Source organism: Salvelinus sp. IW2-2015, linkage group LG7 (genome assembly GCF_002910315.2).
Source record: "Salvelinus sp. IW2-2015 linkage group LG7, ASM291031v2, whole genome shotgun sequence".
Classification (NCBI taxonomy): domain Eukaryota; kingdom Metazoa; phylum Chordata; class Actinopteri; order Salmoniformes; family Salmonidae; genus Salvelinus; species Salvelinus sp. IW2-2015.
Window position 1 is genome coordinate 27,732,457 of NC_036847.1, and position 72,089 is coordinate 27,804,545.

Here is a 72,089-nt window from a genome sequence, read left to right on the forward strand (position 1 = left end):
AGAGTGAAGGAAAAGCAGCTGAAAAATGCTCAGCATATGTGGGAACTCCTTCAAGACTGTTGGTAAAGCTGGTTGAGAGAATGCCAAGAGTGTACAAAGCTGTCATCAAGTCAAAGGGTAGCTACTAGGAAGAATCTAAAATCTAAAATATATTTTGATTCGTTTAACACTTTTTTGGTCACAAAATGATTATGTATGTGTTATTTCATAGTTTTAATGTCTTCACTATTATTCTACAATGTAGAAAATAGTAAAAATTAAGAAAAACCCTTAATGAGTAGGTGTGTCCAAACTTTTGACTGGTACTGTATATAACCAAGCTATCATTGCTCATTGTCTATTTATTCCTCCTGTTACTATTTTTTTCTATTATTATATATTTTTTTATTGTATTCATTTTATTGTAAGTAAGGGTTTCACTGTTAGTCTACACCTGTTGTTTACGACACGTGACAATGAATATTTGATTTGATTTGAGAGGGTTTACTATGCTGCTTTTCTGATGGACTATCGTCACCATCAGGCCTTTGTTTTCGCTCAAATTCATTGTTTGATTGTTTGATTGAGTTACTTATTAGTGGTGGGGGGGTGTTGCACATTTGGGCCTATTCCATTGGTTCCATTGTGCCAGGCAGGCTCAATCGAGCATAGAAAAAAATTCATTAAATACTCTTTGAACCCCAGTCATGATCACCATAGGCTAATTAAAGAAGGGACCGGGCTGATCTCCTGTGGCCCCTCTCCCTACCCAGCACCAGCACCACCCACCCACCCAGTAAACGTTTATAACTCTCTGGCCCCAGATTGCATCTCAGATTTGAAGGATTGGCCCCCTGTTGACTCACAGCTTGATGGTGACTGCCTGGCTCTGTGTGTTTGCTGTGTCTCAATTTCTCTAGCACTTTTTTTCTCTCAGGATCCGACACCACATCAACCAATGCCAAGGTAGCTAGCGACACACCAAAGKAAAATGGCTTTATTTCAGTGATCACTATATTGGTGATACATTGTGAATGCATTTACAAGAGCCCTTAATATGTACTCTTTACTGTTTTTAAGTCTAATGAATGAGTATGCTTTTTCATTTTCCGAATGGAAAGACAGAAAATGGATCTCACATCCCATGCAGCCAGTCCATTCATGTTTTACTATTGGCTTGTAAATATAGACTCATAAATAATCTGTGGTCAATCATCCACTGGAGGTGAGAAGTAGGCACAGCAGGGAACCCTCCATACATTCAGTAAGTCCTTGTTCCCTCAACACTTTATTGTTTGTTGATGGAAGCAGTTGTCATAGTCGTGCAATAACAAAAGCCTGACTATTAGTGTGTTTTTCTCTGGACAGGAACCTGGTGGGCAATTCTCCATTAAATTACAGCCATGTGTGGGATCCTGCGCTGATCACTCTCCCCCACCTAGCCCCCTCCTCCTGTTCCCTCCATCRCACAGTCACACTACCGACACACATTCACACACTCATGGGTGAGCTAGGTGGATACATGACTACTACCAACACTGTAAATAAAAAGATAACAAATCACAAAGCTCTTTTCCTTCTTTCACACGTGATATGACCTCAACCACTGAGAGAAAAGTGTGTCATAAAGTTTGTAGTTTCTCACTGTCCACACCCACTTACAATACTCAGACAGACAACTCAAAAGACAAAAGCCCAAGAGGTTACTGCTGAGTTGTTTGTGGAATGCTGTGGCACATACTTTCCTCTTGGAGCCCAACCCCCACATCCACCTCCCATTCAGTGGTGTGAGACAAATAAGCAGTCATCTTGTTATCTTTGAAGACTCACATCTCTATCTGAAGGCCTGTGTAAATTGCACTTCCTGTGTGGGACTCAGTTCACATCATGTTTCACCCAGGTGTTGGAACCATGTCTGCATTTATTAAGTAGTTAACTATGCTATTGATCTAAAATGTTCCTTGTATTATGAATGTGTTGTATAACTCTTTGAAACTAGTCTTCCTTAGACCAGTGTTTCCCAAACACGGTCTTCAATGACGTGAAGAACAATACTATTCCACTGAGAAATACAGTGGTTCTATTCAACAAATTCATACTTGAAACTATTTGGAAATCATTTAGAGTTCCCTCCATGACTCACAACAATGACATAGCACTGTTTTTTCAAACAATAGACAACATCCGAGCTTCAACTTGTGAAACCTTCCAAAACCCCATGCCTTTACACCTCAATGCCCTCAATCTCGATTCTGAAGTTGGACAACAAAATAACAAAATAGGCCTACATGTGTTAAGGGAAAGGGAAAAGTTACAAAGGGTGTTTTCTGATCGATTGAAAATAACCTAACACTATGGATCGGTTGATGACAGCCTTTGAATTTGCTGGATGGCACTTTTTTAAATATTTGTATTTATTTCACCTTTATTTAACCAGGTAGGCCAGTTGAGAACAAGTTCTCATTTACAACTGCGACCTGGCCAAGATAAAGCAAAGCAGTGCGACAAAAACAACAACACAGAGTTACACATGGGATAAACAAACGTACAGTCAATAACATAATAGAAAATCTGTATGCAGTGGGTGCAAATTAAGTAAGGAGTCAAGGCAATAAATAGGCCATAGTGGCGAAGTAATTATGATTTAGCAATTAACACTGGAGGGATAGATGTGCAGATGTGCAAGTAGAAATACTGGTGTGCAAAAGAGCAAAAAAWATATATATATATATGGGGATGAGGTAGGTAGTTGATTTGATGGACTATTTAGAGACGGGCTGTGTACAGCTGCAGCGATCGGTAAGCTGCTCTGACAGCTGATGCTTGAAGTTATAATAAGGGAGATATAAGTCTCCAACTTCAGCGATTTTTGCAATTCGTTCCAGTCATTGGCAGCAGAGAACTGGAAGGAAAGGCGGCCAAAGTAGGTGTTGGCTTTGGGGATGACCAGTGAAATATACCTACTGGAGCGCGTGCTACGGGTGGGTGTTGCTTTGGTGACCAGTGAGCTGAGATAATGAGGTGTTGCACTATGTGTATAGATGGTTACTCAATCATGGAGAACAGTCTTTCTTCAACATTGCCCGTCCGTTTCATGGAAATCAATTTTTGCATGTAAACTGTTGTTCTCTCCTTTGTGTGTTCTTAAAGGAAAACTCCACCTAAAAACAATAATTTGGTATTTGTTTCATTAGTCCTTTGGGACTATGTCAACAATGGACTAATGAAACAAATATCAAAAGATAGTTTTTGGGCAGAGTTTTCCTTTAATGATGTTATTTATGTTTCTTGTGGGGAGGAAGGATTTCAGATGCAACCAAAGAAGGTACACCAAGAAAGGAGAAAATAATCAAAATAAGATCTGGGAAAACACTCAAAACGGCAATAAGAAAATCTGAAGATCGCCTGTGTAGTTTCCGGGCACAGCTCCAGGAATCTACGCATAACTGGTGAAATGGTCAGAGGATCCTGGTAACTATGGATATCTCAGTATTTCACACAAGGTCACTCCTCAGGAGAATGCTACTTTTCTTCATTTTTCTACACAATAATAAACTGCCATTTGACAGGCAACTTTCTGCATTCAATCACTCATCAAAGTATGTGATTAGAGTGCAGGAACTATGGACACAAAGAGACAATTTATTTAAAGCAATTTATAAAGCAGGCTCCTAGATTAACATTTTGATTATAAAGTTGGATTTTTTAAATACCACAGATACATCAACAAATGTATGGGCATACGTCAATAACACCCTATTGTACCTCAAGTAAACACGCTTTATTACAATACAAAATGAAGATGAATTACAAGTAATGCATTGTTTCCTAACATAAGGAAACATAAGAGGAGACATTCTTTACTTGGTTCACCTCTTGATGAAACCGTTTACAGTAACAAAACTGTCATGTGGTCAAAGAATAATCATTAAAGTCATTTCAGTAGATGTATTTATTTTCGCTCTCATTATTTTGTATATCCTAGTCAAATAAGTACATCAAATATTGAGCTAAAGAAAGTTTTACTTTTCTTATGGTGTTGATGCTTCCAGTGCTTACAGTTGAGAGCAATGCAATGCCTTAGTGATGCATGTTTATTGTTAAATTCATAATGAAATGTGGTATTTTTTGTTAGCGTCCCTTTGGTTCCCACCATTTCAGATTTATGGCACAAAAGCCAACAGTTTGAATTGTTTCATTTGAACGCAACAGAAACAGAGTGTATTCAAGCATAGTTTTCTTATTGGGGCTATAAAGCGTCTAGACAACACTCCCTTCTTTTTCACCTTCAGTCAGTCCCTAAGTAAAATACTTTTGTTTTTCTGGATATACCTGTATGGACTTATCTTTGTCTCTCAGTCATCGACAAAGACTTTTTTTTTTATCCCGTTCATCAGACAGTTGTTACAGAAAAAGCAAATAACCATAGACTTAGTGAATTTCTATGGTCTCCCTCAAATTCAAATTTCACTCAAATTAACATGTTATTTACTGTAAATCAACTTTACTATCCTTTAAGGAAAAATGCATTGCTTTGGATGTAAAATGAACCTATTTCTCTCTGCCGTGGCTAAAGTTTGTATGTGCCTTTTAGCTGTTTGATTTGTTGTCATCTTTCTACTGAATGGAATCAATTCCATGTCCATAGTGCATGGAAACCTTGAACACCTCCCACCATACACAACGATATGGAGGGTAATGGGGTGGTCTGGAATCTGGGACAGAGTTACTTACTCATGTTCTTACTTATTTAAGCATTTTTGCTTTGAATACCCCCATTTTATTTTAGAGCAGTCCCCTTTTTGTGATGATGGCTGACAGTGGAAAGGGGGTTTGAGTAGGTAAAATAGGTTGGCCTATCCTTTTATGAGTTCAGTGGGCAATACATTCTTTACCACCTTGACAATTTACCAGAACTCACATGGTCTAATGACAAACAGAAATATGTTAATTTTACATCCAAAGCTATGCATTTTTCCTTGAAGGATAATAAAGTTGAATTACAGTAAATAACGTGTAAATCAGAGTGAATCTTGAATTTGAGGGAGACCATAGACATTTCCAGTCAATGGTTATTTGTTGTTGGAAGGAGCTTCAAGGATTGCAGCTCTGACAATGTGTTTGAGTTTTTGAAAAAGGATTGTAGATCACATGTATTTTTTTACCATCTGGATCACAGGAGGTTGGTGGCACCTTAATTAAGGAGGACGGGCTCGTGGTTTATGGCTGGAGCGGAATTAGTGGAATGGTATCAAACATGGTTTCTATGTTCTATGTTAGCGCTGTTCCAGACATTATTATGAGCCGTCCTCCCCTCAGCTGCCTGATCTGGATATCCTCTCATTGGATTGTACATCTATCTATATGCTATCTGAATTGTGGCACTGAACTGACATATGGCACACAAACAAAGTATATGCTGCTCAAAGACTTCTCCCAAAAATTCTGTACATTATAGCATTTTAGTCATCATAGCAGTATGGTTCACCACACCTACAATGATATTACAGTCTCTGGATAGTAGGGGTCTTGACCCTGACTATTATGATGGAAAGTCAGAGTGATTGGACTATGGGCCAAAGGTGTCTCTCTTGAGGAAGAGTCTGTTGTCTGTCTGTACTTCTCTTGCATGTGATTTAAACCAATTTTAATGATTTGAATAATGATAAGAACTATATTTTCAGTAACCAGAAATACTTTCCCTAAAGTTATTGGTATTTTTTATTTTATTTAACCTTTATTTAACTAGGCAAGTCAGTTAAGAACAAATTCTTATTTACATTGACAGCCTACCTCAGCCAAACCCTAACCCGGACGACGCTGTGCCAATTCTGCGCCGCCCTATGGGACTCCCAATCACGGGCGTTTGTGATACAGCCTGGAATCGAACCAGGGTCTGTAGTGACGCCTCTAGCACTGAGATGCAGTGCCTTCTTGAACTGCACTGTTGATTAAGGGCTTGTAAGTAAGCATTTCACGGTAAGGTCTACACTTGTTGTATTCGGCGCATGTGACAAATAAAGATTGATTTGATTTTCATTTAGACCGCTGCGCCACTCGGGAGCCCATTGGAGTAATTGGTAAATCAATGAAAATAAATGATAATGTTAATACTTTAACGAATGATCTTAATACATTTTTTGGGGGACATTTTCACAATAATTTTATATTTAGCTCAACTAGATCACATCGCAAAGGATAGCTTGCAGGGTTAATGGATCCGAAATAATATATTTGACTGCATGTTGGAAGAAAAGGACAGATTAATATGAACCAACATGTCTGCATGGGAATAATAAAAAAAAAATGTTCTACATKATGAAATATACTCTTCTAATGAGTACTCTAAACAAACTTTTGGAGTTGAATGATATTATTATGATTACCCAAGTGACAATAGTTCCATAGATAAAGTATGGCAGATAAGGTAGGTTTAGATCTGTTTAGATCTGTATCTCCTGTACCTCCCTCCCTCCCTCCCTCCATCACCTTCTATCTACTAGTATCGCATCTCACGCCCCCTTATGGCACTGCTTTTCTCATCAATGGGCCCTATTTGAATAATGTGTAAGCACTTGGACTGGAGCCAATCAGCTGTCAGAGGACCATGATACATCGCAATGCATTATTGATACTAATAATTACGTTGACATGCGCATTTCTACTTGAGGAGCTAATTTTACAACACGAAGAATTTGTAAAGAAGGAAAGAAAATTGTGTTACTGTTTGTTCCCGATGTTTGCACCATGTCGAGGCGCAAGCAAGCTAAACCACAGCAAATTAATTCCGGTGAGCCCGGTTCGTCAGAAAAGGGTGAGTTTTTGTACTGATAAAGTACTTTTAGAAAGAGTCGCGCGGGGTTATATTTATACAATGTTGCAAGATATCAACATTCTAATTGGAAAGTGATACATTGTTTCTCTTCGCACGTTGACCTGGCTGGATCATGACCCTTGGAACCGACCACGCTTTTTCATGAATAAACCTATGAGTTTGTTTAAGTTCTCAACTCTTTTTGTTTTGTTTGTTTATTGCAAAAATAGACTACATATGAGTTTCTTAATTGCAAACGTTTGACCAATTTGATGAATCGATTTCGTTTTTGTCAGTGAACCAGAAGTCACTCTAAACGACATTGCCTTTTAACTTTTCTTTAACTTCAGTTGATTTTCCTAAATGTTACCTATGGAATACGAAACAGGAATATCTGGCTGAATATCACTAACGTGATTATTGTAGTAGGATATGCGTATCTGGTTGTTTGGTTATCTTTAAAAAAAAAATGTTTTATGTAGGCCTAATTTAACTATCTATTTAGGGCATTCGTTTTAGATATTATTGCATGTGGTGTCTGAATAGCCTACTAATATACTTGCTCTGTAGGTAGCTTTACATCATTAGGTAGGTGTATATGGAATATTTTATGTAGTGTGTTATGTGGCTTTTTTTTATAAAGGTGTCGGACAGTATGAAATGTGACTCGGGAGTAAGTTGACCTGAAAGCAATAAATCCCCCAGTTTAAGGCATAACTGTTTTCTTTCCTACATATGTGGGGGATGGACGGACCCGTASTGGTCGATTTGTAGGCAAGGGCTGGGGGTGCGGTTTGTGTTGCTATAGTAATGAACATCACCTTTTATGAATGATTATCGCCTACTAATGCAACTTACACGTAGACCGCTTTGAGTGGGAGAGTGCATGTGTTCTTTGATCAGAGAATAGCTATATGTTCTGTTTGATACAATGTATCAACGTACTCTCATTTTAACTGGCAACCCCTGTGTGGTTTCACCTCGTGCCATATTGAACTATAAGACCAGGTGATCTGATAGAATTTATGCGCCACCAAGTGGTCATATGATTAGAGGGACACGTTGTGAAGTCAATATTTTCTGATCTTTGTTTTGTTTGAAATAATTTCATATCCCGATTTAAATCGAAATAGTTTTTTTCTTCAAACTTGTTTTTCCCCCATTTTGCGGGTTGTTGAGGGTTCATTGCTGCTTGTAATAATCGACCCATTTTGCATAGTGATTGATAAGGTAACGTTCTCCTCCCGCTGCATACTGCGTTATTATGCACTGCAACATTGGCAACTTCTTTGACAATGAACGGATTCTGAATAGTCTACCTACAATGCCATTTGCAACTTTCACCCTCCCCACTGAGCGATTAGCAAATCCAGCAACAATTGCGTTGGAAGAATGCAGACAGGCGGTCTACACCCCCTCGCCCTTCCCCTCCCTCTCAGTCGAGTACATTAGCATTTGAGTATGCGACTGGTTGTTAAATTGCCTCGGGTGGGCAGACACACTTAAAGTTATCACTTTAGGATTGATACCGGTTCACGTGTTCCATTTTCCTAGAAGTTGCTCGAATTTACACTGCATGTAAATGAGATGTTGAAATGCGGGCGATATCCCCTGATCTTTTCTGGGTGTGAAAGTTCAAGACAATTCAACTGGTGTGAAGACATTGTCCTGACTGGGCATAAGCATATGTCATTTATATAGAATTAGTTGTGAATTACATTTAAGTGTCGGTTATGTAGACTATATTGTTTAATAGTTCACACCTCACCTGCCCCTGTATCAGTGCGTTAGCGATGTCGACAATGAGTGAAACTATGACGTGTCTCTTCTCTAACGCTGAAAACAGATTCTGGGGCAGTTCATACCTTACTTCCGATACTTTCATTATTGTGGCAAATTCGGGCTGGTTATTACAGGCCCCCACAATATGATATGGGTTCACATGTTGGCCAATCCTTATAATGAAGTATAATTGCTATAGGAATGCATTTCAGTTTCTACATCCAAATTAGGTTGCCCCTGTTTTTGTCTCAAGCCAGATGTTGCCCTCTGCTGGGCCAGTTGTGCACTGAGCCCAAATTGCACTAAACCCTCATGTTCGCAATGCATTGACTGGAAATCTGATGAAATGCTTTTCATAAATGTAAAACTTTGATTCAAGCTTTGCCCACCAAAAGCACAGCATTTCTATTGTAGATGAGGCCCATTAGTTATTGCAGTATTTGAATGCAACCTTTAGTATATTTAAAATGCATTTGTGTGTGACTGAAATTAAAGTATATAAATAATTGATTGAATTTAAATTATATGCAGATATACAGACTTTAAATTATATACAGACTGTAAGACTTAAATTATATTCAGACTAATGAATTTATACCTTGACTTTAGTTGGTTGTTATTTAATGGTTTTAACCTGAGATTTCCCTACTTATTTTCATTACAGGGGTTCTACAAGATGGTCAAACTGAAGAGGTTGGAAATGAGGCGAAGAGGTTTCGAATGGACACAGCAAAGGTCTGCACCAAATGCTGTGCTGAATTCTTCAATGAGGCTGAATTTCTCGAACATCAGAATAATTGCACTAAAAGTCACAAGGCAGTCATCATGAAAGATGGCGAGGGGAGAGAAGTACCAGAAGAGGTGTCACAAGGAGACTCCCCTGGTGACTTCCAGAATGACCACAGGGACTGCCAGCCCAGAAGTAATTCTCTATCAAAGTCCAATGCAGAGTCTATGGAAAGGATGGATGACGAGGAAGAACCTAAAATAAACGGTGCGGAACAACCACCCAAACAAGACCAGGTAGAGATGTCTGACAATCCCAGGCCTGAAATGAGTAACCATCAGAGCCAGACCTCATCCAAACTCCAAGATTCAAATGTCATCTTGGAGTCCATGCCTGGCACCAAAGTGGCCGTCACTCAGCATTCATCGAACGTTGGTTTGAACAACCGAAGGTCTGCACAGACCTCCCAGGAGGCCTTGCAAGCTATCCCCATGATCCTGGAACAGCTGGTGGCTCTCCAGCAGCAGCAGATCCAACAGATCCATCTGACTGAGCAGATCCGTATCCAGGTGGCCATGATGGCTCCACAGAGCCTCCACTCGGCCAAAGGGGCATCAGTTGACCCTCTTAAAGCCCTAGGAGCTCACCTCTCCCAGCAGCTCTCTGCTGCAGCAGCCCTGATCAGTAAGAGGACTAGCCGCCAGAGTCTCTCGATAGAGTCCCTCAAACAGGGCAAACTACCCCAGTCCAACAGCAACCCCGCCTCACTGGCTGGAGGACTGGGGCCAATGCCCTCCAAAGCCGATATGTTGAAGGGGCTCCCAGACCTGGCCAACCACCTACCAGTGTTACTGCCTCAATCACCAGGCTACAAGGCCTTTCAAAGTCCCTTCACTGGCCTCTCGTCAGAGATGGATCCCTCTAAGAAAGTAAAGAGCAAGATCCCAAACATGCCTGAGTCTAAAAACGGGTCTGGTGGCGACAGCATGTACAAGCATAAGTGCAAGTACTGTGGAAAAACCTTTGGTAACGACAGCGGGCTCCAGATCCATTTGCGCTCGCACACTGGAGAAAGACCATTTAAATGTAACATCTGCGGAAACCGCTTCACAACCAAAGGAAACCTTAAAGTGCATTTCCAGAGACACAAGGAGAAGTACCCTCACATCAGGATGAACCCACACCCTGTGCCAGAACACCTTGACAACATTCCCACCAGCAGCGGCATCCCGTATGGCATGTCAATGCCGATTGAAGAATCCAACATGGTGGACATGAAGCCAATGCTTGGCATCCCATCTCCAGGTTTCCACCCATCAGCACCTCAGGGATTCAAGCCTTCGTTTGAAGGTTTCAGGAGCGACCGGTTCTCCCAAAGACCGGCTTCATCTGGAAGTGACGGAGCATCAATTTCCTCAAACGTGTTCAATCACGAAATGGGCTCTGATCAGCACCACCAGGTATCTAATGAGCTAATGGGAGCGCTGCATCACATGAACAGCAAAGACCCTCCCAGCGACCACGAAGGCTCTGAAACAGCCAAATTACAGCAGATGGTGGATGGGCTGGAGAAGAGGACCAATGACCCAAACGAGTGCTACATCTGCCACCGAGTGCTCAGCTGCCAAAGCTCCCTGAAGATGCATTACCGTACACACACGGGTGAGCGGCCCTACAAGTGTAAGATCTGCGGCCGTGCCTTCTCCACCAAGGGCAACCTCAAAGCTCATTACAGTGTCCATCGGGCCAACACGCCCCTCAAGATGCAACACTCCTGCCCCATCTGCCAGAAGAAGTTCACCAATGCTGTGGTTCTCCAGCAGCACATCCGCATGCACATGGGAGGCCAGATTCCCAACACCCCCATGCCAGAGACTCAGTTAGAGGCCTCTGAAGAAATGAACTCCCCTCTGCCTGACGAGAAGTCCATGGACTTCAACGGCTTTGAGAGCATGGAAGACCAATACACAGAGCTTGACTCTCAGGAGAAGCCAAGCAAAACTTCAGATTCTCTCCCACCATCTGTGTCTGAGGAACCGCACCAACCCCATCAGGCCCCTCCATCCTCTGTGTTCTCCAGCATAGCGGCACTGGAGAACCACATGAAGAACCTCACCTCATCTCTCAACCTGCAGCGCCAAAGCAGCACCGCTTCAGAGAGCGATGGAGTGCCGCCCAAAGAGTCCACCTCAGCCTCCGAGGGCCTCCGGGAGCAAGAGTACCAGAGCGGCCGCAGCCCCACCGTCTCAGACTCTGTCTCCTTCCACTCCTCATCCCCAGTCAACAGCCATGTGGGCAGCAGCAAGTCAAAGTCCCCCGAGTTAGCCTTCCCTGAGGATTACACCCGGAACAGGCCTAGACCAGACTCTGACGGCGGCTCTCAGGATGCCAGTGAGTCCAATGGCGCTCTGGACCTGACGGCACCCAGCTTCACTCCAAAAACCATAAAAGAAGAGCCTGGCCTGTACTTCACTAATGGAGAGTATGGTAAGTGTTTAAACAACTTTGTTTCGAATGTGCTGTTATAAATCAATGGCATTCTCTTTAGGGTTTTAAGTGTAGGTTGACTGGGAGTAATCTGGGAGTATTGTTTATTAACTGGAATCTTCTCCTTCTCAACAGCTCCCAGCCATTTGCCTCCTTTCATGAGGGTACCCTCCAGTCTGGTCCAACTGGAGATGCAGATTCCCCCAGAGAGCTCCATGGGCATGAGCTCTCTATTTGGCTCCCAGATGCCCCAGGGAGCAGGAGGGCAGCCACGGGACAGCTCAAGTGCTCCCCGTAGATCCAGCAAGCAGCACCTGTGTAACTCCTGTGGCAAAAACTTCTCCTCTGCCAGTGCCCTGCAGATCCATGAGAGGACCCACACTGGAGAGAAGCCCTTCGGCTGCACCGTCTGTGGCAGGGCCTTCACCACTAGAGGCAACCTAAAGGTAAGGTTCTTTCATAGAAGAGAAATGCTATAAAAGCCTTCATCTTTCATAGACTCTGTGGTCTGGTATGATACTTTTGTAATGTATATGTAACAAAAAGGAGGTATTTTTAAGTAGTTTTCTGTAGTAATCCATTCTGGATCACGCTTTTATGAACATTTGCACTTTTTCTTGATTTGTATTATAATATGTATATTTGTTTTAGGTGCATGTTACAACTCACATGTGGAACAGCTCTGTGAGGCGTGGCCAGCGCCTCTCTCTGGACAACCCCATGGCCCTGATGGCCATGAGCTCAGAGTCTGGCAACGTTATGCCACCTCCCAAGGAACTGGATCCTCAGCCAATGAACTTCGACCAGTCTCTGTGGAACCAGTATGCTGCTGCTTTCACCAACGGCTTGTCCATGAAGACTAACGAGATCTCTGTGATCCAAAATGGTGGTATGCCTGGTAGCCTGGCCGGTGGTCCTCTGTTCCGCTCGACTGGAGGCCTGATGGAAATGGATGGGTCCCACTCTGGCCTGCCTGCCACCATGGCAGAGATTGAGAAGAATGGCTCAGAGAGCGTGGCCAAATCTCAGTTCCCACATTTCATGGAGGAAGGGAAAATTGCAGTGAACTAGTTTTGAAATGGAAGAAGGCAGTTTTATCTGTTCATTTTTCCCCCATTGATTGTGTGCAGATTTGAATGTTCATAGTAGCAATGTTGGCTAAAATTTGCCACTATGTCCAGGTACAATATACATGTGCTATTCCAACACTTTTAGGAGATAGTCCTTAACCCTTGCTGAACATTTCTGTTTTTTGCAAAGCCTATTTGGAACTCTCAGTAAATTAAATGATGCAGCTCTTCCATAACCTTTCATTTGAACAATTCATCCCTTAAAAGTGTTATATTTAGTTGAACTAGATATAACTACTGTAGTTGTATTTACTGTTTTTGTTTTATTTTTTTCTCTCAATATATGCGGGTATTTCTGTGAGGCACCTTTTTAGTCTTGTTTCCAGAAGTTGAATGTCTGGCTTACCTGAAACTGCTTTGATTCAGAATGTCTCCCTCCCTGATGGAAGATCCTGTACTTTGAATGATTTTGTCTAGTGTTAGAAAATCTTCAGTTTATGACTGTGTACACCATTGTTTTCGTGCAGATACACAAGTAGTTATTCTGATTCCTCTGCACAGTACATAACTATTTGGCACTCCTCCTATTGTGTGCAATACATTTTTAGGAAGTTTATGTAATGGCCAACAATTTCTCCCGATGTTTGAGGGAATTGTTTGGAGATGCTCTGAGGTGGTCTACTGAGAGCGTTCTGGCAGGTGTCATGTACTTTTGTTTGATCCAGATAGGCCTACTGATTTGCTCAGTTGTCCATTTTGGAGGTTAATCATTTTTCCAGATACGTTACACATGTTGAGACAGTCATTTCTTTGCCTTTCTCTCTAAAACTGAACCTCATACCAAGTGCCTAGCTAGAATTGGAATTGTTGCTCTATTGTCTTTTTTTTTTAAGCACCACAAGATTGTAATGGTTCTTTTTGTCTGTTTTGACTGATACTGTTTGTCCATGTAGCATACTGTGCTGTTTCTGGAAGTGCTTTTTTCCCCCACTCACATTTGACAAAGATCTGTTCATTATTGTTTTGTTATTTTTGCTTCCATTAACCTTTGTCGACCAGCAGAGCTTCTGTGTCTTTCGGTGGGTTGTTTTCTGAAGGATATGGGTGTGTTTTAAATGACACGGTATTCCCATGTGCACTACTTTTGCACTGGCTGAAGGTAGTGCACCATATATGTGTAATATGATGCAATTTGGGGGACAACCATATAAAGCAGAATTCTCTCAATCATACCTGCACTTTAAATTTCTTCACATTTTGGTAAGCTTATAATTTTGATGGCTACATTTCAAAACTTTGTTTACCTTGGTGGTCATATTAGGGAAGGCACATCACTGATTTGTCATCTTTTCTTACTTTGTTTGAGGACTTGGAAATGTTGACTTCAGAATTTGACTCAATATTTCACTCAATTGCTACCCTTGTTAAGTGACATATTTCAATACTTCTCTCCATTGATTGAACGTGCAAATCTACTAAACATTCTTTTATCAACTGTTGAATCTTAAACTTTGTTAATTTATATCGCGTGTCATGCCAGAGCTACCTCATTTACATATTTGTTTTTCCTCCACCTACCTTCAAAGGTATATTCACTCTGATACATTCTGAGTAAGCAATGATATGCTTTCATTCCTCTCTACAGAGTTGTAAGTAATGAATGTATCACTGGACTCTTTGCACAACTCAATGCGCAGATGAACTCTAGAATACTGTTGTACATTCCCCATTTAAAATGCATTTACCAAGTTGTGCCTTGTTTATAAAATCTAATCATGTCAGAACTGCTTTGATGTTGTCTCTACAATTTAAGAAATGTTGAGCCTGTTTAGGCTTGTTTACAATGTAAATGTCTTATTTCCTTTTGTTTCCTTGTCACCTAAATGTTACTTTCTGGTCTTGTGAAAATAAAAATCAGGGTGACTTTTCCAACTTTGGTTTGCGTTCTGTTTTCTGTCCCCATGCCATGAATTATTCTGAACCATGTGATGTTGCAGTTTTGATTTCATTGTATGAAGTTAATCTCTTTAGTTCTGTCTATGAAGAGTTCGTTACAGTCCTGACAAAATTGTATCTGTTCTGTCAGGGCATGCACTTTGTGGATTACGTGGGTCTGTTCTTGCTACTTTTCTTTGATTTGCATCGTGCACACCCCTGATTTCCATCTCGTCTCCTTCTGATCACACACTTGGAGTTGTTGGTTTGGTTGCTGATCTCACTTGTACCAGTAATGAATGTTTGCGCCCAAGTCAATTTGCATCCAACTAAATTAATTTGCATCTCCATCCAACTAGCAGTCTATTCAAAAATACCCCCCCCCCCCCAGTATCCTAATCGAATTTGTGTCTCTTGAAATGGAGAGCAAGATGGAGCATACATAGGCTACTGGGTTAAAGTTATCTGATCAGTGCATTATTCTGGACAAGCCCCTAGGCCTGTTGGAATGGGAAAAAAACGAAAAATGTTAAACCATTGAAGATTTGTATGTTATAGGCCATAACCTATAGGTTCATATTTTTAAATACTATTTCATCACACCAATTCTAACATATTTGATAAAGCGAAATGGAATCAGCTATGATGAAGAGCCAAGCCACTAGCTGAAGCAAGCCCAAAACAGCCACTGACACACAAAAAAGCCTCCGCCCAGAACGCAGAGACAGCGAGGTGGACTTCGTCTGGCGTCACCGTCAACTGGGGCTGCAGGAATGACGGACAATATTGCTTTGCAACCAGTGAGAGACAAAAAAAGACACGACAATAAAAACAGGAATGGGTAAGAACAAAAAATAAGTTGTATACACTGTAAATGTTAAGAACGACGACGTTAGACTGTAATTTAGCTCGATGGCTGATAACACGAGTTGTTTTCAAAACCCGCAGACGAATATCTCAATTGTAACCGTATATTCTAAACGTTCAAGATGAAACGAACCTATTTTCTAACTGAACAATTGACGGGCTTGTTTAGGGAAATATGTATTAGCCATCCTTGTTCCGGGTGCTGTCCGTCCTGTCGATGCTAGTACAATATTAATCGCCTATTGTTTAAGTATCCATGGGACTAGATTGCCATATAGACCGACAAAAAAAACAACACCCTACGCATTATGCTTCAAGATAAGGTGGGGTAGCATGGTTGACTGACATTATTTGTGTCATTGCGTTGAACCAGCCCAAACAGGGCAGGCCTTACTATAAGAATCAGCACTTGTTTAGGGAAGGGTTTCCCAAACTCGGCCCTGGGGCAAGCCCCTTGCACGTTTCGTTTTTTTGCCCAAGCACTACACAGCTGATTCAAATAATCTAAACTTGATGATGAGTTGGTTATTTGAACCAGCTGTGTAATGCTAAGGCAAAAAACAAAACATGCACCCATGGGGGGCCCCAGGACCAAGTTTGGGAAACCCTGGTTTAGGGGACAGCAAACAACCATGACTATCTATCGATAGACACATAATATGGATGATGTGACTTATTATTACACAGTGCATTTTATATATAATAATTATTATTTCCTGATATGATATGCAATGATAATATTGCCCTCATAAATTTGCACAAATGTTAAAGTAAAACATAATGCAGGCCACCCAAGTCTAGGCTACACACCTGTCTGGGCATCCCCTATTCACCTCTCATGTACCCAATCATCCCCTCAGGCAGGAAGCATTTTGCTACATCCACAATAACATCTGCTAAATGTGTGTGTGACCAAAACAATATGATTTGAAGAGTCAATCTCAGAGATGGTGCTTGTCAGAGCATTTCAATGTTAAGATTTAAATTAATTGCAAATGAGTTGGCTCTGTTAAGATAAGCAACAATATACACTAAGTATACCAAACATTAGGAACACCTCCTAATACTGAGTAACTCCCCACCCCCCTTAATGCATTTATTTCAATTGACTGATTTCCTTATGAACTATAACTCAGTAAAATCGTTGAAATTGTTGGGTTAAATTTTTGTTCAGTGTACACAGAGTATACAAAACATTAAGAACACCTTGCTAATATTGAGTGCACCCACCCCCTTTTGCCCTCAGAACAGCCTAAATTTGTTGGGGCATGGACTCTTCCAGGTGTCAAAAGTGTTCCACAGGAATGCTGGCCCATGTTGCCTCCAATGCTTCCCACAGTTGTGTCAAGTTGGCTGGATGTCCTTTGGGTGGTGTACCATTCTTGATACATATGGGAAACTGTTGAGTGTAGAAAACCCAGCAACGTTGCAGTTCTTGACACAAACCGGTGAGCCTGGCACCTATACCCCATTGAAAGGCACTTAAATATTTTGTCTTGCCCATTCACTCTCTGAACAATCCATGTCTCAATTGTCTCAAGGCTTAAAAATCATTCTTTACCCTGTTTCCCCTTCATCGACACTGATTGAAGTGGATTTAACAAGTGACATCACTAAGGGATCAAAGCTTTCACCTGGATTCACCTGGTCAGTCTGTCATGGAAAGAGCAGGTGGTGTGTGTGTGTGTGTGTGTGTGTGTGTGTGTGTGGTGTGTGTGTGTGTGTGTGTGGTGTGTGTGTGTGTGTGTGTGTGTGTGTGTGTGTGTGTGTGTGTGTGTGTGTGTGTGTGTGTGTGTGTGTGTGTGTGTGTGTGTGTGTGTGTGTGTGTGTGTGTGTGTGTGTGTGTGTGTGTGTGTGTGTGTGTGTGTGTGTGTGTGTGTGTGTGTGTGTGTGATATGTGGTCCCGTGTGGCTCAGTTGGTAGAGCATGGCGCTTGCAACGCCAGGGTTGTGGGTTCATTCCCCACGGGGGACCAGGATGAATATGTATGAACTTTCCAATTTGTAAGTCGCTCTGGATAAGAGCGTCTGCTAAATGACGTAAATGTAATGTAAATGATATATACTACTGTTCAAAGGTTTGGGGTCACTTAGAAATGTCCTTGTTTTTGAAAGAAAATTAACTTTTTTTGTCCATTTAAAATAACATCAAACTGATCAGAAATACAGTGTAGACATTGTTAATGTTGTAAATTACTATTGTAGCTGGAAACGGCTGATTTTTTATCGTATATCTACATAGGCATACAGAGGCCCATTTGTGGGTTCAATTACAGGCTCAAAATGGCCAGAAACAAAGATCTTTCTTCTGAAACTCGTCAGTCTATTCTTGTTCTGAGAAATGAAGGCTATTCCATGCGAGAAATTGCTAAGAAACTGAAGATCTCATACAACGCTGTGTACTACTCCTGTGAAGGGAGTAGAAAGGAGTAGCGATCTTCAGTTTCTTGGCAATTTCTCGCATAGAATAGCCTTCATTTCCCCTTGCGTTTTCAGGTTTTGTTACATTACAGCCTTATTAGAACAAACACATTAGTAAACCCACTACAATCATGCAGTACAGTCAGCATCAAGCAGTTGGTAAGGGTAGGTAACAACACATCCGCCACGCTGATCCTCAGCACGGGGGTCCCTCAGGGGTGCGTGCTCAGTCCCCTCCTGTATTCCCTATTCACTTATGACTGCACGGCCAGGCACGACTCCAACACCATCATTAAGTTTGCCGATGACACAACAGAAGTAGGCCTGATCACCGACAACGACGAGACAGCCTATAGGGAGGAGGTCAATGACCTGACCGTGTGGTGCAAGGACAACAACCTCTCCCTCAATGTGATCAAGACAAAGAGATGATTGTGGACTACAGGAAAATGAGGACCGAGAATGCCCCCATTCTCGTCGACAGGGCTGTAGTGGAGCAGGTTGAGAGCTTCAAGTTCCTTGGCGACCAACAAACTAACATGGTCCAAGCACACCAAGACAGTCGTGAAGAGGACACGACAAAATCTATTCCCCCTCAGGAGACTGAAAATATTTGGCATGGGTCCTCAGATCCTCAAAAGGTTCTACAGCTGCACCATCGAGAGCATCCTGACGGGTTGCATCACTGCCTGGTATGGCAACTGCTCGGCCTCCGACCGCAAGGCACTACAGAGAGTAGTGCGTACAGCCCAGTACATCACCGGGGCCAAGCTTCCTGACATCCAGGACCTCTATACCAGGCGGTGTCAAAGGAAGGCCCTAAAAATGGTCAAATATATTTAGTATAGTTTTATCTAAAAAGGAAAACTTTTTAATGTTTCACTATTTTTATTTTATGAAATTCACTAAGGGGGATGGTCCTCCCTTTCATTGGAGGAGCCTCCATATGTGTTCTTGAAATGTAATATTTCCTTTGTGAAATAAAGTAGCTTGACTTCTTCTGTAGCTTGACTTCTTAATGTAAACCTCATTGGTTCACATATTCCATCTTTTGTGAAAGTGAGCAGTATGTCTTATTTTATTTCAATATGAATCAATTTGGCATGCATGCTTTCACCTAACTCCAATACAGAGGGGACTTTTCTGAAGTTGTTGTCTCGCACATCTGAATGGGTAACTTCATTATACTGGATATCTTTAAAAATTAGGTGCTGCATTCATCCAATTTGTAGCAAGCAGTCAGCCCTAGTTTGAACACAGCTTCCTATTTTGGGAATTAGAAGGGGTTCAATTTCTCACTTCATCCACAGTTAGTGATTCATTATCCAAGTAATTAGTATTTAGAATATATATACAATATTTGATCTGACCATTATGACACATGGTAAGCCATAAGGTTAGGTTACCTGCTGGCTGCTTGCTTAGATGAAGTGGAATATTTTGTTTGAGAAGGGTGTATGAAACTAGGGCCTTGCTGCCTAACACATGATGCCAATATTTACTGACTCAGGACCCACCTCTATGGCCCTATTGCTTGACTGAAGCCATCCACACCACCGTAGGAAACATACAGTTGAAGTTGGAAGTTTACATACAGTTAGGTTGGAGTCATTAAAACCCATTTTTCAACCACTCCACAGATTTCTTGTTAACAAACTATAGTTTTAGCAAATCAGTTAGGACATCTACTTTGTGCATGACACAAGTCATTTTTCTAACAATTGTTTACAGACAGATTATTTCACTTATCATTCACTGAATCACAATTCCAGTGGGTCAGAAGTTTACGTACACTAAGTTGACTGTGCCTTTAAACAGCTTGGAAAATTCCAGAAAATGATGTGATGGCTTTAGAAGCCTCTGATAGGCTAATTGACATAATTTGAGTCAATTGGAGGTGTAGCTGTGGATGTATTTCAAGGCCTACCTTCAAACTCAGTGCTTCTTTGCTTGACATCATGGGAAAAGCAAAAGAAATCAGCCAAGACCTCAGAAAAATATTGTAGACCTCCAAGTATGGTTCATCTTTGGGAGCAATTTCCAAATGCCTGAAGGTACCACGTTCATCTGTACAAACAATAGTACGCAAGTATAAACACTATGKGACCACGCAGCTGTCATACCGCTCAGGAAGGAGACGAGTTCTGTCTCCTAGAGATGAACGTACTTTGGTGCGAGAAGTGCAAATCAATCCCAGAATAACAGCAAAGGACCTTGTGAAGATGCTGGAGGAAACGGGTACAAAATTATCTGTATCCCCATCCCCAGTAAAATGAGTCCTATATCGACATAACCTGAAAGGCCGCTCAGCAAGGAAGAAGCCACTGCTCCAAAACCGCCAATAAAAAGCCAGACTACGGTTTGCAACTGCACATGGGGACAACGATTGTACATTTTGGAGAAATGTCCTCTGGTCTGGTGAAACAAAAATAGAAGTTAAAGCTTGGTTGCAAATGGGTCTTCCAAATGGACAATGACCCCAAGCATACTTCCAAAGTTGTGGCAAATGGCTTAAGACAGAGTCAAGGTATTGGAGTGGCCATCACAACGCCCTGACCTCATCTATCGAAAATTTGTCGGCAGAACTGAAAAAGCGTGTGCAAGCAAGGAGGCATACAAACCTGACTCAATTACACCAGCTCTGTTAGGAGGAATGGGCCAAAATTCACCCAACTTATTGTGGGAAGCTTATGGAAGGTTACCCGAAACGTTTGACCCAAGTTAAACAATTTAAAGACAATGCTACCAAATACTAATTGAATGTATGTAAACTGCTGACTAACTGGGAATGTGATGAAAGAAATTAAAGCTGAAATAAATCGTTCTCTCTTATTCTGACATTTCACATTCTTAAAATAAAGTGGTGATCCTGACTGACCTTAGACAGGGACTTTTTGCAAGGATTAGATGTCAGGAGTTGTGAAAAACTGAGTTTAAATGTATTTGGCTAAGGTGTATGTAMACTTCTGACTTCAACTGTAGTATTTACATATTATTGTGGTGGCATTTCAGTGAGAGAAACTCTAAAAGGGACAGTTTCCCGGACACAGATTATTCCTAGTCATGGACTAAAAAGCATTGTATTGGAATTTCTTCATTGAGCATTCTTTTTTAGTCTAGGGCCAGTGTTCAAAAGCATCTCAGAGTAGGAGTGTTGATCTGTCCATATACTCATTATGATTAAAAAGGCAAGACTGATCCTACATCTGCACTACCCTGAGACTCTTTGTGATGTACAGGTCTAGGAGTAAGCTTAACCTGCATCCAGGAAACCAGCCCTAATGATGAACTACACTGGTGTTCCTCAGGTGCTGCCCGTGGTCGAGGTGCTGCGGCATGGGGGACTTCCGGCCGCGGACGGTGTGGCTGGGCCACCCAGAGAAGAGGGAGCAGAGGTACCCCCGGAACGTCATTAACAACCAGAAGTACAACTTCTTCACCTTCCTCCCAGGGGTGAGTGTCGGGTACTCCGGGTCAACCAAGCAACCGTCATCTGCTCCTCATTCACAACACAACAAGCCGGAATTAGTTTAGTGGCAAAGTGGAGTTATTGGTTTAATGGCAAATTGGAGTTATTGGTTTAGTGGCAAATTGGAGTTATTGGTTTAGTGGCAAAGTGGAGTTAGCGGTTTAGTGGCAAAGTGGAGAGTGAGCAGTAGAGCTGACCCCATAGATTCGAATAGTTGGTTGGTGGACACTGATTCTAATCAAATGAGCACTCATGTTAGCCTGTGCCGTATAGACTAGTGTGCCTCTACTGTAGTTGTTGAGTCTCTAATTAAAACTAAACCACGGAAAGAATAGTAAGGAACTTTTTTTTTTAACTTTCTGATTTTCTGAGCCCAATTTTCATATGAATTTGGTTTTCAGACATTATCTAGTCTTAAACATTGTGCCTTTTTTGGATATTAAGTCATGCATTAAAAGTAGCAAAAACAAGAAGACCAGTCCTTTTTTGCATTGCAAATTCACACATTCTCAAATCAACACATTATTCTTGTTGTGTGAGTGTTCACTGTCACCTGTCAGTAGTTGAGGAAATGACTCACAGTAGCAATGAGAGAACACAAACTTTCCCTTTGTAGTAATCTTGGACATTGGTGGTAATGAAATTCAGCTATGTGTGACTGTTAAATCTATACTTGACTGTGGGTGGCACTGGAAAAGTTAATGTCCGTCTGTGTTGAGATATATCATGTATGCAGTACCAGTCAAAAGTTTGGACACACTTACTCATTCCCGTTTTTTCTTTATTTTTACTATTTTCTACATTTTAGAATAAAAGTGAAGACATCAAAACTATGAAATAACATATGGAATCATGAAGTAACCCAAAAAATGTTAAACAAATTCTTCAAAGTAGCCACCCTTTGTCTTGATGACAATTTTGCACACTCTTGGCATTCTCTCAACCAGCTTCATGAGATAGTCACCTGGAATGCATTTAAATTAACATGTGTGCCTTGTTAAAAGTTGTGGGATTTCTTTCCTTCTTAATGCGTTTGAGCCAATCAGTTGTGTTGTGACAAGGTAGGGGTGGTATACAGAAGATAGCCCTATTTGGTAAAAGACCAAGTCCATATTATGGCAAGAACATCTGAAATAAACAAAGAGAAACGACAGTCCATCATTACTTTAAGACATGATGGTCAGTCAATGCAGAAAATGTCAAGAACATTTCTTCAAGTGCAGTTGCAAAAACCACCTTGCACTATGATGAAACTGGCTCTCTTGAGGACAGCCACAGGAAAGGAAGACCCAGAGTTACCCCTGCTGCAGAGGATACGTTCAATAGAGTTAACTGCAACTCAGATTGCAGCGCACATTAATGCTTCACAGAGTTCAAGTAACAGAGCTGGCATCAGATGACCTGGCCTCCACCATCACCCGACCTCAACCCAATTGAGATGGTTTTGGATGAGTTGGACCGCAGAGTGCAGCCAACAAGTGCTCAGCATATGTGGGAACTCCTTCAAGACTGTTGGAAAAGCATTCCTCATGAAGCTGTTTGAGAGAATGCCAAGAGTGTGCAAAGCTGTCATCAAGGCAAAGGTTGGCTACTTTGAAGAATCTCAAATATAGAATATATTTTGATTTGTTTAACACTTTTTGGGTTACTACATGATTCCATATGTGTTATTTCATAGTTTTGATGTCTTCACTTTTATTCTACAATGTAGAAAATAGTTTTAAAAAACTTTAAAAAAAACTTGAATGAGTAGGTGTGTCCAAACTTTTGACTGGTTTTGACTGTATATTAGAGTTTGTGTGTGGATATGTCTGAAACTATAAGCTTATTTTTGTCTCAACTGAACCCTTAGTGATCAATATCTTGTCACGTGCATATATTATAATGCCCCTAATGTACGTACATATTTGTGGTTGGCTGATTTATGTGAAATCATATTGTTCTGTTTTGTTTTCTCAGGTGCTGTTTAATCAGTTCAAGTACTTCTTCAACTTGTACTTTCTGCTCCTGGCCTGTTCTCAGTTTGTCAATGAGCTCAGGCTAGGTGCTCTGTACACCTACTGGGTTCCTTTGGTAAGCAGTGTAGCATTTTGTCAAAGTAATGTAGCATCAAGTATTCACATGATCCACCAATCACTTGCTAAAAACAAGATACTTGTTCTAATTTGTAATTTTACACATGTAGAAGGTTTGTCTTATATTTTTGTATTTCAGGGAATTGTTTTGATTATTACCATTATGAGAGAAGCAGTTGAAGAGATCAGATGTTATTGTCGAGACAAAGAAGTGAATTCACAGATATATAGCAAGCTCTCAATAAGAGGTAAGGGTTTGTTTGCAATTGGTACCCAATAAGAAGAATAAACAACAACATAAATATGTTTATAAACAGATCCAAAGTAACCACTCCAACCAATTAATGACCTACAGTAGTTTTCTGATGCGTCTATTCAGTATAATACAAGTACCTGATTAGTTGGTGTCTCTAATAGAGTTGGGGTCTATTCAAATTGAATTTGAAATTCCAGTTAAATTCTTGAATTCGAATTTCAACAATCTTCATGTTATGGAATTGAAATTGTATTGGTTTTAGACTGTTTGGACTGTTTGAATTGGAATTGAATTGTAAACACATTTAATCTTTGGAATTGACTTGAATTGGATTTCCCAGTGAATGGAATTAATGCATTTAGAATCAAAAGTTGATTGAAAGATTTATTTTAACTTGTATTTCTATATTTCCCATATAGTGAGGCAGTCTGAACAGTGACATGATCAGCCTGAAAGCCGGAGGGAATTTAATTGGAATTTGTGGAATTGTTGGCGATAATATTGAATTGGGAATTTAATTATTGGAATTTACCTAAGATTGAAATTGAGAGGATTTGAATTATCTCTGAATGCAAAGAGTGACCTGGAATTTGTATGAAATGGAATTTCCTGGGAGAGGGAATTTAATTGAATTTGTGGAATTAACCCCAACCCTGGTCTCCAGTCCAGTTAACTGTATGAGCTTGGTCCGGTCCTGTCTAAGCTGACAGGGGAGTGGGTCCTGGGTGGGAGGGGAGTGGGTCCTGGGTGGGAGGGGAGTGGGTCCTGGGTGGGAGGGGAGTGATGGCTAATTCAAAGCAGGGATGTAAAAGTGTACACATAAGAGGGCTTGGAATAAAGTGCTACTAGCAATAAAAACCTGGAGACCTCTTGCGGTTTCCATCACTTTTCCCCTTTGATCTGACAGCTTGTTTTATCAATAAACACAATAAATGGTTGCTTCCATGATAGTGGTCCCAGTGGCCTGTCTTGTTGCACAGGGTGAGAGAGATAATGGCATTAAATGCCTGTAGATTGTTTTGCTTTGAGAAAGTAGCTACTTTATCAAGAGCAAAACATGCTGTTAATTTATGTTTTGATGTCAGTCGTCCACCAAGGATTTTTGCGTCATCCTGTAGGAATGTATGATTCATAATTTTAAAGTAGTTTCTTTCTCCTCAGTATTTTGACTTCTGACCAATTATATCTGAAGCTTATTGGGAAAGTTTAGTTTGTGTTAGCAGATTTGTGTATAAAGTAGACTAAACTCAGATAATACAAATAAGTGAAACAGAATGGGTTTTCAAGCCCAATAAACCTAAATGCATAACAATATTAATGTATTACATATGCAAAAGCCTGAGGTCACAGCAAAGGTCAAGGGTTAGTGACCCGCTCCAAACAATTTTGCCTGTTCATTCCAAATGGAATGAGAGAAAAGGCTCAACCCCCCCCCACCCTCCCAACATTCTTTCAGATCTGAAGGCCTACATGGAAAATGACTTTCCCCCCACATTTAGTGGAAGGAAATCTATAACAACAGTTGTCTACATTTGCAAGGTAACCTGGAGGAGACAGTTTGGCGTAAACAGTGAGCTGAATAGTGTTTCTGTATGTATGGGCCATGAGAAGAGAAGTAGGGAGAATGAAGACTAGGGTTTTAAGTGTCTTTGAATGACGTTAATGGTACCAGGATGTCGCACTTCAATAAAAAACCTGTGTGAGCCATGTGAATGTTTACATGGATGTTTTAGATTTTTACTTGTTTGGGTTGTTTTACTCTATTCTTCCCCTCCTAAGAGGAATGGAATGTCCATAAAACAACATTCATCCTTAATTTCTGATCTAACCACAATACCATTATGATTTTCACACTGAATTTAGTCAACTCAACATTCTGCAATCTGAAAACGCTTATTGAATATTAATTTTACGTTTGTTTTTATTTCAGGCACTGTGAAGGTGAAAAGTAGTGGCATTCAAGTTGGAGACCTTATAATCGTGGAAAAGGTTTGAATCACTTCGTAGATTTCGCCTCGACTGCATCAATGAATTAGKCCTACTACATACCAGGATAGCAAAGTTGCCAAATATGACAAATAATGATTGGTCTGTTAATCTGCTAGACTGGTGACTTGAGGTGAAAGGAGTTAAAGATTTTGTAATCTTGTGATCAATGTTTCTGAGCTTGAGTCTGTCAAGCTCAATGCAGATGTAACTGACACAAACTTTAAATGAACTTAATTGGATCAGAAAACCAAACATTTGACATTTGGATTATTGATGATATTGACAAAAAATTGAAGCAACACTTGTAGGATATTAATCTCTCGTGGACAGGCTACATAAATGGTACTGTAGATCTGTCATGATAAAACGGGATGTGTGAGATCGGCAGCATTAGTTCCAGTGCTTGGGTTTTTCGTCACTGGTTATTTGGACAAATCACGATTTTGCAAGTGTTAGCATCTTTCGAATTTTGGAAGGAAAGGGGACATTTGGCCCAAAGACTTGCCCGTAACTTGCAAAGAGAGAGGGTGGAGCTCTTCATTCCGGTTCTGCTCGTTGTTTTCTATCTCTTCTCTTAACACGTATGGACCCAGAACTTAAACGAGCATCTGACCAATTACGCAAGATTAAAGTTCTGGGTTAGCCGAGATTAGTAGGATATAGACCACCCAGAAAATACCAATGCATTCTTACCAGATAGTTCACTTAAAATGCCATTAAGTAGGCATATCCATGTGGGAAAGTTAAAACAATGCAATCAATTGTGCCATTCAAATTAGCATCACAAATGGCATCATCACTGGTAACATTATAATAAAATATAATTTGTTAGGTTATATTTGTCCTATTTCAGACATGTACAAGTATGTTTTATACGCATGTGTGAAATTGAAATATTTTTTTGCATATTCCAACTCCCCCTGAGAGTGGGGTCATGGCCAGGGTCAGCCATTATCAACAGGGACCTTGGAGCAATTAGGGTTAAGTGCCTTGCTCAAGGGCACTTCAAAAGATTTTTCACCTTGTAGCTTGGGGATTCGAGTTAGCAACCTTTCAGTTATTGGCCCAATGCTCTAACCGCTAGGCTACCTGCCGCCACTATGTTGTTAAAAGTATCTCAAGTAATTCTAATAGACATTCCAACTCCTAACAGTATTTTTTACTGGCTACTGTAGAAAGAGTGGATTCTGGGAGTCTTTGAAGGATAGGTCACACATGTTGTTCTCTTTATAAATTTGATATTTTTTATCCATGACTGAGGAGACATTGAAAGTAAATCGAAATCTGAATTGTTATGATCTTCTGATTTGAAATTTGTTAAAACATTTTTTTTTTTAAATAACATTCAAAATGTGTACCACCGCATGGATCTGAAGTGCCACAGTGAATCTTTATTAAACCCATCGACCACTTAAAATAATCAATGTCCAACTCAATGTTTTGAAATCTGTCAACTTAAATAGTGTTGAGAATTCATCTTCCAATTACTCTGACCAGGACTCAGTCACAGTGGAGTCTGGGTCAAACAGAGTGTAAAGCCTGGTCAGGCTCCTATTCAGGGTAAGGCTGGATGATTTGCTGCAGGGATTATTATTGTGACTAGCTGAATGCAGGTAATGTAGCACATTAAAGCAAATTCTGAACGTCTACAGTTATAGAGGGGGGGTTAGAAGAACAGGATGCAAGTTGAAGTTGTGTTTTTCTTTATTTCTGTCTTTTCTTTGTAGAACCAGCGAGTTCCTGCTGACATGATCTTCTTAAGGACCTCTGAAAGAAATGGTAAACATCTGCTGGTCATTCATTCAAATCTCCAAAACAGGATAGTTAGGGTAATGGCATGTTTAAAAAGGGTGGTGAGGTGAAGGGATTAGCCTAGAGCCAGGACAGGAAGTGCAACAATGTCTAAATTGTAATTGGGTCCAGTAGGCTATCGTTCAAAGTGGTGGTTGGGGGGGACGGGTTGTGGTAGAAGACAGAAGAAGCATGGTCCATTCATTTCCCCTGACCATTTTTGTCTTTTAAATTGCAAGTTAGTTCCTAAGGAAAATCACCAATACAGGCAAAGTGTAGAATAGAAAGAACATATAAAATGCAAAGAGAAAACTGGGGAACCAAGGTACAAAGACTGAGCCTAATCTGAATAAACAAATGTGGAATTGGATGAGATTTGAAAGAGTGGTGACAGAAACAGAATGAATTGCTCCCATGCAAAACAATGCCATCTCCAACAGGCTTGTTGTTTTCTAAACAAGTACACCACCATCGATAACTAGCAGCTGTTAGGATCCATCGGAAATGTGAGATAAAACATTTGGAGTACGACAACCTTACACTTTTATAATCTTGATTTGGAGTAACACAAACTAGATGAAGCATGCTTGGTTGTGGTTGTGCTTTCCTGTGGGGGGAGGAAAAACAACATGTTTATTTTACTGGAAAGAGTGGTTAGTTGGTTATCTCTCTGACACATGGAGGCCATTAGGTCAATTATGAAGAGGCTAGCTAGGCCCAGTGTTCTCATCTATAGACAGGCAGGCAGGATGACGCAGACCAGGAGGAACTGGGGTTACTGGAGGCTGTGGGGGATGAGGGTTGGGTTGGCATGGATACCTCTTCACTTTCTTGTTGATCCCCAGAGTAATGTGCAGTTGGGCACCATTCATATATTTGAGTACTATTTTGCAGTAAGTCATTTGGTAAGATATGTTTATGTTGAAAGATAGAGGGGATGAAGGATGCACCAAATAAAAGAATGCTAGAAGTTGACGCATGTGACAAAATTGACACGTTTTTATATTATCATTATTTACATAGGGTAACACATTTCATTTTTTAGATGGACAGAATGTAGTTATTTGTACCATGGATGCCCTATAACTGAATGCTTCTGCAATCTCTAAAGCCTACACAACGGTGCCCCCTAGAGGTTTCTGTGACTCCATTCTGGATCAGTTATTTTCCTCACTTCTGCCTTGTTCTAGGCTCCTGCTTCCTGCGTACTGACCAACTGGACGGAGAGACGGACTGGAAACTACGCCACCCAGTGGCCTGTACTCAGAGACTGCCCACTGCTGCTGTGAGTCACCAGACCAGATGGCTGATCTATCTTTTAGTAGAACACGATGTTGGCACTGCACTGCACTGACTGCAGAAAGATTTAGTAAAGTAATGCCACATCTCATGTTTTTGGGTGATGTTCTTGGAATTGTTATCGCTTATTGATAAGTGACCATGTTGTGATTGCTCCTCCAGGATCTTCTCCAGATCAGATCCTATGTGTATGCAGAGGAACCAAACATTGACATCCACAACTTTATTGGCACTTTCACCAGGGTGAGTGTTAGGGCCTGGGCAATTATATTTTACTTTTCTTGTTTAAGACTTGCATAAAGATAATTCCCACCATATATAGTGAACTTTGATGAAAGACTTTCTGTTTTCATGGAGTAATGTTCCATCTGTGTTTTGTGTCCACTGTGCTTTAGGAGGATGGAGACCCTCCAGTCAATGAGAGTCTCAGTATTGAGAATACCCTTTGGGCCAGCACTGTCATCGCCTCTGGTAAATACCAACTCCCCCAGTGGTGTGCTCTTTCTCTCTCTCTCCACTGAAGCAGCTAAAACATGGAAGGAACCAGTACCAGCCCTTCCTCCATCCCTCTCCCTCCATCCATCCCTAGAGCCGTGATGACGGCATGACTTCCTCCACGCTTGATGTGCTGATGATTTGTCCTCCTACACACACACACACACACACACACACACACACACACACACCGGCGCAATCAGACATTTGGTCACTTAGAAACAGTTCAGGGGTAGTTAACTATGAGACAACATTTTCCTAAAAGGGAGAAAACCCTACATAAAGATTCCAGAGTCTAACCTATATAACATATGGTAGTCATTTGGCAAATTGGCAAACTATCATGTACTACTGTCGTTATATATTTCAAAACATGCATTCACATCAAGGGAAGTCTTCTACATGCTTTATTATATTGTATGGTTTATGATTCGAGACTTGTCATTTTCAAAGTTTCAGTCCATTACTTGAATGTTCTGTCTCTGTAGGCACTGTGGTAGGAGTAGTTACTTACACAGGCAAGGAACTCCGGAGTGTGATGAACACCTCAGACCCAAGGCACAAGGTATATTAATGTTAAACACCTTGCACATGACGCTTTCCTTTAGTACATAAAGTCATGCAAATATTCTGGTAGAACTTTATTTTACGGTACTGTTTCCATGGTAATTCATAGTTTATTACTGTGTTGTTACCTTTTTTCAAGGTCTTAAAAAAAGAAAATACCCTGGTCAATTTATGTACTGTAAAATAAACCGCTACCAATACTCAAATAATCATAACATTTCAACAGTTGTTCCATAATATTGTGTTTAGAGTGTTTTGACGTGTACTGCCTGATGTCATTCTCATTTATCATCTCTTGTAGGTTGGCCTATTTGACCTGGAAGTGAACTGTTTAACCAAGATCCTGTTTGGGGCTTTGGTGGTGGTGTCTCTGGTCATGGTGGCCCTCCAACACTTTGCCGGCCGTTGGTATCTGCAGATCTTCCGCTTCCTGCTGCTTTTCTCCAACATCGTCCCCATCAGGTAGGAGATTAACACACTTTCTATTTCATTTAAATGAGCAATTAATAAATCCATATTTAACAACATTTAACAGCAGGTTTAAGAACAAAAGTTGGTATTTTCAGTTGAGGCTTACATTTACATAAAATCTATCCTTACTTAATTGTTTCTACATATCCTTATATGCATGTTTGATGGACAACATAAACCCATTAATATCCACATTTTATTAAATAAATAAAATGTGAACTTTGTGTCCAGCTTGCGTGTGAACCTGGACATGGGTAAGATGGTGTTCAGCTGGATGATCAGAAGAGACTCTAAGATCCCTGGTACGGTGGTCAGGGCCAGCACTATACCTGAACAACTGGGACGCATCTCCTACCTGCTCACTGACAAAACAGGTCTGCTACTTTTGTGGTTTATAGACATAAATATCTAATTATTGACTGCCGGACTATCACGGCTGTGTGGCTGTGGACTCTGTATTGAGCTTAAGAGGTGAGAGTGCCTCCATAAACTGTCAGCTTAGTCAATTCACATAAGATGTAACTATGGTAATAAAACATGACAGTAAAGTATAAGGTTTGCATAAAACTACTAAATGTTGTAGTGCACAGGACGAGTAGTGGCTAGTGCTACAATATAAGACAATGCCAAATGCCTGTATCTTGCTTTAGTAGTCAGAAGAGGACATTGCCCCAACATGTCAGTCTGTTGTATGAGAGTTGACAGTGTTGAAGATTTGCTAAGGTTATGTTCATTGTGATAGTGCTAGGGCAAGCCTGTCCATGATCAGGGCGATGGGGCCTAGGCGTCAAAGGTCAGTCTAATGTAGGTGCTGTAGGGGCTTCTCAGGTCATCCTGAAATACTAGCTACAGAGAGAGGGGTTTTTAAAGTGTGAGGACAGTCAGGACACTGACAGCATGGAAAGATACTTGACTTGTAGTGTGACTGTACTATAGAATGAAAATCACTATGTTTAAATTATGATAATCATTTTAACACCAACACTACCATCTCGCTTCCAACACTTCTGACACCAGTGCATATAACCCCACGATCAGTAGAAATGTTACAAATAGTATAAATTGTGGTTGTGTGTTTGATGCAGGGACTCTTACCCAGAATGAGATGGTGTTCCGTCGCCTCCATCTTGGAACGGTGGCCTATGGAATGGACTCCATGGACGAGGTGCAGAGCCACGTGTTCAGTGCCTACACACAGGTAAACAATAACCATCACCACCGAGCCATATTGAGTTAGTTGTGGCGCACATAGAGACGCATTGACAGAAACGACAATGGCCAAACTCTCTATGTAGACCTGTGGCTCTGCATCAGTCCATATGGGCTGTGGGAAATGAATTACTAATTGGTGAGACAGTCAATGCTTGAAAACTCAAAAGAATTCTGTGTGAAAACCAATAACAACCCTTGTCTTTAGGGCATATCTTTTGGACAGCATATCAGCTATGTGATTATTATTTGGCTGAATGCTTCCTGACCCCTAATGACATTCTTTGTCCCTTTGACACCAGAGGTTAGTGGAGAAGGAAACCGGATTAGCCACTAGCCCCAGAGCCCACTAGCACTGACCTGCCCTAGTTTAATGACTCCACCATTAACCCCTGTGGAAACACAACCCCCAGCCTAAAAATAGCAGCAGCAAGATGCTAAAGCTAATTGTTCATATTTCTTATTTTGTTACACACCTGGTTGTGTTTACTTTCTGTGGATGGTATGAATGAATAGGGTAGGATTAGTTAAATGACTTGGTTAGTAGTCGTTTTAGAACTGAGTAAGTTCAGAGAAGTGTTATGTTTTAGCACTACAAAACTCATATATTCCATATACTTTGTTGCCATAGTTACKGAATAAGGCAGCTCACAGGTACATGTACTGTATATATACATTACAGTATATATTCCCCACAAATCATTTATTTATGTGATGACTGTTTGTCAATCAATGGCTGAGAAAAAAAAAAAGTTTATTATTCAAAAACGCTCTACTAATTATTGAAAACCTTGCAGGTAGACAGATGCTCCAACTCAGTCGGCTAACTTTTATTTTCTGCACCTTCCTCCCCACAGCCCTCTCATGACCTCCCAGCATCCAGAGTTCCGGCAGCCACTAAGGTTCGTAAGACCATCAGCAGCCGTGTGCATGAGGCGGTGAAGGCCATCGCCCTGGTGCACTGTGTGACGCCCGCGTACGAGGCCAACGGCGTGACGGACCAGGCCGAGGCAGAGCAGCATTATGAGGACACCTGTAGGGTTTACCAAGCTGCCAGCCCAGACGAGGTACACAACGGCTCACCCTAACTACTAGACATAGCTGTCCCAAAATATAGCAACCAGGGGTTGTTAGTGTTTTATACAAATAATTAATTAACAGTTGACATTTGCTCTGCAAGGTTATAATATTGTTTTTTGTTAAAGATACAGTAGACCAACATCTACAGAAATTGCCTGGGAGAAATGTGAGTTGTCTACTCAACACCCTCAGGAAGGTTAAAGGGAATTGTCACTAGGCCCATTACAGTAGGTTTGTGACAGTAGAATAATAGAGTCCAAGTTAAATGATGGAGAGGGTCACTTCAAGTGATTTTGAAGTTTGAACCCTTAGCGGTTGTTGCAGTGGACTACCTGCTGCCTGCTGCCTTTGAAGGAAGCCTTGAGGAGACAAATGACACGTGTACCTAGCTATGTCATTGATCGCTATGAATCATTTGAAGTCCAGGAAGAAGATTGAGGAGGAATTCAGCTGGATCCATTTCCCGTAGTGTAAATACACATTTCCTTAATGTGCTCCCCAGTCTATTGGATTTCAGCTAACCTATTCCCTCTTTGAATATCCTACCTTAATATTAGATACTTTGATATGGCCCACAGCTTTTGTTTTATGGTGAGCTGTGGCTTATTGTATGCTCAACTTCATGCAATACAAGCATTTGTTTTTTTTCTCTCACAAATATGTATATGAGTCTTGAAACTCCTGTCCTGTTCCAAGATTTCTCACAAGTTACAATAGAAGTCAATGTGTTGCTATTTCCTTTCTTGATTGAATGTTTTTGCAGTTGTTAAAATAGGTGTATTGTATCAGCTTGAAATGATCTTGGCTCAAATTCAGTTTGCTTTCCTATGGCTTCTCAGGAAGTCTATATATAGATATGGTGTTGACTGTTGGCTGCCGGTGATAGTGGTCACAATGTCAGTGGCAGTTGCATGCATGGTTTATAGCAGTCCAATCTTAAGCCATTTATCTAACTTGCATTGTTGGATGTGATACAGGTAATTGCCAAAAAAAGGAAATACCAACTGAGTGTCTTGATAGGGCGTTAGGGCCGCCAGAACAGCTTCAGTGCACTTTGGCATAGATTCTACAAGTGTCTGGAACACTATTGGAGGTATGAAACACCATTCTTCAACAAGAAATTCCATAATTTGGTGTTTTGTTAATAGTGGTGGAAAACACTGTCTCAGGCGCCACTCCAGAATCACCCATAAGTGTTCAATTGGGTTGAGATCTGGAGACTGAGACGGCTATGGCATATCGTGAAACATCAGCAAGTTGAGCTGTCTTCGTCACTGAAGCTCCTGCCAAACGTGTCCCAACAATCACCCCTCTTTCAAAGTCACTGAGATTTCTTCTTCTAGCCATGATAGACAAAATAATGGGCAACTGGGCCTGCCCAGTATTTTTATACATGACTCTAAGCATGATGGGATGGTAATTCCACACCTGTGTGGCAGCACCTGTTTTGAATATACTTTGTATCCCTCATTTACTCAAGTGTTTTCTTTATTTGGCAGTTACCTGTACATGTTTGGCAGATATAACCTGTTTTTTTATGAAATCAAAATGAATAGTCCTGGTTGTTGTGTGGAGATATTATTCCAAAACTTGTGCTTTTACATCTGCTTATTTAGTATATCATATGTATTATGTCTAATATATTGATTGTGATATCGACTCAAGAGAAGTGTGTTCCTATAAAAAAGGCAGAGTATAAAGTATTTCCTGAGGGTTCTACTTCCAAGCAGGGCCAATAAGAATTGTAGCTTTTGCCAAGCTGTGGTTTTGACTCCAGACATTTGCCAGTAGCAGATCCGGCTCAATTAAATCCTAGACATTCCCATGACTAGGTGGTGCTGTTGCGTTGGAGCCGATTCACTGCACATCTCCATAGTGAATGTAGCCTTACTAATGTTACCATGACTAAGTCAAACACCTCATTCTCCCCAACTTGTATGACCAACACACAAGGTAGTCAGAGCTTTGTTGATCATTATGGAGTTCAGCTCAAGACTACCATTAGCCAAGCATAGCCTCAGGCCAAATATTAGCATAAAATATGTATTGTTTGTTAGCTGGAAGAGGCTTGGTTTGGGACCGGACTTTAGAAGTGTTTAGGGTCCAATTAATGCCTCTTCCTGTCCATCTGAGATTGAAATTAGAGACTGGTCAGTGTAGGCATGAGGGATGAATTGTGTTTTTGATCTTGTGCTGGTGGTCTGGAAGTTATTGGGAAAAATAACTTCTGCCCCCCCCCCCCCAAAAGTGACTCTTTCAATCATTCCAAATGTCGTCTGTTTGGCATTATCCTCATGTGCCCTTCAAAAGAGACCAGAAAGAACATGTGGCATTGTCTTTTAAAATTGTCTTCCTAGCTTGTCAATCAATACTCTGAGTGCAGAAAATGCTTTTATTATTGATTTGAGCTGAAGTAGATGTGCTACTCAGATTTATATTTCCTGTTCTTTCATTTGTCCTGTGAAAAGGTACATCATGTTAATCTCTCGTGGAAAGACTACGTAAACATAAATGGTACTGTAGATCTGTCATGATAAAACGGGATGTGTGAGATCGGCAGCATTAGTTCCAGTGCTTGGGTTTTTCGTCACTGGTTATTTGGACAAATCACGATTTTGCAGGTGTTAGCATCTTTTGAATTTTGGAAGGAGAGGGGACATTTGGCCCAAAGACTTGCCTGTAAATTGCAAAGAGAGAGGTTGGAGCTGGATTTGCTCATTCTATCTCTTCTCTTAACACTATGGACCCAGAACTTCATTGACTATCTGACCAATTACGCAATACTTTAGTTCTGGGTTAACCAAGATTAACATCATGCTAAAATGGTCCATTCTCCTTTTACCTCATCAAATTTATGTATTTTTATAACCACCCATTCACCAAACTGTTGCTAGGTTTCGCTGGTGCAGTGGACAGAGAGTGTGGGTCTGACACTGGTCGGACGGGACCAGAACTCCATGCAGTTGAGGACTCCTAGTGGACAGATCCTGAACTTCACCATCCTGCAGATATTCCCTTTCACCTACGAGAGCAAGCGAATGGGAATCATCATTCGAGTGAGTGCTGCTGACTAGGATATTTGAGACATCCCTTTACAGTTGCCAGAGGTGTATGCTTTCCTCAGCTGATCTAATGTATTGTGGAAGATCATTTGTATTTTGCTTGATTGCCGGCTAACTGTCTGTGTTTTGATGTAACTACTCTTTTGAAAGATCCATTGTATAGCTGATATCAGTAGGGCCAACTGTCTGGGACCAACTGCTMTTTTTTAAGATACATTTTATGGCTTTTGATCCTGGGCATTGATCCATTTATCTATCAAGACATAGGCTGATCTAAGACAGACTTTACCCTGCTATGAACTCCGATGACWAAGTCTCTGTGCTGTCTGCATGCTGTCTGCATGACTTGATGGATAGACCTGGCTTGGATAGACCTGGTATAACTCTACTTCAGGAAAGCTGCGATTTAAACTTGGCTTCCTCAAGAAAATATTTTCAAACATGTTTGAGACCCCTTGTGAACATTAACACCAAAATAATTTTCCCTTTCTAAGCCACCAACCAACAATAATAAACTAATCCTTTATGTGCATCTCTACACAGGTGCTGAGAGTAGGATGGGAAAACCCTGAGTGCACCTTATTGATTGATGTGAATGTTTTTCTTCTATTTTGTTTGTCAAGCATTGAATTAAGATATTGACAGTGAATGGTCTGTTTTACAGGATGAGTCTACACGAGAAATTACCTTCTACATGAAGGGTGCAGACGTAGTGATGGCAGGCATCGTCCAGTATAATGATTGGCTGGAAGAAGAGGTATTTTTGGTTTCCTCTATTAAAACACGTCATTTTAGTTTTAATTAACGACCACCATGAATTGATTATAGCGTGTTGCGGTCATCTTTAGGGTGTTGCTGTCAATTTTCCCTTTCTTGGGAAGGTTCAGTCCTTGTGTATGTTTGAACGTTCTGATATTAATGTTTTGGTGTTACTTTTGCTCTTTCTTCCAGTGTGGAAATATGGCCAGGGAAGGCCTGAGGGTCTTGGTCGTTTCCAAGAAGTCTCTAACAGAGGAACAGTACCAAGACTTTGAGGTTAGTAGCATGCCCTCTCTGTCTTTGGTTGAGCTTCAATGTAACTGTTGTCATCAAAAAGAAAGGAGGACCAAGGCACTCTTCATATAATTAATTAAAATGCCTTTATTAGTATGGCATGTTCAATAGAAACAAAGTTGTTTAAAAACCGACGCGTTTCGGCTGCATGGCCTTCGTCAGGGAGTACTGTTGTTCATGTTTGTTTCCATAGAGTATGGGACTGTGCGGTAACCCAAGCCACCAGAAGGAGGAGGATGTTTAGATGAGAATGAATTGACTGTTCTGAGTAACAAGCCCACCGTTAGCGACCTTTGACATTTCAGTGTGTCATAGCCATTTGGCAAACTCATTAGTGAGGCTGAAGCTTAGGGTAATCCATCTTGGTTTGAGCACATCCACATAGTGCCAATAAAGAGAAGGGAAATTATTTTTGACCAACATCTGGGTATGCATGTGAAACCAGGTGTGGTAATATTCTTACAATAACATGAATTTACTAGTTGCTGCACTCCCTCTGCATGTGTTGTTTTTACTTTACCAGTGTATTATTATTATTAGTGCCACTACTTATGAGATTAAAGAAATGTACATTTGTGTTGGATGACAATATAGCACTAATTTGTTTATCGTCCTACACAAAATACACCTCTTTCCAGGTGTTGTCTTGGAGTTGTCATGTTCTCTCAAGTCTTTTATATCTGCTAGGTAGCCTACCTGCACAACAACAAATCAAATACTTCCAAGATACTCACCATTGTTTTTAAGATGTCAAGTGTGTGTTTGTGATACTCGGGATATCTTCCTCTCTCTCACACTACACACACACACACACACACACACACACACACACACACACACACACACACACACCACACACACACACACCGACACACACACCACACCACACACACACAACACACACAACACCCACCACACACACCACGCAGCACACACACACACACACACACACACACACACACACACACACACACACACACTCCCATTCTCAATGCAGGGTGGGAGGGCGGGCAGATAGGCAGCTCCACCAGGCCCATTGCCTGAGTGTATAATTGTGAGAGCTGGCTGCTGGGCGGTGGTGACTCATGCACAGATCTTGTGTTCCTGAGTGAGTCTCTCAGATTAGTTTTTTGCTTTATCTCCTCTGAGCTGGAGACTGCTGGACATTTACTTGCTCCTTCCAAATCCTTCTCATCTAAAACATGTTACAATTGACGATTTTTTATGTTTGACAGTTAATAAATCAAACTAGCTAWACTCCAATATGCTAAATTCGGATAATGTCTCTCATTTCTCTCGTTACATTCTCCACAGGCCCGATATTTCCAGGCCAAGCTGAGTGTGCACGACCGGTCTCTGAAGGTTGCCACGGTGATCGAGAGCCTGGAGATGGAGATGGAGCTGCTGTGTTTGACAGGGGTGGAGGACCAACTGCAGGCTGACGTACGGCCCACCCTGGAGATCCTACGTAATGCAGGCATCAAGGTCAGGGGTCACCGGGGCAGGGGGGTAGACGGCCTCAGCAACAATTCACTTCAATACATTTTAAATTGACGTTTTAGTCATTTAGCAGACACTCTTATCCAGAGTGCATACATTTTCATACTTTTTTTCAATACACTTTATTTATCCCTGGGCTTTATGCCCTCTCAAACTGTTGTTATGTATTGTGTCATTGTTTGAATGTGGATAAGAAATGTAAAACGTGTTAATCACACACAAATGTAATTTTAAAACTGTTTTACCTGTGTAGGTGTGGATGTTAACTGGAGATAAGCTGGAAACAGCCACGTGCACGGCTAAGAACGCTCATCTGGTGACCCGCAACCAGGAAATCCACATCTTTAATTCGGTGAGTGGAGAAGCAGTAGAGGGCATTTTTCTTTTCAACCACTGCACTTTGAATATAATGTTTATTGTGAATTGGAATAAATAGCTTTAGCATAAGGGGTCATTCCTAGTTCATCGGACCATCCACAGTTTCCTGTCGTCTGCACTGACCTCATGCGGACATCCATCCTCTGTGTGGTGAAGGCCCATAGCTGTGCTTATGTAGTCCCCCAGCCATGTAACCCAGCCCAGCCCAGCCTGGATCCGCTGGCTATTTGGCTGGCCCAACAATAAATCACCTCTCACAAGAATAAGCATTCAAGCCAGTGTCAACCAGACCAGAGCCTTCCAGACCTGGGTTTAAATACTATTTGATATTGTTTCAAATACTTAAGCTGTGCTTGACTAGCACTACAGGCAGTCTAAAACAAACACTTATAGTACATATATTTGAATGATTTTAAATGCTATTTGACCCCAGGTCTGGAAACAGGCCTGTGAGTACCAGCTGAACCACTTCCTGAGGGAACACAGACAGAGAACCTAACTTTCTAATTTGTTTTGCAGGCTTAGCGCTCAAACAGCACAATTGCTTTGATAGTCTGTTGACTTCCCTTTTGGCCTTCGTCCAGTTGCAGAAAAGCTTGCCTGCCGTAGGAAGGTTAGGACTTGCGTACAACAGTTGTTACTGGAAGAGGATAACAATGGCTGGCACAGCATGAAAACAATCCCTTAGCTTCTCCCAGCAGAGGAGGGCAGGCAGGGGCTGTGACTGTTGAGTGGTCCAATAGCCAAGGCATCTGCTATTGGCTTCCTGGTTCGACACAAATGGCACTGGGTTGACGACTTGACGTATGAACACGCAATAGGAGAGGAATATAGCCATACCAGTGCATAACATTGGTTGACAGATTGATGTCTTGTTGTCATTTCCAGTTCCACATTTTTGGAATTCCGAGTCCACATATAAGTTTGACACAGTTGCAGAAACTATGGGATGTTTTCTTCTTAATATGGATGGACCTTAGGTTAGACAATTTGCCCTATTGTAATGTCCACACAATTAACCTCCATATTTCATTAGAAATAGTAGTCTATATAAATCCACAAAATCAGCCATGTATTAGTGGGTTCATGTCCTGGTCGTCCTTATGGTTTCACACCTTACATATGTTCAACATTTGGCAGTTGATCAGTTCACCCTGATGCTAATCTAGAGTGTGTTTGACAGTTGCAGTCAGGAGAGCAGCTACTCCTGCTGCTGTGGGTTAGATAGCTATCTGTGTGTCTCTGACATGATGGTAAGCCATGTACTGTCTGTGGTCCTAGGTGACGACACGAGGAGAGGCCCATCTGGAGCTCAACGCTTTCAGGAGGAAACACGACTGTGCTCTGGTCATATCAGGGGACTCACTGGAGGTAAGCTGTGCACCGTCCTCACTCTGAATACTTTACCTTATCTGTGTAAACCAAACCAAAGCACTATTACTGAAGAGGCCTTTGGTGGTAGCTGTGGTATTGGTAATAGACTTTAACCAATGTTCGACTGACTAACTGAGACACTTGAGAAACGTCAGCCGGTGTTGAGTCTTATCCATTCACACTGCTGCATTGTTTTGAGTCTCAATTGACAACTGCCTAGATAAATGTAACAGACGTTGAGGAAGGAGTCTATATCAATGATAAAGATCCAGACATAAACCACAGTTGGTCGTTGGCCCCGGTGGTTGTTCAACCCTCGTCTGTCATACTCTGCTTCTCCTGCAGGTGTGTCTGAAGTTCTATGAATATGAGTTTATGGAGCTGGCGTGTCAGTGTCCTGCCGTGGTGTGTTGCCGCTGTGCTCCGACCCAGAAGGCCCAGATAGTCCGGCTGCTGCAGGAGCGCACAGGCAAACTCACCTGTGCTGTAGGTGAGTCTGCCCAGTGTCAGCCCCAAGCCTTTCTCTATTGGGACATTACAGTATACACAGTTACAGAGTTAACAAATAGCCTACTCTCAATTCAGCTCACTAAAACTCTCCAATTACAGTTAACTGCAGGGTTACTGACCTGTACATTTTAAGATATTGGATGGTATTGTTTTCATGATATAAACTTGATAAACAGTTTGCATCATAGTATTTTCTTATGGTAATGATTGAGGTCTGATCGAGGATGTCGCACTCACACACAGACAGACAGGCAGGCAGGCAGACACAGACAGACACACGAACATACACACACATACACACACAAAGCCCTCTCTGCTGTGAGTCACATTAACAGACGTGTTCCTCCTGACACTTCCACTGATGTCTGTTTGTTTTCTCTTAGGGGACGGAGGAAACGATGTCAGCATGATCCAGGAAGCCGACTGTGGCGTGGGAGTGGAGGGCAAAGTAAGAACCTCTCTGTCCCTGTCGCCCTGTTGCTCTGCTTTCACACACACACTGTCGCTGCTGTCTGTGTCGTGTGTTTCCTGAGAGCTGGAGCCCCTCTGGCCAGAGCACCATTTAACATACATTTGTCACTATGTCATATCATGCACTTTTTGACTGTGTGAAAACATGTCATGGGTGTAAAGGAAATGAATGTGACGTTGTCTTCTGACAATGTGGTATTGTCTTCTGTTCTGATTGGGACTGCTTGAACTGTAGTGCTGACAGGTCAACCATGTAGAGTTCTTACTTTATGGACACCTTGCTCCTTCATTAACTATGGACCAGAGCTCCACATCAACTCAATAGTTGGTAAATATTGATTTAACTGTGGCAGAAATAGGGAACTTGTTTACTCAAGTGGCAGTAGTTTAAACTTTTCCTCCAAACTTTTCTTTATATACACTCGTAAAAAGTGTTATTCTGGTTACCAAAGACCTTTGCTAACCTTTTCTAAATGTATCTCAGAATGTCTTAAAAATTCCACCACCATGTTGTTGGTTGACAGGAAGGGAAACAGGCATCGCTGGCTGCGGACTTCTCTGTGACTCAGTTCAAGCACTTGGGCAGACTCCTCATGGTCCATGGGCGGAACAGCTACAAGAGATCCGCCGGCCTCTCCCAGTTTGTCATCCACCGGAGCCTGTGCATCAGCACCATGCAGGTAGGCAGGACCAGGGTACTAAATGGTGGAACGGGGTGGGGAGTGAGTCAGGACTAGGGTACCAAATGGTGGAACGGGGTGGGGAGTGAGTCAGGACTAGGGTACCAAATGGTGAAACAGGATAGGGAGTGTCAGGACAGGGAGTGCCAGCAGCTTCCCTGGAAGCCTAGTCACCATGCAGCACCAGCCCCAGAGCCAGTGGGTAGTGAGAGTACCTTGGGCCAGGCATAGAGAGGTGGAGCAGGGTGGGGAATGAGTCAGAGCAGGGGACCCCAGGAACTCTTCTTGGGGGCCCCAGCCTTCAGCCCCCAGCCCCCCCCCCCCCCCCCCCCCCTTTTCAGCCCTAGTGAGTACACAGCCCAAGTACAAGGCCAGGTCTTCAGCCCTCTAGTCTCCCAGACCAGGCCATAGACTAGTTTGGGAGGCCTCCAATGTGTCTCGGATTAACACTGCCCACAACCACAGCTGTTAACCCCATAGAGTCGATTTCCACTCCCCAGCGGAAATCTAATTAGCATAATAAAAAAATCCCCATAAAAATCTGTCAATTTAAGATAGAGATATCAGTTTTTTTTGTCGCACTTCCGCATCTGCTTTGAAAGGTGACAGAGCTAGAGCGATGTTTGTCAGACCATGAGAAATCCCCAAAATCTGTCTTCTCACAAAATCGTCTGTAGCGTCCTTGCGGACACGATGCTGTTCTCCGTTTTGCTCTATGCCCCCCACAAGCATCTTAGGAATTGTCTGAAGTTGGTACAGACGATCTGCCAACTTCTGTCTGTAGCTACACACTAATATGACCCCTCTGTGGAAAGGTGAGATACTCACAAACACGTATGTCAGTTGTTTTGCTCTAGGACGCCCACAGTCCTCATAAGACTCATCTGAAGGTACTAGTTCAAAAAATGAATGGAAGTAGAAATGGGGACTGTTTAATGCCAAAAATAAGGGGTTCAATATATGTTAAAAAAAAAGAAGGAAAAAAAAGAATAATAATAAAAATAAATAAAAAATCCTGATCTTTCTTATATCGCTCAGATATACAGTGCCAGTCAAAAGTTTGGACACATCTACTCATTCCAGGGTTTTTCTTTATTTTTACTATTTTCTATATTGTAGAATAATAGTGAAGACATCAAAACTATGAAATAACACATATGGAATCATGTAGTTACCAAAAAAAGTGTTAAAGAAATCAAAATATTTTAAATTCTTCATAGTAGCCACTCTTTGCCTTCATGACAGCTTTGCACACGCTTGGCATTCTCTCAAACAGCTTCATGAGGTAGTCACCTGGAGTGCATTTCAATGAACAGTTGTGCCTTGTTAAAAGTTGATGTCTTCACTATTATTCTACAATGTAGAAAATAGTACAAATAAAATAAAATAAAACTTGAATGAGTWGGTGTGTCCAAACTTTGGACTGGTACTGGAAGACAGAAACTTCAGAACAAACTTCCTTTAGATTTTTTTGGGGGGGACTATCTGTTGTTCTGTGTAGTGAATCTGTTATTCAATGCGTTTGTATGGGTTAATAGCAGTAAGGCCAAATTAAACCCCCCCAGGCTTAGACATGGCTTAGACTGTAATGGGTTAACTCTTTGGTATAGAGCAAGAGCTCTAAACTACTTAGCAGAAGTAGTGCCTTGCCAGAATGATAATAATAGCTTTATTATTTCACTTTTATAATAAATTCTTGGAGCTATTACTCAGATTACTAACCAATTTTTAAATGAAAGTAGTAAATATTCAGTTTTGAAAATGATGTCAATTATGATTTGTAGTAGTGTATTACAGTTCTCAATATGAAATGAAACGCGCAATAACGCAAATATTTCTATAATAATTTTTTTTTGGGGGGGGGGTAAATCAGCTTCAATGTTGCAGATAGATTTGTGGTTCTATTAATTTAATTGATTGTATTTGTAATCCCCTTACAATTTTTTAAAAACCTTTTTTTGTCCTCCCCTCACCCCTCAACCCTACTACCCCCTCCCCTGATTTGGTGAAACTACCGGACAACAGTATGTCTCATCTTTTTCCACATTTTGTTACGTTACAGCCATATTCTAAAATGTCTTTTTTTTACTTTATTCCCTCCYCAATCTACACACAGTACCCAATAAAGACAAAGGGAAAGCTGGTTTGTAGACATTTTTGCAAATGTATTAAAAATAAACAACAAATACCTTATTTACATAACTATTCAGACCCTTTGCTGTGAGACTCGAAATTGAGCTCAGGTGCATCTGGTTTCCCTTGGTCATCCTTGAGATGTTTCTACAACTTGATTTGGAGTCCACCTGTGGTAAATTCAATTGATTGGACATGATTTGGAAAGCCACACACCTGTCTCTATAAGGTCCCACTGTTGACAGTGCATGTCAGAGCAGAAACCAAGCAATGAGTTCAACGGAATTGTCCGTAGAGCTTCAAGACAGGATTGTGTCGAGGGACAGATCTGGGGAAGGGTACCAAAACATTTCTGCAGTATTGAAGGTCCCCAGAACACAGTGGCACATGACAGCCTGCTTGGAGTTTGCCAAAAGACACTTAAGGACTCTCAGACCATGAGAAACAAGATTCTTTGGTCTGATGAAACCAAGATTGAACTCTTAGGCCTGAATGTCAAGCGTCACATTTGGAGGAAACCAGGCACCATCCTGTGATGGTGAAGCATGGTGGTGGTGGCAGTATCATGCTGTGGGAATGTTTTTCAGCGGCAGGGGCTGGAAGACTAGTCAGGATTGAGGGCAAGATGAACAGAGCAAAGTACAGAGAGATCCTTGATGAAAACCTGCTCCAGAGCACATAGGACCTCAGACTCGGGCGAAGGTTCACCTTCCAACAGGAAAACGACCCAAAGCACACAGCCAAGACAAGACAATGTGCTTCAACAAAGTACTGAGTAAAGGGTCTGAATAATGTCATATTTCAGGTTTTTTTCTAAATACAAATTTGCCAAATTTTCTGAACCTGTTTTTGCTTTGTCATTATGGGGTATTGTGTGTAGATTGATGAGGGGGGGAAACTATTTAAAACATTTTAGAATAAAGCTGTAACAATGATTATTTTTTTAAGTCAAAGGGGCTGAACACTTTCCCGAATGCACTGTATTTCTAATTTCCTCTTTCTGCAAGTGCTGGATTTTCACCCACAGCGGCCAATCCACCATTTATTCTGATATTAACTCTAACCCTCTGATATACACAGATGAACTCTTTCACAGTATAATACCATTTTGCTATGGTGATGACTCATTCATGGTCTCTTCTTCCCCCAGGCTGTCTTCTCCTCTGTCTTCTACTTTGCGTCTGTCCCCCTCTACCAAGGATTTCTCATTATTGGGTGAGCTGAGCTGAGCTGATCTTTTCTCAATAGCGGTAGCTTATCAGGATGGCATTTCAACTGTTAGTCGGATTGCTATGACATTGAGATTGTGTTGACGTATTGTTGCATTGGGTTGAATGTAGGAAAAAAAAGAAATTACTTTAACCCTGCTTAGTCATCAAAACCTCATCAAAAGACCCTCTTTTCAGCCTTAGAATGGAGATCAAATCGATTTAGCGAAATGTCAGGAAATTAGATGCCTGAAATGTTCAATAATTTGGGGAAAAATGTAATAACTGTATTTTTTTACATTTACCTGGATAACTTTAGATAAAACATAATTTTTGTGTTTCATTTCTTACATAAATCATTGATCAATTTCCATTAAATAGTTTGTTCTTTATTCTAGCTACTCCACCATCTACACCATGTTCCCTGTGTTCTCCCTCGTGTTGGATAAAGATGTGAAGTCAGAAGTAGCTATGCTCTATCCTGAGTTATATAAGGATCTCCTAAAGGTAATACACTGTCTTCATTATATTACTTTATTGGCTATCGAATATGGCAGTATAATATGCATTATTTCAAAATGATGTACTGCATAAACCTCCATAACCTTCAGAGTAGTATACCTACAGTATATACACACATTTATTTTGAACTCTATTCAGCTTTCATTTAATGTCACTGTTATCCTGAGTGTATTTATAAATAATTATATTGTATTAAATTAAATGTGTTATTTTTCTATTCCTCTCTCAGGGTCGACCTCTGTCCTTTAAGACCTTTCTGATATGGGTCCTAATAAGTATCTACCAAGGTAAGAAGACATTGATGCAGTGTGTAATGGAAATAAGTGGAAATAAATGCTTGAGTAGCTATTGATAGGCATTCCTATAGATTCTTAGGAATTTGTTGTGTTTTTTTTGTTAATTCCTTTAGGCCTCTCTCACACAGATAGTACTTTAGAAACTGCTCTGCCCTGTGGTGTACGATCCATGATGCTCCCCACCAGCCCACGCACTTTCTTCTTAATTGCTAGTAGTGGAGTTTATTGATGTCTGTGGTTTGTAAATGTTAAATAACCTAAGGTGGTTTTCCAACAAGGACTATTGGTATTGCAAAGGCGTTGCCAGAATCATCCAATGCTACACCCTAAACCTTTAGTCTACAGCTCAGCGCTCAATCCCTACCTCCCATCCCTCTCAAACAGAGTGTGGCACAATATTCTGATATTTCCTTTGACATGATCCTTTTTATCCTTATTTGCTATTGAGTGTGCTTTGGTTTCTGTGTTTAAGGACATTGGTGGGTTGTTTGGTATCGATTCTATAACAGTTGTCCATGGAAGAAATGTTTTGTATGCTTTTATATGAATAATATAATTTTATTGTCCAATGTACCAAATGTCCAACGGAAAATGTACATCTGGTTTATCCCAACAATGTGATGTGTATAAGCAATACATTGAAGTACAATGTTGCTGTATTTTATACATAACTGTGATACTGTATGTCCCATGTCAGATCTGTTGGTATTAATTACATTTTCAATCGCAGGAAGTGTATTTTTACATTCCGTTTTAAGGTCACAATAACATGGTGAAGTGTTACACTTCCTCTTCCCGTCACAGCTACAAATCCTGACATCGATGCCCTTATTTATTTATTTTATGCAAAATATATAGATGTGGCTGTACTGTACTGACTTCACACTCTCTTCATTGTATTTCTGTAGTCCATTCCTCTGATTGTAGCGTTGGAATAACTGGTGTATAACAGAACAGTTAGAGCCAAGGTTCAGGTTGAGCATTAAAGTTTGCCAGTCATGCATTTAAATGGCACCATAGAGATGTCTGTTGATTGAAAATAAAAGCACATGCACATCCATACAAGCAGTAGCAGTGCTTTTGACATTGTGCTAACCTGTTCTCTGTGCTCCTCAGGCAGTATCATCATGTATGGGGCATTGCTGCTGTTTGAGTCAGAGTTTGTCCACATCGTGGCCATCTCCTTCACCTCTTTGATCCTCACGGAGCTGCTGATGGTGGCGCTCACCATCCAGACGTGGCACTGGCTCATGATCGTAGCCGAGCTACTCAGTCTGGCCTGCTACATCGCCTCGCTCGTCTTCCTCCACGAGTTCATAGGTGGGTAAAACACATACTTAACACCCACACACATTTGATGACATGTTTCTGGCCAAGGAATTCCGATGCCAGGAATTTTGATACAGATGAGACAAATAATAATGTATCCACAATTGTATTAACCTGTACACAGTGATAGATTGATAGTAATGGTCTTTCACTGCCCTTGGAGTTGTACGTCAGCATTCAGTGATGACAGGCTCTTCTCCATTCATACTGTGCCCCTGGGCTGTCTGAGACCTGGAGGTTACTGACTGTAGGAAGTCCTGCTAAAGGTGAATAAAGTGACAAATAGTACCAGAGGAGTGCAGCCAGCCACCGGCATGCAAGAGTGTTGAAGTGGAAATGCCAAAGCCTCGTGTTAGTTTCCTGCTCCCGCTACCACACACACGCTGGCCAAGGTCTTTGTGTTTATGACTAAACAGCCTGCTGTAGTTTAGAAACGATTGTACCACATCTAGAACCTCACACTGCTGCTGATGTTAGTTATGGAATTTCATGTCGGCTGTATTATGTAGTTTATGAAATATAAACAGTGGTAGGTGGCAGACATTTGTCACTTAAAAAGCCCAAGTAAAGCGAAAAATRTGACGAATGGACTAGTTGCATAGATTCCGATCAGTTACTTCAGTCTAGTTGCGTTTTCCAAACTTTATTTTAGGCCTTTATGTGGGGTGTGGAGGTCCATTTTCAGACCACAGCGTTATGACCTGAACGTGGTCAAAAGTGCCCTTCTCATTCTTCTCTTTCTTAAAAGAGAGGTAATTTTAACGTTTAACGACACAAGTAACACAAAGGATACATAATGTCCCTGAATGGAACAGCTTGAATCCAAGTCAATTACATGGTAATCCATTTCGCTCATCTGCTGTATTGGCAACATGCTAGGTCTCCCTATTCTCCTGTTTTTCAAAGGCCCAGTGCAGTCAAAAACGTGATTCACCTGTGTGTTATGTATTTCCATACTATGAGGTTGGAATAATACTGTGAAATGATGGTAATGCCCTTTTTAGTTTAAGCTGATTGAAAAGACCGCCTGAAATTTCAGCCTGTTTTAGTGGAAGGGAGTTTTGGCCTGCCTGGAGACATCACCATGCGGTAAATTAGTTAATAGATCAATAAGACAAAGAGGTCCAAAACTCTCTGCAAATAACAGCTAGTTTTCCGTTTTCCACTCGCCACTGAGAAAAATTGCTCTTTGCTAAGAAGCTATGTTTGTTTATTTTTGACTGTTTTAATAGAAAACAATCACAGTAATGTACTAAACTCAGCAAAAAAAGAAACATCCCCTTTTCAGGACCCTGTCTTTCAAAGATAATTAGTAAAAATCCAAATAACTTCACAGATCTTCATTGTAAAGGGTTTAAACACTGTTTCCCATGCTTGTTCAATGAACCATAAACAATTAATGAACATGCACCTGTGGAAAGGTCATTAACAGATAACAGACGGTAGGCAATTAAGGTCACAGTTATGAAAACTTGGGACACTAAAGAGGCCTTTCTACTGACTCTGGAAAAACACCAAAAGAAAGATGCCCAGGGTCCCTGCTCATCTGCGTGAACGCGCCTTAGGCATGCTGCAAGGAGGCATGAGGACTGCAGATGTGGCCAGGGCAATAAATTGCAATGTCTGTACTGTGAGACGCCTAAGACAGTGCTACAGGGAGACAGGACGGACAGCTGATCGTCCTCGCAGTGGCAGATCATGTGTAACAACACCTGCACAGGATCGGTACATCCGAACATCACACCAGCGGGACAAGTACAGGATGGCAACAACAACTGCCCGAGTTACACCAGGAACGCACAATCCCTCCATCAGTGCTCAGACTGTCCGCAATAGGCTGAGAGAGGCTGGCCTGAGGGCTTGTAGGCTTGTTGTAAGGCAGGTCCTCACCAGACATCACCAGCAATTATGGGCACAAACCCACCATCGCTGGACCAGACAGGACTTGCAAAAAGTGCTCTTCACTGACAAGTCGTGGTTTTGTCTCACCAGGGGTGATGGTCGGATTCGCGTTTATCGTCAAAGGAATGAGCGTTACACAGAGGCCTGTACTCTGAAGCGAGATAGATTTGGAGGTGGAGGGTCMGTCATGGTCTGGGGCGGTGTGTCACAGCATCATCGGACTGAGCTTGTTGTCATTGCAGACAATCTCAACGCTGTGCATTACAGGGAAGACATCTTCCTCCCTCATGTGTGACCCTTCCTGCAGCCTCATCCTGACATGACCCTCCAGCATGACAATTCCACCAGCGATACTGCTCATTCTGTGCATGATTTCCTGCAAGACAGGAATGTCAGTGTTCTGCCATGGCCAGCGAAGAGCTCGGATCTCAATCCCATTGAGCATGTCTGGGATCTGTTGTATCGGAGGGTGAGGGCTAGGGCCATTCCCCCCAGAAATGTCCTGGATCTTGCAGGTGCCTTGGTGGAAGAGTGGGTTAACATCTCACAGCAAGAACTGTCAAATCTGGTGCAGTCCATGAGGAGGAGATGCACTGCAGTACTTAATGCAGCTGGTGGCCACACCAGATACTGACTGTTACTTTTGATTTTGACCCCCCCTTTGTTCAGGGACACATTATTCCATTTCTGTTAGTCACATGTCTGTGGAACTTGTTCAGTTTATGTCTCAGTTGTTGAACCTTGTTATGTTCATACAAATATTTACACATGTTAAGTTTGCTGAAAATAAACGCAGTTGACAGGGAGAGGACGTTTCGTATTGTTACCCAGAAATGATTTGATATTGAGATAAAATTGGCTGCATCTAACATAACTGTTTTAAGTCACTAAATGAACTGAGTAGTGGCAACTGAAACACGAACCAAATACTCAACTTTTGACTACTTTAATTAATACACATATAAGTTAATTTATCAAAATACTTTTGGTCCCCTAAAATGGGGGGACGGTTCACCCGATATGGATGAAAATACCCTCAAATTAGCGCTGACAGTCTGCACTTTAACCTCATAGTCATTGTATCATTTCAAATCCCAAAGTGCTGGAGTACAGAGGCAAAACGAAAAACTAAATGTCACTGTCCCAATAATTACGGAGGGCACTGTATAAACATCTCTGTTTGAATGACCCACCATCCTGCCCTCTGTTTCCTGTACTGTTTCTAGATGTATATTTCATTGCCACGATGTCGTTCCTGTGGAAGGTGACGGTTATCACCCTGGTGAGCTGTCTGCCCCTCTACATCCTCAAGTACCTGCGCAGACGCTTCTCACCTCCCAACTACTCCAAGCTCACTACTTAGAGAGAGACGAGGAGGCAGCTGTCCCCGCCGCCGCCACCATACAGTACCTCCATCCCTGCTTCTGTGCACTGGGGGAGAGGTCTCTGCTTTCACTCCTCCCTAACTCATCTAACAGAGCATATCTTTATTAGGACCTTAAGGGTTCCCTTCCCCTTTAATTTATTCTTAAAGGTTATTGTGTAATTGGAAGAGATGGTGTGGGAAGAAAAAAAGTTTGATTTGAGAAGAGAGAAAGTTGTGCAAGTCTACAATACGTCCCTTGTTTAGATGTAAAGACTGAGTATGTTTCCAGACTGATTGGATTGGTGGTTGGATTGACTATCACTGGTTGGGAATTCCATACCATGTAGACTGAAGCTGGAACCGGAATTCTGTGTTTTGTCATGGTAACATGTCTAGAAATGTGTGAATACCATCAGGAAATAGGTTCCATAATGTACTAACAGAGGGCTATGTGTGCCTCTTAATCATGGACTGACTCATTAACAATATAGGGAATATAGAAATCCTGTTTGGTATCTAAACATCAGGCCTATAGAACTGTAACAAGGAACGCCTGCTTGGATTTGACTAACATACTTGCATAAAAAAAAAAACATGCTTGTCAGTCTGAAATGCATTGAATTGGTGATTATGTTTTAATTGCACATATTTCTTAAAAGTAATCGTTGTAGTTACATTGGAAATATAGTGTGAAATGTAATTATTTTATATTCCCCCCCTAAAATTATAACATACTGTAATAGTTACTTTACTGATTCAAAACTTTATGGCACAATCTGTTAATGGATAACATTGGTATTGAAGTAGCATTTCTCAAGGACTTTATGCAATTTGATGTTAAAACAGTTCTGGGGTTTAAAGATGGATGAGTGAACTGATCAGTTCTGTTTGTGTATGTGTTTGTGCGTCACTTAACGACTATAACCCAACCAAGTGGAGGTGGCTTGGTGGTTCAATATAGCATGATAACCCACAGGCTCAGATGTCAAAGTGTGTGTGTCTGTCATTTCGTACGTCGGAGCGGCGAATGGTAAAACAGTTTGTCTAAACTGAAGAGCATGGTCAATATTCAGCCACTAACAGGATGCTATTTGTAGCCAAGACGTATATTCCACTTTGGCCCCCGGATTAGCTGTCCTCTAAGCCAGGGAGTCTGTAGGCTACCCTGTCATGTGGCCACTGCCCACTCCTGACGCCAGTTCTGGCCACACTGTATCATTGCATGATTCACTTTAGTTGTGACATGAAGCCAATTCAAGCCATAGCTGAAAATACTCTGACCACTGTCCAGCTGACCCCTCGCCTACCCCCACAATTCCCACTGCTTCTCCCCACAGACACAGACATGTCTGGAATAGAAAATAACACTTCACCTGCTCAGAGTGGATGGCCCAGGAGAATGTGTTGACGTTCAAAATGTATTAGTACACATTTGAGGGAAGAAAAAAATGAATTAATTCCTCCCATACTGTTCCTCCCAATTCCTACCATTCAGTAAATTCAGAGACTGGTACTAATGACATTGTGTTGTATTAACTCCATTTATATTATTTGAGCTAATTTGACGCATTATAAAGATGTAGCCTAATACCATGACGGGGTTACTGTTAAAATGTGTGAATTATTTGAGTTAAAGAATGCATACAGCGTGGCATAACTACTAAGTCACTGCTTTTATTGTACAGTTCCCACTGGACACAGATGTACATTTCATTGAAATGACATGAAAACAACGTTGATTGAACCAGTGTGTGCCCAGTGTGTTGAAATTACATGCATTTTGTATTGTGTAACCTACTGTACATCTCCTTATTTTAGTTGAAGTTTCAAACATTGAAACCATTTGAATTTTGACATGCCTTTTTGCACAGAAGTTTGTTAGCACTGACAACTACTTTCTTTTGTATCATGTGGACTTTGGAGGTTTCAAACCATCAATTGTGGTAGAATGACACTGCATAATTGTAAATAACCTGTTTATATTTATTAACCTTGATCATTTTGTGTTGGTGTAATTGCATTCTAATCAGCAGAACAAAAAGGAGGATAGTGTTGAATTGTGGATTTCAGTGGTGATCAAATAAATCTCATGTTTTTTCCTTTCTAGTCACTGAACCTTCATTTTCATTACTCCAAAATCATTTTTTAAAGTATTTAAAAAATATATATGTTTAGCTTTGTGTGAGTACGTTTTTTATTATTATTTTTTATTCCTCAAGTAAAACTGTAAGACTGAGGCTGTACTGTAGTGGAAATCTTCCTTATGTAAATCAGTGTGTCTCATTTTCACCAGAGGAGGGAGTCCCTGACACTCAACACAGGCTGCTCTCCTCTACAGTCAGCCACACTTTCCAACGAGCAGATCCTGTAGCCTTCACTGTGGAAGGGTCAGTCTATGCCCTGTCACTTTGACCATGTAATGTCAGATAGGGATTTTATCATGATAGGGAACTATATGGGATTTAGTTCATCTGATAAAATTCATCATAATACATCATAATCTTTGCAAATAATAATTGAATCTCACACCAAGTTAGAACATGCACAAGTTAAAATGTATTGAATCTACCAAGATTTTGCATTCGTCCAAGAAATTATTTTAATTGGAACCAAGCCTCAGCCCAATCCGCAAAACATGGAGTCAAACCCCACACTACTGTGTTCATAATAAAATCCTGCTTCTCCATCCAATGTTTTTTTTGCCCGAATGCGTAGGTTATACCAATAAAAGAACCCATTTAAGTTAATCAGCCCAATGAAAACTGAAATTCCACCCCAGAATCAACAGCAATGACCCCTAACCTTAATGTTTAAACTCTTTCCTCAGAGATTCAAGCATTCAACAGAGTCCCTTGTTGCAGCATTGCCAAACCTACAATTCAATCAAAAGAGGAGAGATATAGAGTACCCAGTATGGCTGAAGACTCATTCTGATGTCAGGGAGTCCTCTATAGAGAAAGACAGCTCTTACGGGGGAAAAAATGTACCTTTACGGAAAAACATAATCATGATTTTAATAAGTCAAATAGAAAATGATGTCAAACCCTATTCGCCGTACTGTTTGGATAAATCAAATTTGACAGATCAATACAAAAAAAGTCAATATAATTCAATCTGTTACACATTCTATTATGCCCAGTGTAAACAAAGGATTTTGGTGATGACCGGTAGGCTCCTCATAAGAAAAGGTGCTAAGCATGCACACAACCTCCTCAACAGCTATTTATAGCCTGGTAGGACTGGAACGCTTCGATTGGTCTTAGCACCTACTACTATTGTGAAGGAAGGGCCCCTGAAATATTTCCCCTCCTACTGTAATCCTCTATAACACCTAGTGAGGGAGAGTGAAGTACAGTGCTGTTAAAACAGTATCGTAGGGAGACGATTCAGATGATCTACAGTAACTGTCAGTTAATGTTTTTTTCCCATTGCATAATTAGAAGAGGAGGAGCTATCTGTTAAGGGAGTGGTAGTACAGGTATTTGTAGTAGTTGTTGTAGAGGTAGCAGTGGTGGGAAAAAGTACCCAATTGTCATACTTGAGTAAAAGTAAAGATACCTTAATAAGAAAATTACTCAAGTAAAAGTCAGTCACCCAGTAAAATACTACTTGAGTAAAAGTCTAAAAGTATTTGGTTTTAAATATACATAAGTACCTAAAGTAAATGTAATTGCTAAAATATACTTGAAAAGTAAACGTATAAATAATTCCTTATATTAAGCAATCCAGACGACACCATTTTCTTTTTCTTTTTTTAACGGATATCAAGTGGCACACTCCAAGCATGTGTGTTTAGTGAGTCTGCCAAATTAGAGGCAGTAGGAATGCATTCAAAATGTAACGAGTACTTTTGTGTCTCAGGTAAAATGTATGGAGTAAAAAGTACATTATTTTTCTTTAGGAATGTCGTGAAGTAAAAGTTAATAGTAAAGTAAAGATACCCCAAAAAAACGACTTAAGTAGTACTTTGAAGTATTTTTACTTAAGTACTTTGCACCACTGAGTAGTAGTTGTAGTGGTATTAGCTGTGGTACTGTAGTACAAGTAGGAGATGCAACTCTTCCTATAGGGGTCAGAGGTTATTGTTGTTATTGTTATTGAGGTGCTGGGTGAATAGATAGTCATAGTGTTAGATGTCTCCCATGGGTGTTAGCCTGAGAGGGCAGGAGTGGCACAGCACAGGGGTGGCTGAAAGGTTGGTTTCTAGCTGCTTATTCTCTACCACGTACTGCTGAATAAAGAAGTTTCAACGTTGAACTCCCCACCTCTTGGCTACTGTGGAAACAAACAGGAATAGAATGGATAGAAGGATGTCAGAGTTATGAGTTAGGATCTGAAACTTGGTACTACAACATCGAAGAGTGTCTTCTGGGGGGATTTTGTTTCATGGGATTTCAGAACACCACCTGTGCTCAAAAGGGGAGAATCCATGAGCTATGTAACTTTATTTACGGAACGTATTAGTTCATATAGTTTCCATACTGATACGGAACATATTAGTTCATTCAGTTGAAAAAGAAGGAAGGAAATGTTTTCCAAAGATGACAAGTGGCAAAAGAAGAACAGGATCCCTAATTACACAACATAATATACTGTCTGGTTCTACTATCCAAGCATTTTAGTTCAGTTCCATTAACTGCTGTTCTGTCCAGGAATAAAGCAGCAACTTTAAGAACTTAAAATGGTTTTATAGAACTTTATTTTAGGAATTAATTTTAAACACTGGCTGAAACAATGAACAGGAAGTCCAAACTGAAATCTAAATACAGTAGGAATGTGGATTTTTGACAAGTTGCTTCTCTATCAGTTAGTACTTAAAACATCTAGTGTACATTGTAATGTGCTACACACAACTATGTCAATAATGACGCGCAAGTCAAGACAGCAGTGCCACATTAAAGGTAGACTCCACAATATGACATCAAATGAGTGGTGACTTCCTGCTTACAGAAATCCATAACAACACAATTCCAATTTTTGCTTTTACAAATGCAGGTGTCCCTGTAAGGGGCGGATATAAATTGTGAACAACCAGTGCTTACAGTCTTGGCAGATTTTAATTTGGTTGTTGTTGATTACTGTAAGGAAGAAGTATCACAGCTGATGATGATGTCATATTGCTGAGTCTACCTTAAATAATACAATTGCATGGATTTCTTAAGGAGAAACTCAAATGAGGCCAAATGTCTACGCATACCTTTATCTGTCTGAATTTCCTTCGAAAGCTTTCCATGAGACATGATATAATGTGCCATGCATTTCCACTGCTTCACTGGTTTCAAAACTAAAACACCCATGTTACAATTGAAAAACTCAAATGGTGTAATGCTATAACCCAGACAATGCTCCCTAAATGAGCTGTTTTACAGTGAAGGAAGAATCCTGTATGAATTTTGAAAAAGTGGGTTCCTCTAGCAAAAAACGGAAATACAAACTCGGCCTTCTGGACAGGCGCAGTCAGGTTTCCCTTCTCAAACTTGTGCCATATATTAATTTTCTCATTCATAATTTGCATTGCACAAGAGTAACGTCACAGTGGAGGAATTTACATCTGGTAGGCAATGGATTTAACACAGACAGTCAGAGAGTTAGGCTAACCCTAAAATGTATACTCTGAATTGTGTGATTTTCTGCACAATTAATGTCATGTACTGATCTGTCAAGTTTTTATTTAACCTTTATTTTGACAGGGAGTCAATGCTGAGACCAAGGTCTTTTTTTCCAGATGAGCCCTGTTTAGCACCACAATACAGTCACTGCAGTCACTTAGTTCGATAGTCTGGATCTAGCACCCAAAACCATGTCAGAACTTGAATCAGATCCCTGATTATGCCCCTTAAAGTATAATTAGTTTCCTATGGAAAGCTCTGCTGCTCACGTCATTGACTTTTATTTTATATTATTCTTATTGTATTATTTTGTTTATATTTTATTTTATACATTGTTTTAAATATTTAACTCAACATTGTTGGAAAAGTAAGTATTTCACTGTTAGTCTACACATGTTTACAAAGCATGTGACAAATAAAATGAGATTACATTTGTTGTCAGCACACGTATCAGTGTCCTAATTTTCTACAATGTACAATGTACCATAATGGGTATAAAGGTTCTTCCACTTTAAATGAACAACAACTTTAAAAGCTTTATGAATGCCTCCATAAGTCCTCACAAGTCATTATATATTAATGGTGGGAAATGTCCTCTTACTTAAACAAAATGGTTGCATATCCAGTACTTGATCCATTCACAAGTTCCACATACTCTGGGATGCATCCTGTTACAAGGTATTAAAACGTCTAATCACCTATCTTTCTATTATGTAGCATAAGAAGCCAATCCACAAAATGGGTGTAAGAGAGTAAAGGCCTGATATAGGCCTGCATGGGGTTGGAACTAATGTCTGTTAAGTTTACCTTGGCTTCTCTGTATGTCCAATTCCACTGCTTCCTCCTCTGGGCACCACACTGAACTTGTTAATGTGCTGAATTAGGCTTTCTTGAAGCATTTATTGGTTTAGGTTACCCGGTCCCATGATTTAAAAAGACCTTTCCAAGATAAATGCTTCAGGTAGACCTTGAGTGTTTAATTGCTAGTGTGTGTATTACGTGTGAATAGATTTACAGTAGCAAATGTACATAATAAAAGTCCATAAAAGGATGATGCATAAGCCCCAAGAGCTGACTGTGTTGCCAAAATGCAATCCAAACAATGACATGTCATTGTTGACCATTAGCATAGAAGCCAGGATAGTGGGGCCTTGTTCATATTATGAAAAGTTAAATCAATGTCATATGTACTGATCTGTCAAGTTTTTTATTTAACCTTTATTTTGACAGGGAGTCAATGCTGAGACCAAGGTCTTTTTTCCAAATGAGCCCTGTTTAGCACCACAATACACGTCAAAATATAATACACACATTACTACACAACCATATACGTTATTATACACAACAATACATGAAAATATCAGGATATGGTAAGACCCAGATGCAGACCGTGTCGAAGTAACAATGTTTATTACAGCAACAGGGGCAAAGGTACAGGATGGCAGGCAGGCTCGGGGTCAGATCAGGCAGAGTGTCACGCCCTGATCTGTTTCACCTGTCCTTGTGATTGTCTCCACCCCCTCCAGGTGTCGCTTATTTTCCCTAGTGTATTTATCCCTGTGTTTCCTGTCTCTCTGTGCCAGTTTGTCTTGTATGTTTCCAAGTCAACCAGCGTGTTTCCCGTTCTCCTGCTTTTTGGATTCTCCTTTTTCTAGTCCTCCCGGTTTTGACCCTTTCCTGTTCTGGACTTTGTACCCGCCTGCCTGACCATTCTGCCTGCCTTGACCATGAGCCTGTCTGCAACTCTGTATGTCCTGGACACTGATCTGGTTTTGACCTTTTTGCCTGTCAACGACCATTTTCTTGCCTACCCCTTTGGATTAATAAACATTGTAAGACTCCAACCATCTGCCTCCTGTGTCTGCATTTGGGTCTCGCCTTGTGCCTTGATAYAGAGGTCAAAATCCAGAGATGGGGCAAAGGTACAGGACGGCAGGCAGGCTCAGGGTCAGAGGCAGGCAGAGTTGTCAGGCGGGCGGGCGGGCGGGCTCAGGGTCAGGACAGGCAAGGGTCAAAACCAGGTAGACGAGAAAATAGAGATGGTATATACACTGGTATAAATACACAGGGGATAATGGGGAAGATGGGCAACACCTGGAGGGGGTGGAAACAATCCCAAAGACAGGTGAAACAGATCAGGGTGTGACAGTACCCCCCCCCCCCCCCCCGGGCGGCAATGAGGGCTAAGTCCTGGATGTCACTAGCGGGGTCCCAGCACCTCTCCTCCGGGCCAAAACCCTCTCAGTCAACCAGGTACTGGAAACCCCTGCCCCGTGGTCGAACACCCAGGAGGCGTATCACCGTGTACGCCGAAGGAGGAGGGACACAGGACACATGAAAGGTGGGGTGTATATGAAGGGTACAGGGCAACAGAAGACRAACAGCAGAGGGACTAATCATTTTAGAGATGGGAAACGGGCCAATAAACCGGGGGAGAGTTTGCGGGATTCCACCCGGAGGGGCAGATCCTGGGTGGATAGCCATACCTTCTGCCCGAGATGATACCAGGGAGCCGGGGTCCGATGGCGATCCGCTTGTCGTCGATATCTGGAGGTGGTCTTGAGGAGGGGCGACCGGGCTTTCCTCCAGGTATGATGACAGCGGCAGACAAACATCTGGGCAGAAGGTACGCCAACCTCTTCCTCCTGCTCAGGAGAGCGAGGACTGATACCCCAGGGAACATTTAAAGGGCAAAGGGTGTTGCGTGCGTATTCCACCCACACAAGATGCTGGCTCCAGGTGGTGGGGTTGGCAGAGACCAGGCAGCGCAGAGTTGTCTCAAGGTCCTGGTTGGCTTGCTCTGACTGGCCATTGGACTGGGGGTGGAACCCAGAGGACAGGCTGGCCGACGACCCAATGAAGGTGCAGAACGCCTTCCAGAACTGGGACGAGAACTGAGGACCCTGGTCGGAGACCATGTCCATGGGCAGTCCATGGATCCGGAAGACGTGCTGCACCATGAGCTGGGCCGTCTCCTTGGCCGAGGGTGGTTTGGGGAGAGGAATGAAGTGGGCGGCTTTGAAAAACCAGTCGACCACAGTCAGGATGACAGTGTTGCCCTCAGATAGGGGGAGAACCGTGACGAAATCCAGGGATATGTGGGACCAGGGATGGTGAGGGACAGGCAGAGGTTGCAGAAGGCCAGCCAGAGCTTGCCGATGGAGTCTTATTCTGAGCTAACACTGTGCAAGCGGCGACGAATGCGGAGACGTCAGGGACCATGGTGGGCCACCAAAAGCATTGTTGCACAAATGCCAGGATCCGGCGGGACACCGGCTGGCAGGCCAGTCTGGAGAAGTGGGCCCACTCCAGGACCGCGGAGTGGACCGTGTCAGGCATGAACATCCGGTTATCGGGACCCCCCTCCCCCCACCCCGGGGTTCGGCTGAGAGAACCATGGCATTGAGGCGATGGGAGAAGAAGGCGCAGGGATGTAGCTTCAGGTCCAGGGCAGAACGCTGGGACAGGACCGCCCTCACTCCTACGTCCGATGCATCAGCCTCCACCATGAACTGGCGGGAAGGGTCAGGATGAACCAGGATGGGAGCAGTGGTGAAGCAGTGTTTGAGGTCCCGGAACGCCCGGTCAGCAGCAGGGGACCACATGAACGGAACCTTGGGAGAAGTGGGTGCTGACAGGGGGGAAGCCAGGGTGCTGTAATGCCAGATAAAGCGGCGATAGAAGTTGGCGAAGCCCAGGAAACCTTGCAGCTGCACCCTGGACGAAGGCTGGGGCCAATCCACCAACGCTCTCACCTTCCCGGGATCCATCTGGACACTCCCAGCAGAGATGATGTACCCCAGAAAGGGGATGGTGGAGCGATGAAACTCGCACTTCTCTGCCTTGACAAACAGCTGGTTCTCCAGGAGGCGTTGAAGAACCTGTCAGACGTGGAGCACATGTTCTTGGGGGGAGCGGGAGAAGACGAGGATGTCATCAATGTAGACGAAGACGAACCGGTTCAACATGTCGCGGAGAACATAATTTACTAGAGCCTGGAACACAGCAGGGGCGTTGGTGAGGCCAAATGGCATGACCAAATACTCGTCGTGGCCGCTGGCCATGTTGAAGGCGGTCTTCCACTCATCCCCTTCCCGTATCCGCACCAGGTGGTAGGCATTCCATAGATCCAGCTTGGAAAACACGGTGGCCCCCTGGAGCGGCTCGAATGCCGAGGAGATGAGTGGTAGTGGGTAGCGGTTCTTCACCGATATGTCATTGAGTTCCCAGTAGTCGATGCACGGGAGCAGGGTCTTGTCCTTCTTCTCCAAAGAAGAACCCTGCACCGGCGGGAGAGGACAAAGGACGCATAAATCCTGCAGCTAGGGAGTCCCCAATGTAGGTGTCCATAGCCTTGGTCTCCGGTCGTCCCCGGGGCGGAGTGGTGCTAGGGAGAAGGTTAATCCCGCAGTCATACGGTCAGTGCGGCAGAAGCGAAGTGGCCCGGGCCTTGTTGAACACCTCTCGAAGGTCCTGGTACTCCGCAGGAATGGCGGAGATGTCCGAGCCACCCTCCAAACCCCCAGGAATACATCCCGGGGCAGGTTGCGCTGACTTCAGACACTGGGCGTGGCAGAACAGACTCCAGCCCATGATGGCACCAGTAGACCAGTTGATGCCAGTTGATCCCAATACAGTTGATCCCAATACCACAGGAATCTGAGGAAACTTGATGAGCAGGAATTGAATAGTCTCGCTGTGATTCCCTGACACCTGTAGGTTGATGGGAGTGGTAATATGAGTGACCCGGCCTATAGAGCGCCCGTCCAGCACTTTAACATCCATGGGAGTGGAGAGAGGCTGAGTGGGGATGTTCAACTCGGAAGCCAGGGTAGCGTCCAAAAATCTCTAATCGGCCCCAGAGTCAATGAGGACCCAGAGAGATTTAGACTGGCTACCCCACAGCAGAATGGCATGAACAGGGATGCGAGCAAGGGAAGCAGGAAAGTTCTCCATATGGCCCACCAGAGTACTCGTTCCTAGTTGCATAGGCTCGGTAATCGGTAACTCAGCCATCTCCGGTGACTCTCTGGGAAGGTAGGGAGGCCTCGGGTTCTCTCGGCAACGGGATCATCTGGGACTTCCGGGATGACTCGGAGGCAAGGTGGAATCCCTGGATGTGCGAGCAAAGTCAAATTTCCTCTAGCTCTGTCGTCCCCGTAGTCGTCCATTGATTCAGATGGTCAAAGCAATGAGGGAATCGAGATCCGTAGGTAACTCCCAAGCAACAAGCTCATCCTTGACCTCCTCCGAGACGCCGTGYAGGAACATATCGAACAGTGCTTCCTGGTTCCAAGCACTCTCCACTGCCAACGTGAATCCACCACATAGTCAACCACACTGCAGGAGTCCTGCCGAAGCTGGATTAGCTCCCGGGCAGCTTCTCTCCCGGAAAACGGAGCGTAAAAACCTTCTTCGCCTCTCCCACGAACCCCTCCAGATTAACGCATATGGCCGGCTGTTGTTCCCATACAGCAGTAGCCCAGGTATGAGCCCTCCCGGACATCAGCGTGTTGAGATAGGCTACCTTGGAGCGATCCGAGGGGAAGAAGGAGAGCTGAAGCTCAAAAATGAGGGCACTCTGAGCTAGAAACGCCCGACAGGTGCTCGACTCTCCATTGAAGCATTCCGGGGGGGTAAACAGGGCTCCCAAGAAGGTGGAGTGGCCGATGAGATGGCGCTGCTAGCAGCTGGGTTACTGAGGGGATGTGGGGTTACCACCATGGTAGGCTGCCTCCCAGACAACCCTCAGAATTGCTCCAACAAACTGTTCCATGCCTGGTCATGGCATCCAGCCAGCGTTTGGACCCCCTCCATAAGGCCACGAGCAGTTCCTCGTGCCTCCCGATGCTGGCTCCTTGGGAGGAGATGGCGTTGTGCAGCTGGTCCGGGTCTACTGGGTCAGTCAAGGCCAGTTCGTACTATCAGGATAAGGTAAGACCCAGTTGCAGACGAAGTAACAATGTTTATTACAACAACAGGGGCAAAGGTACAGGATGGCAGGCAGGCTCAGGGTCAGATCAGGCAGAGGTCAGTAATCCAGAGATGGGGCAAAGGTACAGGATGGCAGGCAGGCTCAGGGTCAGGGGCAGGCAGAGTGGTCAAGTGGGCGGGCGGGCTCAAGGTCAGGACAGGCAAGGGTCACAACCAGGAGCACGAGAAAAGAGAGACTGGGGGAAAGCAGGAGCTGATACAAAAACGCTGGTTGACTTGACGAACAGGCAACAGACAAACAGAGAACACCGGTATAAATACACAGGGCATGATGGGGAATACCTGGTGGAGACAATCACAAAGACAGGTGAAACAGATCAGGGTGTGACAGAAAAGCTAAACACAATGTCACGATCGTCGTAGTGAGGAGACCACGGCGCAGCGTGAGAGAAATACATTCTTCTTTTTAATAACGAAGAACACTTAACAAACAATACAAAATAACCAAACGAACGTGACCGCTATAAACTGAGTGCAAACATGCAACATCACATAGACAATTACCCACAATAGCCTAAGGCCTATGGCTGCCTTAAATATGGCTTCCAATCAGAGACAACAATAAACAGCTGTCTCTGATTGAGAACCAAACCAGGCAACCATAGACTTTCCTAAACATCTATACTGAACACAACCCCATACACTCAACAAAACCCCCTATACAATACAACCACCCAAGACGAGACAAATACACACAAACATCCCCCCCTGTCACACCCTGACCTAACTAAAATAATACAGAAAACAAAGATAACTAAGGCCAGGGCGTGACACACAATCATAAAAAACAGACACATTCTTCAGTAAAAAGGTCCCCTAACAGCCGTCTGAAATGTCCTAAACAGAGGCACCTATTCCTCCAATATGAAAGTGCATTGGAGATCATTCCACATGCAAGGTGCAAAAAAAGGCAGTTTTTTGTTAGATACTTCCCTGCGAAATATGTATGTCTAATGGTAATATATACCACATGTATTTGCAATGCAAATTTTTGCTGGGGTCAATTTAGCTGTCCATGATTTCAAACTTTTTTTCGTCTTATATTAGAAGTTTCCAATAGGAAGTTGTATTGGTGGAAACTGAGAATTCCTCAAAAAAGATTCCATGTTTGACATGACAAGCAAGCCAACCAATAGCCTCATTTTATTTCCAGCAACATATCCSACAGGTTCAAAACCAGACTGTAATTAAGAGAAAAGCCTACATGACTACTTCTGATTTTTACAACTCAATTAAAAGGTACTAGTTACAGTAAAGTGACCATCAAACATTAGAATTGTGTAGCCTAAAACATTTATGTACTGTATATAGTATACGTACTGTTTTCATTTTTTTGCCTCTTTCCTACAGTCATTTTTTCACATCCCTACAATGAAGTTATTGTGTGTCACTGTCTGCGAGAAGCCGCAGAAATGCCTTGGCGCATGAGCCGGAGACGTCATGGATTCCTGAGCGTGGGCTTTGCAGGAAAGCCCTGAGTCTCCGAGAGATGGAGCCGCTCCAGGTTTCCATGGCGAAGTGCATAAACAGGAGGAAACACTGAGGGAATCCCGTTATTTTACAGCATTGGACCATTATAAACACCCAGAGCAGGGAAGGAACCCGCTCTTGATACTCAAGTAATCCTCAGAGCAAGGAAAATAAGTTCAACTATAGCTTGCTGGAGTCTATTGTAGCTCCATGTTTCTGAATTTATAAACGACTATTGGACGTCTAATACTTCATTTTTATTTTGCCTTTTACGCGAGTGGATTTCTATTGCTATGATAGGATAATATTTTTTTATTTGAATTTTTACCGTATTCCAAATGTTTAGAGAATCTTGGAGATTGGCACAGTACCACAACATGAGGTCGATGGATCAAGGTATGGATGCCGCGTGCTGAATTGTGATAATCTGGTAATTTATCAACCCTATTGATTTTCGAGTAGCCTAATAGCCTAGTCCTGGACGTGTGTATCCGTAATTATACATTGTATATTCGACAAAATAGGGGTTATGGACTCGTTAGTTGTCTAACGTATGTGGTATATCTGGACAGTTAGTGGTTTGAGAAATAACTGACGCCCATGAGTTGATCAGCCTATAGCCTACCACGGCGATTCGCTATTACATGCCCCCAGTACAGCCATTGGGGAACACTATAGCGCTGTGTAAGGTAGGCTAATGTAGTGGCTAAACGTCATTGTAGTCACATGAATATGACGCTTCAGGTTATAATTCTAATAGTGTATGTATTACCAGTAGGCTAACATCATTCTTAAAATAACATTAATGACTCTATAATGGGCAGTAATGTATCAAAATTCATAATAATACTATAATGGTAAAGATGTATAATAGATATTGTTAGCTGTTACCTAAAGCCTATGGGATGGGACATGATTTCATTTGCATTATTAATTGTGAGTTCAGTATGTTGACCGGGTAAGCTGGAAGTTCAGTATGATGACCGTCCTTGGGAGTTCAGTATGTTGACCTCCTTGGGAGTTCAGTATGTTGACCTCCTTGGGAGTTCAGTATGTTGACCGTCCTTGGGAGTTCAGTATGTTGACCGTCCTTGGGAGTTCAGTATGTTGACCATCCTTGGGAGTTCAGTATGTTGACCGTCCTTGGGAGTTCAGTATGTTGACCGTCCTTGGGAGTTCAGTATGTTGACCGTCCTTGGGAGTTCAGTANTCCTTGGGAGTTCAGTATGTTGACCGTCCTTGGGAGTTCAGTATGTTGACCGTCCTTGGGAGTTCAGTTTGTTGACCGTCCTTGGGAGTTCAGTATGTTGACCGTCCTTGGGAGTTCAGTATGTTGACCGTCTTTGGGAGTTCAGTATGTTGACCGTCTTTGGGAGTTCAGTATGATGACAATGCCAAGGCAAGAGACTTTCAGGTAAGGTATGCATGGCTATTTAACAGTTTGGTTTGGGATTAATAAATGTAACAAATTATAAAATGTGTATTTCAGTAATAAGCCATTTCACACATTTTTGCTATCAAGGCATTATTAGGCTGCACCTAATTTTAGCATGGGACTCTTTTTCAGTTATTGTTGCTAGGAGCAATTAGGAGTAGGACCCATACATATTTCAGACTTCTGCTGTAAACTTTTACAATATAGCTATTGCGGTATGGTGTTATTACAAGACGTTATTACAACGCTATAGCAAAGGTTGTAGTGTAATAGCTGATACTTTAGGGTTTGCAGGTGTAATAACTACAAATGGTGTTGTTCCACTGTCAGGTTTATCACAAATATTAAGTATCCTATTAAAAAACATGTTTAGACACCAAGGAGCGCAGGCTGGGGTTTAAATTACAATAATCTGTCAACTTTCTCTAGCCTGATCCTAGATATGTATGTGCTGTTTAATCAAATCCTATGGTCATTGTCATGCCACAGCACAAACAGATCTGGGACAGGCTCTCTCAATTCAATGTAAATCAGGGCTTGTATTCATAAAGCRTCTCAGAGAAGGAGTGCTGATCTAGGATCAGTTCCCATTGTCCTTGTAATCATATTTATTATAATCTAAAATGCAAAACTGATCCAAGATCAGCACTCCTAATCTGAGATGCTTTATGAATGGGGGCCCTGGTTTTGGACCACATAATGTTGTTTTTTAGTACGATCCGACTGAGCACATTACACCCTGGGAGGTGCCATTCCTATGGGCAGTTTGAACAGAGGTACATTCTGTGCTGTTTCATGAGTACAACCCACTAAGTGTTGTCTTGGTTACGTATAGCTGGTGGGGGCCTGTCTACAAGAGGTTTCTAATATCCCATAACTCTTGCATACATTTGGAAGAATTCTAAACAATGGGACCAGCGATGCTGGTTAGCAACGACATTGGTCCCATGAATCTGTTTATTTTCAAAAGCTTCCTCATGGAATTATTAGGTTGTCCTGACCTGGGTATCTTCAACCTAGTCTACAGTACTGCCTTCACTCAAAAAAATTGAGGTTCAACAAGGGTTCTTCTAAGATCCTCAAAGTTCTTAGAAGAACCTTAGCGTTCTTGGCACGGAAAATGACCCCAAAAAGGTTATTCCAAGAACCCCATAAGAGGTGGGGTTTATCGAGGAACCTCCTTAGTTGGTGGGGGTTCTTGCAGGGACCTAACTGCCCAACTAAAACATTTGATTTTAAATTTGAAAGGACAGCAGGGGCAGGCACTTAACTGAACAATGTAAAGATCTCCTCAATTTAAGGTAAGGTTTGTCCCCTATATGATCTAAATTGATATTGTTTTATGATAATACCATCTATCTTTTCATATTTGTGCAAATCTTTCTAAAACAGAAAATGGACACAATTCAATGGATATCAATGAACAAGGAGGTAAGAATATGTAGGCTATAAGAATATGTTGAAGGCTAGCTGTATTGGGTGCAGATGACTGAACTGCTCACTTTTGTGTCTGAAGGAGACAAGGAGGCACGCGAAGGTATGTCAATTAGTATTGGTATGTTATGCAGATCACATGTACCATCCTCATCTACATTATGGACAAGGTATGTGTATGAAACCATTATCAAAAAAAAATATCATTCACATTTACCACAAAAACCAAAGTATGAATACTGTCATGTGCAGGTTTTGTTAAACATCTTTATAATTACAATTTTTTGGATTCACAGACTTCACCCTCCCTACACCTCTGATGAATATAACAGGAAACCTGTTCGATCACCATGCACTGCAAAATCATTCTGGCTATGGATACGGAGAACATCAACACATTAACATCAACACACCAGAGGATATACACATTGGACTTAGCGCTCTGCTGGGAGTTTATTTTTTTATTCTGCTATGCCACTAAAATCCTAATAAACACTGACAACTAAAAGATTGTGTTATTGTTATGCGAATTAAAAAATTAACCCCAAAAGAAGAAAAAAAATTAACCCCAAAAGCTTATTCAAAAGGTTATTTTGAGGATCCATTAAAAGGGGTTCTTTAAAGAACTTATAGGGCTTCCCCCACAGTTTCAATTTGAAGAACCCCGAAAATATACTCCAGGAACATTTTATTTTTAGAGTGTTACAAACATTTCCACCTAAACAGTCGAATCCTGAAGCCGTTTCCATTGGATTTACATTTAATGAACCAATGCCAGCTTTAGAAATGCCTTTGTCAAATTTAGTTTATAAAGGGTCTGGTATAAACGTTTATTAGTAATACATTCATTAGAACATAGACCATAACAGTGAACTTATTTTTTGTTGTTGTAATTATTCATTATTTAAATATTCATTGATACAGCATCTGGGATGATGGGTGAAAATGAATGAAAATGCTCTAATGCTCATCCAGTAAGCATCCTTTCATACTGTAGGCTATATAGGCGACTCTAATTGGGCATATCTTTACAGTTTGTATTAAAAGTTACAGTAAGATACCCCTATATGCCATGCGTAATTGCTTGGTGCCAGACACCCGGGGGCAGCAGCACATCAACTGTACCACTGATGCAACTCATCACTATGAAGTTGTGCACCTGCAGCTGTTCTGTCAATGATCATAGGGAGGCGTGATCACTCCGCCTTTGACACCTTGCACCGTATTTATTTAGGGCTTCTATATGAAAATAGACACGCCTTATCTCTATATGAGGTTTAGTTTGAAAGAGGAAGTTTAGCTTCTATTACGTTGCACTCGCTGCTCGTTCTTTTCGCATTTTTTTTTTACTGAGGCATCAGTGGCGTATTATCGCTTCAATTGAGCAAGTGAAGATTCTATCATAGCCTATCCACCTCCGTCAAGGCCTCTGACATCGCAAGGCCTTCGTGGATGAAGAGAACAGCCAGAGTAACATCATTGATTATACAAAATATCTGCTTCCTTTAATTTTTATTATAAGTAAATTGATTCAATAAGACAGATGAGCTCGTTTTACGACAGAAAAGACCCTAGTGAGTTAGGGCTGGAAGAGGAACTGAGTCAAGTAAACTGCCAAGATGAGTTGGAGTTTGATTACCTGTTTGAATATGAACCACCTTGCAACAACTTTCCCGGGGAAGATCAAGGTTTGTCCAATGGCTTGTCAAGTCTCCCGCGCGCTTTTCACCTTTGAGATGCTTATATTACTTTTCAACGCAAAACGTTAAATGCAGTGGCGTCATTGAAAACAAATAAACAGCGATGTGATTTTGACAGAATGCTATTTTCCTTTCCCCTTCTAGTTCTAGTAAACATTACTAAAAGGAAATATATTTTTTTTCACAAAAATTATACAATTGATCCTGCATTTGCTATGCATGTCTGTATACATTGTATAATCATGGCTAGCTTGTTTCAACACACTTTCTAACTGGAAAACATCAGCTGTCATTTGTTTTATGTGCATGGCTTTAATGTTTACAAATATTCTAACAGTCACAAGGGGCCCCATTTGATGATGTGAATAGTTTCCACGCCTAAACCTTTTGTTTTCTATGATTGTTAATCAAACTGATCAAAGGGATTGAATAAAAATGATTGACAACATTATTATTTGAAATGGTTGTTTGTTGAATTCAAAGAACATATATTTTCTGTTTAATGTGGCTCTCATGTGTATTGCAAATATGGATCCAAAGTTTTGTAAGATGTGTGATTTCTGAGAACACGTAATATCTTCAGTAATTTTACAGACAATGGACAGTCCGTTTATAAATAATATATTTTCTTCTGATCATTTCTCTTCCTTGTTCCCTATCTACCTCTCAGTAGATGAGCCAAATCTCTCCTCACAGAGAGTCCTCAGTGCTGCATCTCATCTGGCCTACCCCCTGGAGGAGACTTCCCCCTACGACATCAAGTGCAGCGAGCGCAACTCAGAGAGCCTTTCTGGTTATGAACACCTGGAGGCTAAAAACTACTTGGACCACACCAGGCCTGGGGGTATCGCCCTGAGCCCCAGGATCGAGATCACCCCGTCACGTGAGCTCTACAGCCATGGACGAGACTCCCTACAGAACCACCCTCTGAACATCAGTCCCCGGCCCACTCTGACCGTCCCGGGCCACGACAGCCTGGTATACCGCGAGCCCCAGTGCCTGAGCCCAGCCAGCAGCAACTCCTCCACCAGCTGGCACTCGGAGAGCTATTCCCCCTGGGCCTCCCCTTGCGTGTCCCCAAGTAGTGGCCAGACCGGGGCCGGAGACCTCTGCCCCCGCTTCCAGAACATCCACACCGGCTCCCCCCGCACATCCCCAGGCACTTCCCCCCGCACTGAGGAGGGCTGCCTCGGCCCCCGTTCGCCCTCCCCATCCATCAGGCCAGGATCCCGCTCCACCTCGCCACAGGGCAAGCGCACCTACGACATGTACAGGAATCCCAGCTTGGTCACCGGGATCCGTTCCCGCAGTCCCTCCCCACACGGGGGCCACGGGGAGCACTCCCAACAGAATGCAAGTGCCCATTACGGGACCCCCAACAGTATGGCTGAGGCCATGAACGGCTACAGCACTGTCCAGCCTGGTCTCGTCCCCACCAAGGTAGTGAAGACGGCCAACCAGGCGTACGCCCTCTACCCAGAGAACCACAGGGAGGTCAACTACCTGGTGTCCTGTGAGCAAGACGTTAAGAGTAAAACTGGGGCGGAGTCCTTCTTTGTTATCCCTCCCATCTGGACCAAGCAGCTGGTCCCCAACCTTTGCAGGTGAATGGTGTAGGAAGCCTGTACTGTATAGGTAAAGGGTGCAGTTAGTAGGCCAGTACTGGAATACTTTCTGCCTAACCAGGGACACACCCATATTATGAATCAGATTTAGTGTCTATTACATTGTATCAGTTATATGACTACATTAGGAGCCACACTTTAGGAAGCCTAATCACAGACAATTAACCCTTGTTTCCATCTCTTATTTCCTGTAGCATCCCACTTTCTTCTCTGCCCCCTCTGGAATGGCCTGTCCCCAGCCATACAGACCAGTACGAGCTCCATGTTGACGTGCAGCCCAAGCCTCATCACCGAGCCCACTATGAGACAGAGGGGAGCAGAGGAGCGGTCAAAGCACCCACTGGAGGTCATCCTGTCGTCCAGGTACGCTGCTGGCTCTGTATCACTCTTAGAAAAGGAGGCTTTTGGGAACCATTTTTGGTTCCATGTAGAACATTTTCACCCAATGAAGAACCATCAAGAAACCTTTATGAACCATTTGGTGAAAGGAATCTACAGTACCTTGCAGCAAAAAGTTAAAATATATCCTAGAACCAAAGAGGGACAGGCGAAGAACCCTTTATGGTTCTAGGTAGCCCATTTTAATGTAGGAGAGTCTGAATAGGAAGGCCTGTTGCGTGTAATGGTATTTCCTAGTCATCATTACAGCATGTGGTACTACTGCCCCAGGGCCTGGCTTATGAAAATGACTACTGTGTGTTACCGTGTACGTTCTATCTGTCATCCTTTACCTCATCTTTTCTCTCTCTATCTCTCACTCTCTTTTCTTCCTAGCAGCTTGCCACACTCACTGAAATTAGTTATATCTTGCACTGACATCTTATACATAGCAGCTACTTTATCCTCACACTAACTCCCATACTTACTACAGTAAAATCTTTCTAGGCTATTATTTATTTAATTTTCTATGAACAATATACATTGAGTATACCAAACATTAGGAATGTCCCTTTTGCCCTCAGAACAGCCTCAATTCGTCTTAGCATGGGCTCTATAAGGTGTCAATCGTTCCACAGAGATGCTGACCCATGTTGACTCCAATGCTTCCCACCGTTGTGTCAAGTTGGCTGGATGTCCTTTGGGTGGTGGACCATTCTTGATACACACAGGAAACTGTTGAGCGTGAAAAACGCAGCAGCATTACAGTTCTTTAAACACTCAAACTGGTGCGCCTGGCACCTACTACCATACCCCATTCAAAGGCACTTAAATCTTTTTTCTTGCCCATTCACCTTCTGAATGGCACACATACACAATCCATGTCTCAATTGTCTCAAGGCTTACAAATCCTTCATTAACCTGGCCCCTCATGTTTATCTACACTGATTGAAGTGGATTTAACAAGTGACATCAATACGGGATCATAGCTTTCACCTTGATTCACCTGGTCAGTCTATGTCATGGAAAGAGCAGGTGTTCTTAATATTTTTGTACAGTCAGTGTATTTTGTGTTGTGAATTATTTCAAACCAAGTGTCATGAAAAGATTTGTCTTCTTGCTAAAAAACACAGCACTGCGGTACCCCTCACAGCCCCATGTTTTCAACCACAAGCAGGTTTCTGTTTATTTGGTCCTTGGTGACCCCTTTACACACTGGTCTCATGACAGTGGTCTCAGGAGACAGGAGTGGTGAACTTTTAGTCAGGCATACTCATATGAAAAACAGAAATGTATGCTGAACTTAAACCGCAACTGAAGGCAATAAATCATTTATTGGAGAGAAAATGGCCTTTGTGGCATCTATATTGTTCAGAAACATTTATTCTAGTATCAAATTTACTACAAAGTGTAAATAAGAACATTTTGGTCATAAAGTGACATGAATACGTGGTGTTGAACAAAGGTAGCTGAGTCTGACACAGTGAGTAAAATAGTCTACTGCTGCAAATACTAAACAGGCCATTTGAGAAGCCGGTTGCCATGGTTGCAGTGAGTCAGAATGAGGGGGACTGGGAAAAGTAAAGTGAAGAGAGTTCAGTCTGGGACTGGGAGGGAGTTTGGACGTGCCTAGCCAGCCACATGATTGGATGACACCAGGCACAACTCACTGACCGTGAGAGACAGAAAATAGAAAGTGAGAAATGCTTAATTTCTGCTCGGCCAGGTTCTGACAGTCAACAACCACAAGGAAGCTTTCATTACGTTGCCGTGGAAACGTTAAAATATGAACTGAAAATTATAGGCCCTGCTTAAAATATACAGACGACCGTCAACATGTGGAAATGTCTTCTATTAAGAGCATCTGAACGCACTGAT

The 72,089-nt window shown here is 42.0% G+C and overlaps 3 protein-coding genes across 4 annotated transcripts in view; all 3 read left to right on the forward strand.

Annotated features, from left to right (window-relative positions):
- Positions 1 to 6,559: 6,559 nt before the first annotated feature.
- On the forward strand, positions 6,560 to 14,796 carry LOC111966752 (sal-like protein 4). The gene is made up of 4 exons (XM_023991657.2): positions 6,560 to 6,793; positions 9,240 to 11,789; positions 11,925 to 12,235; positions 12,441 to 14,796. The coding sequence occupies exons 1-4, from the start codon at positions 6,727 to 6,729 to the stop codon at positions 12,858 to 12,860; spliced, it is 3,348 nt and encodes a 1,115-aa protein (XP_023847425.1). The 5' UTR covers positions 6,560 to 6,726; the 3' UTR covers positions 12,861 to 14,796.
- A 690-nt stretch (positions 14,797 to 15,486) lies between these two features.
- Positions 15,487 to 50,879, forward strand: LOC111966753 (probable phospholipid-transporting ATPase IIA). Its single transcript, XM_023991658.2, has 28 exons — positions 15,487 to 15,635; positions 21,390 to 21,534; positions 23,510 to 23,623; positions 23,765 to 23,873; positions 25,812 to 25,870; positions 27,598 to 27,649; positions 28,852 to 28,946; positions 29,123 to 29,203; positions 29,356 to 29,431; positions 29,944 to 30,020; positions 30,324 to 30,484; positions 30,725 to 30,867; positions 31,579 to 31,691; positions 32,560 to 32,769; positions 35,677 to 35,838; positions 36,509 to 36,601; positions 36,796 to 36,879; positions 38,212 to 38,382; positions 38,651 to 38,749; positions 40,057 to 40,146; positions 40,495 to 40,639; positions 41,043 to 41,107; positions 41,655 to 41,810; positions 45,094 to 45,158; positions 45,550 to 45,658; positions 45,903 to 45,960; positions 47,086 to 47,289; positions 50,427 to 50,879. The coding sequence occupies exons 1-28, from the start codon at positions 15,568 to 15,570 to the stop codon at positions 50,561 to 50,563; spliced, it is 3,141 nt and encodes a 1,046-aa protein (XP_023847426.1). The 5' UTR covers positions 15,487 to 15,567; the 3' UTR covers positions 50,564 to 50,879.
- Positions 50,880 to 65,767: 14,888 nt separating this feature from the next.
- The window catches only part of LOC111966754 (nuclear factor of activated T-cells, cytoplasmic 2-like), a 60,135-nt gene continuing 53,813 nt past the window's right edge, over positions 65,768 to 72,089 (forward strand). The window contains exons 1-3 of one of the 2 annotated variants that reach the window (XM_023991660.2): positions 65,768 to 68,196; positions 68,879 to 69,812; positions 70,028 to 70,196. In XM_023991660.2, coding sequence (XP_023847428.1) covers positions 68,052 to 68,196; positions 68,879 to 69,812; positions 70,028 to 70,196 — 1,248 coding nt within the window. In that variant the 5' untranslated portion in view covers positions 65,768 to 68,051. The remainder of the gene's footprint in view (positions 68,197 to 68,878; positions 69,813 to 70,027; positions 70,197 to 72,089) is intronic. The other variant, XM_023991661.2, reaches the window with a different exon arrangement.

Bases quoted from the DNA above. Each gene is read 5' to 3' on its own strand.
- LOC111966752 (XM_023991657.2), top strand. From the start codon at position 6,727: ATGTCGAGGCGCAAGCAAGCTAAACCACAGCAAATTAATTCCGGTGAG. The intron at 6,794-9,239 runs GTGAGTTTTTGT...TTTTCATTACAG, and splicing joins GCCCGGTTCGTCAGAAAAGG to GGGTTCTACAAGATGGTCAA. The intron at 11,790-11,924 runs GTAAGTGTTTAA...CCTTCTCAACAG, and splicing joins CTTCACTAATGGAGAGTATG to CTCCCAGCCATTTGCCTCCT.
- LOC111966753 (XM_023991658.2), top strand. From the start codon at position 15,568: ATGACGGACAATATTGCTTTGCAACCAGTGAGAGACAAAAAAAGACAC. The intron at 27,650-28,851 runs GTAAACATCTGC...GCCTTGTTCTAG, and splicing joins AAGGACCTCTGAAAGAAATG to GCTCCTGCTTCCTGCGTACT. The intron at 28,947-29,122 runs GTGAGTCACCAG...TTGCTCCTCCAG, and splicing joins AGAGACTGCCCACTGCTGCT to GATCTTCTCCAGATCAGATC.